Source organism: Ornithorhynchus anatinus, chromosome 11 (genome assembly GCF_004115215.2).
Source record: "Ornithorhynchus anatinus isolate Pmale09 chromosome 11, mOrnAna1.pri.v4, whole genome shotgun sequence".
Taxonomy (NCBI): Eukaryota; Metazoa; Chordata; class Mammalia; order Monotremata; family Ornithorhynchidae; genus Ornithorhynchus; species Ornithorhynchus anatinus.
This window is the reverse complement of record NC_041738.1, coordinates 2,226,463-2,294,165: the sequence shown is the minus strand read 5'-3', so window position 1 is coordinate 2,294,165 and position 67,703 is coordinate 2,226,463. Positions and strand designations below refer to the sequence as shown.

Sequence of the window (67,703 nt, the reverse complement as noted above, 5' to 3'; positions counted from 1 at the left end):
GATGGCACGACCATCCTTCCCGTCCCGCAGGCCCGCAATCTCGGTGTCATCCTTGACTCGTCCCTCTCGTTCAACCCCACGCATCCTATCCGTTTACCGAGACCTGCCGGTTTCACCTCTACAATATCGCCAAGATCCGCCCTTTCCTCTCCACCCAAACGGCTACCTTACTATTACGGGCTCTCGTTATATCCCGGCTTAGACTACCGTGTCAGCCTTCTCTCTGACCTCCCTTCCTCCTCTCTCGCCCCGCTCCGGTCTATTCTTCCACTCCGCCGCCCGGCTCATCTTCCCGCAGAAACGATTGGGCGTGTTCACTCCCCTTCTTAAAACAACTCCAGTGGTTGCCTATCGACCTCCGCTCCAAACAAAACTCCTCACTCTAGGCTTCGAGGCTCTCCGTCACCTCGCCCCTTCCTACCTCTCCTCCCTTCTCTCTTTCTACCGCCCACCCCGCACGCTCCGCTCCTCCGCCGCCCACCCTCCTCACCGTCCCTCGGTCTCGCCTATCCCGCCGTCGACCCCCGGGTCGCGTCCTCCCCGGGGTCCCGGAACGCCCCTCCCTCCTCACCTCCGCCAAACCGATTCTCTTTCCCTCTTCAAAACCTTACTTAAAAATCACCTCCTCCAAGAGGCCTTCCCAGACTGAAGCTCCTCTTCCCCCTCTACTCCCTCTGCCATCCCCCCTTTACCTCTCCGCAGCTAAAGTCTCATTTTCCCTTTTTCTCTCTGCTCCTCCACCTCTCCCTTCCCATCCCACAGCACCGTACTCGTCCGCTCAACTGTATATATTTTCGTTACCCTATTTATTTTGTTAATGAATTGTACATCGCCTCGATTCTATTTAGTTGCCATCGGTTTTTACGAGATGTTCTTCCCCTCGACGCTGTTTAGTGCCATTGTTCTCGTCCGTCCGTCTCCCCCGATTAGACTGTAGCCCGTCAAACGGCAGGGACCGTCTCTATCTGTTGCCGACTTGTTCATCCCAAGCGCTTAGTACAGTGCTCTGCACATAGTAAGCGCTCAATAAATACTATTGAATGAATGAATGAATGAATGAGAGGAGCGAGGCAAGGTAGGAGGGGGCAAGGTGTTTGAGTATAGTGTGTGGGATCGTTTAGACTGTGAGCCCCTCACTGGGCAGGGATCGTCTCTGTCTGGTGCCAAATTGTACATTCCAAGCGCTTAGTACCGTGCTCTGCACATAGTAAGCGCTCAGTAAATACTATCGAATGAATGAATACTAGGGGCCTGGGAGTCAGAGGACCTGGGTTCTAATCCCAACTCTGCCAAACGCTTGCTGTGAGACCGGGGGCAATACACCCAACTTCTCTGGGCCTTACTTCTCCTGGTCTCCCTCCTACCTAACAGAGAAGTAGCGTGGCTCAGTGGAAAGAGGCACAGGCTGGGGAGTCAGGAGATCATGGGTTCTAATCCCGGCTCCGCCACTTGTCAGCTCTGTGACTTTGGGCGAGTCACTTCACTTCTCTGGGCCTCAGTTACCTCATCTGTAAAATGGGGATGAAGACTGTGAGTCCATGAGGGACAATCCGGATCACCTTGTATCCCCTCAGCGCTAAGAACAGTGCTCTGCACTAGTAAGCGCTTAACAAATGCCCAACGTCATTATTATTATCGTTAGACTGTGAGCCCTATGCAGGACAGAGATTGTGTCCAACCTAATTCACTTGTATCTACCCCAGCGCTTAGAACTGTGTTTGACATATAGTGAGGGTTAAAAAAATACCTTAAAAAAAAAAACCCTGGCTTCCATTCTGGGGGAAGAGCGTCACCCAGAAACCCCGCCCCCCACCCCAAACCAACCCCAGGAGTCCGTGTCGGATCTGGTCACCCCGAACCTCAGCATCACCTAGGAAGCAGTCTTCCCTGAGGAGACTCCTAAGGATGGTGCTGGAATTAATCCGCGCTGGAGCCCCTCTTTTTGCTTTATCAGCCATTCGTCTTGCCTGCTTCCCTCCCCCGACATCCTCTTTGCCCTCTTGGGTCCCGCCCCACACCCTGCCCAGTGAAAGTTTTCAGGGCAGCACTCCGAGCAAGTGTGGGTGAAAACGTGTCCTCAGCGCCTCTGCGGGGAGGGTGGCAGCCGGGTGGCAGGGCCCCGGCAAGTTCCCGGGGAGGGCCAGGGGTCCCCATTTCTCTGGCCCCTTCCTCTCTAGAGCCTTGCTGCTTCCGGCTACCAGAGAGGCATCCGGAACAGGACCTCTGTTGCCCAGGAACCCGCCGATTATAGCATTCTCAGGCCACCCTTCCTGCTCGGGACAGTCCTGGCCGGGGTTGGGGGCCGGAGAGACCCTTCGGACCCATCTAGAGGCAGGTGAGGTGTCGGGGAGGCTGGGGGCTGTGGCAAGATGCGGTTTCCTAGTGGGGAAGACGAAGAGGTATGACACAGGCGTCTCTGGGCAGTCTCCGAGGCACAAGTTCTTGCCACCGGGGCTTGTTCAGGGCAACGGGGGGAGGAGGAGGAGGGGAGAGGCAAGAGGGGCCGGGGAGCCCGAGTTCAGAGCTGATTCTGATCCTCTCCAGGGGGAAGTGGGAGGAAGGCGGTTGGCCCCGCACCTGCCCGCCCCTTCTGCGGGCACAGTTCCTCTCTCTGTCCAGAACAAAACAGAGGGATGGGGACGCTGTGAGTGGAGCGGTTAGCCTGCAGCCCAGGGCGCTGCCCTGCACCCAGAGCCAAGCCCCGGGTACCGGTGCCCGGTCTTGGGGGGGGGTCCTCTTGTCTGGCCCCGGAATCTCTGTGTCCGTTTGGTGGTCCCCGGGACCGGTCTGGGGGCACCTCTGTCTAATCTGGGGATCCCTCTGGGCTGAGGGTCCCCGGGTCTGGTTTAGGGAGTGGTCCCTACCCCTAATTTGAGAAGGTCCCCGTGTCTGGGCTGGGGGAGGTCGCTGTATCCAGTCTAGGGATCCCTACGTCTGGTCTGGGGATCCCCGTATTCTGGTCCGGAGATCCTGGGTCTGATCTGCGGGTCCCGGGTCCAACCGGCGGACCTCTGGGTCCAGTGTCCTAATTGTTTATGTCTCCCAGAGTTGAGCTTGAGGACTTGAAATATCACTCCTGGGCGCCCTTTCATGCCTCACAGGACACCCCCCCATTTCATGCTCCTCCAGTGGGGATCCCCCCACCGTAAGCCTCGCTGCCTCCCCAGTTCCTATCTCCCGCTCCCTGTCTCCCTGTCTCCCTGTCTCCCTGTCTCCCTCACTCCCTCTCTCCCCAGTGTGTCCCCGTCCCCGCCCGGTAATCGCTTCCATCTGTTCCTCCGGCTCCGGCTCTTCCTCTCCCGACGCCTCTCCCGGGCTCGGCTCCCCACACCTCGGCCCCACGTCCCATTATCCTGGGCCAGCGCCAAGGTGGAGCAGCCGGGGGTTTCCCCAGATCCGGGCACGACAGGAATCCGGGCTGGCATGACCAATGCAGCTGGCAGCCCCTGGCGGGGGCAGGGCCAGTCCGCCACCCCCTTGGGCCTTCCTTCGGGCTTGCCCAGTCCCCGGGGATGCTAAGAGGGGAAAGAGTCGGAGAGTGAGCGGGACACTGGCTAGGAGCTGCTTGACAGCATGCCGCCCCTGGGGCGGCATCCCTTCTTATCTCCCGTGGCCAGGAAGAAATCTGGGAGCAGGATGGGCACCCCCCCCCCCGTGGATTTGGTTGGGGGCCAAGTGATTCGATCCTGGGTGTGTTGTCTGCCCCGGCCCGGTGCCCGGAGAGATCCAGGCCCAGAGGGGCAAGTGTTGCCCAGCAAGCCCCTGCTCCTCCACCTCGACCCTTGACGTCATGATCTCTGGAGACATCCCTGAATTTGTGGGAACGGTACAATTTCTGGCTGTGGGGGAAGTAGAATACGTAAGAAGCCCGGAGGGTCTGGTCTGCCCCAGACTCTTGTAGGGGTTGAGGCTCCTCGTCACCCGGGGATGACCGTGTGGGTCTGTGTCCCTAGCCGAGGCCAGGACCACGACCCTTCCCCAGCACCCCATCTCCCGCCCACCCAACCTCCCAGCTGCAGAGCAGTCTCCCTGGCTCCGCGGGCCGGCCGGGCGGGAAACAGCCGTGTTGGAGGGCCCCACGGCCCCGGGTGGATTGGACCCCCTCCGGGTCTCCAGGAGCTGGGGCCGGTGAGAGCATCGGGGAGGAGGGGCAGGGACCGACTGGAAGAGGGGAGACGGAGGCAGACGCACAGAGACAAGGAGAAGGGACCGGCACCTGAAAGTCGTCTTCTCTTCCACCCCCCTCCCCGGCTGCTGAGTGTTCTGAGTCGGGGGTGGAGTTGGGGGCAGAGGTCAGGGCTTCAGGAAAAGTGGGTTCCCAGCTCAAGTCCTGCTACTGTGTGACCCCAGCTGGCCCTCTTGCCCTCTCTGAGCCCATGTCCCCTGCCACCTCCCCGGACTCTTGCCCTGGGAACTCCTCTTAGATCCATCCCCACACCGCACTCATCCCTGTCCCCATCCATTGGCGAAGCTCTGGGCTTGCCTTTCGGCCCCCTCCGCCACCCCGCCTGAGTGGGGCCGCCTCCCCTCCCAACCCCCACCCATGCTTGCAGCTGTCTAAATAGTGGCCGGAAGAAAATGTTCTCTTTTTGGAACAGCTGGACCAACAGGCTGAGTGAGCCGGCTGGGGGCTGGGGGCGGGAGGGGAGGCGCCCGGGTGAAGGAGCTACTGGACTCTGGGACCCTCAACCCTCCTTTCCCCCCACCGTCTGGTTCTCCGGCCTGGGGGGGGGGGGTGCCGACCCGGTGCTCAGGGGTCACTCGGACAGCTGGCGCCCTGCTCCCACCCCTTAGGCCTTGACTCGGGTGCCGGGAGGGGTTTGGAGGTGGCCCAGGGAGAGAGCGCATGGGGCAGGGCCGGATCCAAAGACCCCAGGCGCGGGCGAGGGGGCAAGACAGCTCAAACCGGCCCTTCTGCCGCCGGAGTAGGGTGCCCACGGGCTGCCCCCCTTTTTCTACCCCCACAGCGACCCTCGCCTGACCCCCTCCCCCCTCCATCTCCCCACAGAGCCGCCGGCGATGGGACTGTAGTGCCCGCCCCCCGGGGGCGACCCCGCCCTCACAGTGGACCGTGCCGACGGAGGGTGAGTCGAGCCCCGGTTCCTCCCCCGCTCCCCAGGCCCCTGTCCGGGACTGGACGAGGCTGACGTGTCCAAGCAGGTGAACGCAGCCAGCCCCACCTTGCTCACCCCACAACTCCGCAGAAACGGGCTCAGCAGGTGCAGCGAGGCCCGGAACCAGGGGATCTGGTGCCGGGTATCCGTGACCCTTGGCATCCGTGGCGAGGGCAGTTCCAGGCCGGGGGCACGGAGGTCAGAGGGGCCAAGCCAGAGGCCGGGACCCTGGTAAACAGGGAAGCGAAGTGTCATCCGAGTGGAGAGTTGGGTCTCCAGGGGCCCGGCTGTGGGGCCGAGAGGGGAAACTGTGGCTGGGGGAGGGCGAGGGGAGGCAGGTGGCTGGTTGCGGCCACTACGTCCCCAGGCTCCACTGTCCTTCAGGGCTTAGCTGGGGTAGGGGCGGGTATCCCTGGCACGACACAGTTTGGGAAGAGAGAGTTCCCGGCAGGCCGTTGGCACGAGGGTGGGGGCGGCGGCGGGGAACGCAGCTCCCCAGGGGTAAGCAGTCAATCAATCGAAGGTATTCACTGAATGCCTCCTGATGCAAAGCACTGTATTAAGCGCTCGGGAGGGTACGGTGCAATGGAGTTGGTAGACGCGGTCTCTGGCCACGGTGAGCTTAACAAACACCAGAGGACCCCGATCTGCCCCCCTCTCTGAGGGAAAGGAGGAGGTTCCCCCCACCCCGGTCCCCGTAGCCTGACCCCAGCTCTCACAGCTCCGGCTGCCCTGGCTGTGCCGACTTCTCTCCCCTGCCGATAGCTCCGCGGGGTCGCGAGTCGACAAACCAGGGCCCGACCCGGGCGGAGGGAGCGGAAGCGGCAGAGCCGGCCGGGCCGGGATGCGGGGCGGGAACGGCTGCTCCTCGGAGGGGGCCCGGGGACTCCTGCGTCCATACGTAGCAGGGGGAGGCCCGAGAAGGGGGAACCCCTTGGGGGACCAGGAGGCTCGCTGGGGAGACGGGAAATGGCTGCTTCAGATTCGTCCCCCAGCTGCCGGTCCCAGGGACCCAGGTGAGGGCCACGGCCTACCTACCGGCACCGGTGCAGCTCTGCCACCTACTTGCCTGCCCGCTCCTTTCTCCAGCCCTGGGGGTCCCCGGGACCCCCAGGGCGCCGGCGGGGGAGGGAAAAACCCAGCTCGCGTGGCCCAAGCTTGGGAGGATCTTGGCCCTTTGCGCTCTTGAGTGGGTGGACGGAGCTGTGCCAGGGCAAACAGCTGTTAAGCTCTAAGGGGGCACTGTGGGACCCCCTAAATCCTGCAGGTATGACCCCGGGAGTGGGGCCGGGGACGTGACTCTTGGTTACCTGAGTGATGTCCGCTAGGCGTTGTCAGCCGCTGGAAAAGCCCTGCCCTAAGCTGCCCGGGGGCTCCCTCACATCCAAGTTTCAGGAATGCTGGCCGCTGGGCATCCGCAGAGGCCCCCGGCATCGGGATAGGGAGCTGGTAGGAGGGCTGGGCGGTCTAGGGCACACTAGGAGAGGAGTGTGTCACAGCCAGAGTTTGGAGGCTGTCCACTCCCCGTGAAACTCTCCTACCTCTAATGCCCCCCAGGGTGGGCAGGAGATGCTGTGCTGCAGAGAGCGTCCTCCCTGGGATGGGGGAGGAGGGTGAACGCGGAGCCCTGGGTGGGGGGTTGGAGAGAAACCGACTAGGTGCCCAGGCCAGGCGGGCCCCAGGGCACGGCTTTGTGTGGGTGGTGAGAGGGAGCGTTCAGGCTGGCAGGTGCCTCTGAGCCCTTGCCAAGCCCCATGCCAAGCCCTACGCTAAGCCCCATGCCAAGCTCCGCACGTCTGGGAACCAGGGACGGGATGGTTCGGTGGGGCCAGCCAGGGGAAGGACCCCTCCGCTTCCTGTCCTCCAGGGGCTGGGCAGTGTGCGTATCCAGGGCCGCCGGCTCTGGCCTGATGAGGGGCCTGGGGGCAGCCCTGGCCAGGGCCCCCAACCTCCTCGGGGCGGTTTAACTGGCCAATTCTGACCCTGACCCTACGGGCAGGGACCCTCGGGGCCAGACAGCAGATGCAGCCCAGACCCTCGACCCAGTCCCGAGGCGCTTCTCCGCCTTGACGGGGGGATCCCCGGGAGACGGTGCGGAAGCGAGCACGTGGGAGGGAGGAGAGCGGCCCTCGTGGCCCAGTGCCCTCTGTGCCTCAAAGTAAGATCTTTACCTGGAACTGCGGTCGGGCCGCCGAGGCTAGAAGCCCCGGCTTTTTACTCAACAGCTGTTTGCCCTTCCTCATTGGCACGACACCAGTCCATGCCCAGCTGCTCGCCTGCTCAGAAAAGTGGGATCTGAAAAGTGTACCCGGGCTGTGTTCCAGCTGGCGGAGCCAGAGGGGCTGGCGGGGAGTGGGACTGGAGGCAGCTCTGCCCAGCCGGATCCCGGGGTGGCAGAGCCCGGGGGGTGAGGGATGGCCCCAGTGGGGTGCCAGCCGACTGGTATTTCAACGAACAACTGGGCCCAAGGATGTAGCCTATCTCTCCTATCTCTCCTTTTTGGTTTGGTTTGGTTTTTTTTTTGTTTATGGTATTTATTAGATGCTTAATAGTTATCTAGTTCTGTTCTAAGCACTGGGTTAGGTACAAATTAATCAGATTGGACACAGTCCCTGTCCCACAAAGGGCTCCAAGTGGGTGAGAATGGCCCAGGTGCTCCGGGTGGCTCCAGTGCTGCAAATGGGCTCGGGAGTCAGAGGTCATGGGTTTGAGTCCCGGCTCTGCCACTTGGCAGCTGGGTGACTGTGGGCGATTCACTTCACTTCTCTGGGCCTCAGTTACCCCATCTGTAAAATGGGGGTGAAGACTGGGAGCCTCACATGGGACAACCCGTTTACCCTGCATCTACCCCAGCGCTTAGAACAGTACTCTGCACATAGTAAGCGCTTAACAAATACCAGCGTCATCATCGTCGATAGCTTGGTGGGGGACCCGCGCGGCACTGACTTCGTGCCCAGGGGAGGGTGTCCAGCGCCTCTGCGAAATCTTGGGTTCCCCTTCCCGGGGCCCGGGGGTGCCCGCGTTCCCTCGACCCTCGGGCCGCTTCCTGTGGGAGAACAGAACAATCTGCTCGGTACGGGGGCAGGGGGAAGTGAAGGGACAGGGGGCGTGACCCCCCACCACGCCGGAGCCCAGGACTGGAAGCCGGGAGGCCCCCGCTTCGGACTCAGAATGGTTTAATAATCATTATGGTATTTATTAAGCCCTTACTATCTGCCAAGCACCGGGCTAAGCGCTGGGACAGCTACAAGATAAATCAGTTGGGACGCAACCCTCGGGCCACCCGGGGCTCAGCCTTGAGGTCGAGAGAACGTGCAGAGTGACTAGTGGAAAGACCGCAGGATGAGGAGTCAGGAGTCCCCGGTCTAGATTAACTTGTCTCTGCCGAGTAAATCCCATCAGCGTTTACTTCTCGGTGTCTCTCGGGCCAGGGGGAGGGCTGCAATTAGAAGAAGGGTTACCCGGCTCCCAGCCCCAGGAGCTTCCCCGTAGGCCCCACGGCCTCAGCTGTTCTTCCCTCCCCGGACCTCGGTACGCCCATGTCCGCAATGGGAGGAAGTTTTGTCCACCGGGCCGGGGTGGGGAGGGGTGTGGACCTTACCAGCCGTGAGCCAAAGTGGCCGAACGAGCTCGGGCTCTGCGCCGTCCCCGTCATTGGAAATCGGGCCCCGGGGGGAGAAGGGGCCCGGGATGGGTGGGTCTGCCAGTCACTGACGTCATCTGCCACGTGGATGATAAATAACGTTTGGCTCAGAGTTCGGGGACCCTACCGAGGTCAGGACATAGCCCGCCTCGGACCGCAGAGAGCTGGAAGCCTTTCCCCTGGACAGCCGCCGAAGGTGCCGTCCGGGTGAGGTCCGGCCAGGGCGGGGATGGGAGGGGGAAGAGGGATGGCACGGGGACCCCGAGCAGGAGACGCCAGCCCGGGCATGGGGGCGGAACCTCTCGGCTTGCTCTCTCGATGCCTTCTTCTGACATCGGAGGAGGCCGTGGGAACCCAGAGAAGCTTGGGGCTTGGGGGTTGCCCCGGCAGGGACCCTGCCAGACACCCAACCGGCCAGGTCGTGCCGGAGCCAGGTCGGGGGAACGATGACGTCCCGGACCCGGGCAGGGAGGGCCCCTGGCTCTGCCGGTGGGTCATCACCTCCGGAGAAGAGGGTACGAAGGGATCGGGGGTGGAAATTGGAGCTGGAGGGTGTCCTGGTTCGCTGGCAGCAGTAGTGACCTGGACTTAAAAGCAATACCAATAAGAGTAACTGGTATTCAGTAAGCGTTTTATTGTCATTGTTCTCGTCTGTCCGTCTCCCCCGTTTAGACTGTAAGCCCTTCAAACGGCAGGGACTGTCTCTATCTGTTGTCGACTTGTTCATTCCAAATGCTTAGTACAGTGCTCTGCACATAGTAAGCGCTCAATAAATACTATTGAATGAATGAACGAATGTGCCGGGCACTGTCCCAAGCGCTGGGGTGGAGACGTGCAAATCGGGTTGGACCCGATCCTTGTCCTTCTTGGGGCTCCCGATCTTCATCCCCATTTTACGGCTGAGGTAACTAAGGCCGAGAGAAGCGAAGTGATTTGGCCAAGGTCCCTCAGCTGACAGAGGGTGGAGACGGGATTAGAACCCCGGTCCTTCTGATTCCCAGGCCCGAGCTCTATCCACTAGGATCTGGGGCTAGGACCCCTGGCCTCCACTCCCGGCGGTGGCCGCCGATCAGCTGGGAGGCTTGCGGGGCGGAGGGAGCCTCCGCGAGTCTCAGTTTCCCCTCCCGGGGAGGGATGTGGGTGGCCTGTGAGCCTGTGCCCGTGGGGTCAGAGGGCGGGCGGGGGTCGGAGTCCCGTGCCTCCGGGCAGCCGTTGAACCCCCTGGCTATGCTCTGCCTCCCCTCCCGTGCCCACCCCCTAGGTTGGCCTTGGCGGCCGGAATGAGCCTTGCTGCCATCTGAGAAACATGATCAACAAGTTCCGTGAGTCTCCACGGGCTCCCCGGGGGCTCGGGACACCGGGGAGGGGGACTGGGAAGGGGTGGCGGGGGCTATTTCCTTCTGGCCCCTCCTTGTTAACTCACCTTTCCTGCCACGCAGGCTGGAAGCTCCTGGCAGTGCTGGCACTGTTCCTGGTCATGGTCTGGTTCTCCATCTTCCCAGAAGAACGCTCCAAAGCACTGTGAGTCTTCCCCGGCTGACCGTCCCTGCCGCCCGAGGGTGGGCGCGGGCTTGCCGGACTCTCGGAGCCCGCGCCGGGCCCCGGGTGTTCCGCTGCCGGCGCGCCGAGACTGGCTTCAGCGCCGGCCTGGGAGGGGGCGGGGGGCGGGCCACCCCCCAGAGCCCCGGGGGTCGGGGGCTGGCCCCCCAGGTCCCCGTGCCGACGGCCCTCCCTCCCACCCCCCGCTCTGTCCCAGTGCCCATTTCTCCGGCCAAGATGAGAAGCCAGAGAGGGACTGTCCGCAAGGCGAGGTGGGGCGGAAGGCGGCCCAGCTCATCGGCAAGTGAGTGGACAGAGCCGGGGAGGCCGGGGAGGCCGGGGGCCGGGGGAGGCTGGGGCCCCGGTGGGCCCGGCCCCGACGGTGACCTCGGAGTTGACCCCCGGTCACAGCTACTCGCGGGAGCAGCCCGTGTTCCTGCAGCTCAAGGACTATTTCTGGGTCAAGACGCCAGCCACCTACGAGCTACCGTACGGAACCAAGGGCAGCGGTGAGTGGGCCGGGGCCCCCTGCCCAGCCCTCCTCCCCGACCAGGAACGCCCCCCGCTCCCCGCAAGAGATCCAGCCCCAGAGCCCCAACTGTGCCAGCTGGCCCCCCGCCCCCAGGCCCGGCCCCTGCCTCTCCTTCTCCTGCGCCCACCCGGCTGCCCCGCTACCGTCTTTGCCCACTGGCCAGATGGCCCCACGGGGAGGTTGCGGTGAGGGGCAGCAAGTCCAGGTGACCGGGGGCTGGAGGGGCTCTGGGGCCCCATTACTGACCAGTCCCCCCCTCCCTCCCCCGGCCGGGCAGAGGACCTGCTCCTCAAGGTTCTGGCCATCACCCGCGACGCCATGCCAGAGAACATCCAGCGGTGAGTGGCCCCCGGCCCCCGGCCCGACTCGCCCAACCCCTTGCCCCCCTGTTCTGGGCCAGCCCCGGGCCCGCCCCCTCCACGTCCCCCCCAGGGCTGGCCTGGGGCTACCAGGACCTGCCTGCCCTGGCCACCCCTCCTTCCCCTCTGCCTATCCCTCCTCTGATACCTGTTTCTCCATATCTGTGCCCCTCCGCCCTCCCACAGTCCTGCTCCTCCCCTCTCCCCCTTCCCCTCAGATTGTCCCCTCTCGTCCCTCCAGGGGAGGGGAGGGCAGGGTCTGGGAGTCCCGGTGCCCGTGGCGACGTCGGCAGCGCCCAGGCTTCAGGGGCGGCTGGGGCTGTGGAGGGAGTTGTTGAAGAAACGGGATGGAGTTTGTGGTGGGAAAGGGAACTTGGGTGAGAGTAATGGGTTTCACCCAAGGCCTCGAACCCCACCCTGCCTTCAGCCTCCGCGGCTCTGTCCGTCTCCCCCGCTCGGTCGCTATGCTAGTCTCCGCTCTGCCTCTCTCCCACACCCTCCGTTCTTGCTCCCCCTCCTTCGCACCCGGGCCGCCGGGGCGGCTCCAGGTTCTACCCCCCCACTCTGTCCCTTCACCCCTTTAGTGCCCCGCTCGGGGCATCGGCCCCCTTCCCCTTCTGTCCGGAGCAGGCGTCGGGGAGAGCCGCGGGTCTCCTGGGGGCGGGAGTAGAGCTCCAGTCCCCTGGGGAGGCGGGGCGAGCCGGAGGCGGGGCTGACAGGTGGGGGAACTGGCTCTCCTGGGGCGGGGTGGGACGAGGGGGTGCCAGGGGATGAGAGGAGCCGGGCCAACCTGGGAGGCGTCCGGGTCGAATCCCCCTGACATCCTCCCCGCCGGCAGCTTGAAATGCCGCCGCTGCGTGGTGGTGGGCAACGGCTACCGACTGCGAAACAGCTCCCTGGGGGACGTCATCGACATGTACGACGTGATCATCAGGTACCCGTTGGTCTGGACCCTGGGCACCACGCGGGGGGGGGGGGGGGGAGCTGCGGCCCCCGGGCCTCAGGGGGCCGGGGAGCAGAGTTGGCACAGGGTAGGAGTGCCCCTAGGGGAAAGGGCCGAGTCCAGAATTCCAATTCAAAGTCCCGGACCCCTCCCAAACTGATGCTCCGGGGCGGTGAGGCTGAGCTGGCCGAGGCCTGGGCCCTGCCCGGCTGTGGCTCCTGGGTCGTGCCCCACGCCACGGATGACTGGCAGTATTGGGCCAATGGTGGTGGGCTGGGTCCCTGGCGCAAGATGACAGGCAGTTTCAGCTTTTGGGTGCCAGGAGGTGGAATATGGGCGGCGACCATCTGTGGGATGGGCAGCGCCCCCGGTCCCGGGCTAGGCGGTGCCCATGACCGTGACGGGCAGTGCCGGGGACCCTAATGGGCAAGGTTCCTGACCCCGGGGCAGGCAGTTCCCGTGAGCGTGATGGGCAGTTCCCGACCCCGGAACAGGCCGGGCCGGGCTCGGGCTGACGGGCGGCGTCTCCCAGGCTGAACAACGCCCCGGTACACGGCTACGAGCAGGACGTGGGCTCCAAGACGACCATGCGGCTCTTCTACCCCGAGTCGGCCCACTTCGACCCACGGCTGGAGAACGGCCCCGAGACTCTGCTGGTTCTGGTGCCGTTCAAAGCCATGGACTTCCACTGGGTGGAGACCGTCCTGAGCGACAGGAAGCGCGTGAGGCCCGGGCAAGGGCCGGGGGGGAGGGCGGGGGGGCCGCTCCCCTCCCCGAGGGCCGCTGGGGAGCGGGGAGACCCTCCCCCCGCCCCGTGAGGCCAAGCCGCCGGTTTACGAGAGCTGATGCGGGGAGCCTCCCCTCCGGCTTCCGACGGCCCACCCCGGTGGTCTCCGCCCCTTCCCCCAGGTCCGCAAGGGCTTCTGGAGGCAGCCGCCCCTCATCTGGGAAGCCGACCCCACACAGGTGCGCGTTCTCAACCCCTTCTTCATGGAAGTCACGGCCGCCAAGCTGCTCAGCCTGCCCATGCGGCAGACCCGCAAGGTCAAGCAGGTGAGGGGCAGGGGCGGCGCGACTCCCTCCCCCGGGACCCCCCCGGGACCGGGGGCGGAGGCTGGGGGAGCCGGAGGCGCGAGGGTGGAGCTTGGAGCGGAGAGGAGGGAGGGGAGCTGGAGCGAGGTCTGCTGACCCCCCCGGCCCCCCCTCCACTCCCGCAGAAACCCACCACGGGGCTGCTGGCCATCACCCTGGCCCTGCATCTCTGCGACCTGGTGCATATCGCCGGCTTCGGCTACCCCAGCTCGTCCAACAAGAAACAGACCATCCACTACTACGAGCAGGTCACGCTCAAGTCCATGGCGGTGAGCGATAGGGCCCGCCGGCCGCCGGCTCGGACTCGTCCGGCCGGAAGGGAAGCGGCGGAGAGGGGCAGGCGGGCTGCGGGGAAGGGACCGTCCACGTGGCTCCTCCACCCGCCGCCTGGCAGCCGGGAGACGGGGACGCCTCGGAGGGGAACGGTGGTTTTCCCGAGGTCCCGCAGCAACGCAGGGTCGGGGGGGTGTCCGCGGACGGGGACCGACCGCACGTTGTCCGTCCCTCCCCGCAGGCCTCGGAGCACAACGTCTCGCACGAGGCTCTGGCCATCAAACGGATGCTGGACATCGGAGCAGTTAAGAACCTCACCTACTTCTGACCCGGCCGAGGGCCACAGAGACATCGAGCGCCGATCCGGCGGCCCCCACGCGTCCCCACCCACTTTAGTCGCGGATGGGACCCCGAAGGCGGGGACGACCCTCCGAGGGCCTCGGGGACGGGGAGAGGAGCCTGGGCCGGACCACGTGGGGAGGTCCGGGGGAAGGCAGGCGGGCCAGCTTTTGGGTCCCCCCGGCAGAGACCTAACGGTACGGTCCCGCCCCCCAAGATACTCCCGGCACCCGGTGCGGGGGGGGAGGGTGGGAGGGGGAGCCCGAAGCCGCCGCGTCGTGGGTTACCGCTCCCTGCTCGTCTGGGTACGACTATTTAACGGGCTATTTAATTACTGTGAGGGAGGGAGGGGCTGCGGGCGGCCCTCACGGCCTCAGGACTGGGTTGGGGGGGGGCGGTGCTGGGCTGGGACCCCACCCCCTTGACCACACAAGAGTATTTTGCCAATTTTTGTACCCCGGCACGTTCAGGCCGGGCTCCGGGGGAGAGGCGTCCCCTGGCTGATATCTGGGTTGAGGAGGACGGGGGGACCGGGGAGTGAGGAAATCCGGTTCTCACAACTGGAGATATCCGTTCTCCCTCCCCCTTAGACTGGGAGCCCCACGCGGGACAGGGACTGTGTCCGGACTGATTATTTTGTGTCTATCCCAGCGCTTAGTATAGTGCTTGGCACATAGTAAGCGCTTAACAAACGCCATCATCATTCTCATCGTCATCAACATCATCATCATTAAACTTTATCTTCATCAGGAGCAGTGGCCTCCAGGTCCTGAGTCCTGGGCTGGGCAGACCCCGTTTCCGGACACCTCCACGCCCGGGCCGCACGTTGGAAGGGGGGACAGAGTGGAGGAGGAGTGTGGCGGGGGTCTCCGGCAACCCCCCTCTGGGCTCATTTTCTTCACCGGCCTCAGCTCCCCCCTCCCAGCCGGATCAATTAACCAACCAATCGATCGTATTTATCGAGTGCTTACTGTGTGCAAAGCACTATACCGAGGTCTTGGGAGAGTACAATATAGTGATAATAATAATGGTATTTGTTAAGCGCTTACTTCGTGCCAAGCACTGTTCTAAGTGCTGGGGTAGATACAGGGTAATTCAATCCCATGAGGAGCTCACAGTCTTAATCCCCTTTTTACAGATGAGGTAACTGAGGCACAGAAAAGTTAAGTGGCTTGTCCGAGGTCACGCAGCAGACAAGTGGCGAAGCCAGGATTAGAACCCACATCCTCGGACTCCCAAGCCCGGGCTCTTTCCACTCAGCCACGCTGAGGGGGTAATGGTGGTATTTGTTAAGCGCTTACTATGTGCAAAGCACTGTTCTAAGCGCTGGGGCGATACAGGGTGATCAGATTGTCCCACATGAGGCTCACAGTTAATCCCCATTTTACAGATGAGGTATCTGAGGCACAGAGAAGTTAAGTGACTTGCCCAAAGTCACACAGCTAACAAGAGAACCCATGACCTCTGACTCCCAAGCCCCCGCTCTTTCCACTGAGCCACGCTGCTTCTCTAACACGTACCCTGCCCACAACGAGCTTAGAGACGAGCCGACAAACTGGACGAATCCCTCTGAGCCCCTGTGACCAGTCCCCCAGCCCCAGTCTGCCCTGCTGTGGATGTGGGTTGTTGGGTTTTGGAGGGGAGGGGAGGACTGGTCGAGGCTTGATGTGGAAGAGGAACTGGACCCTCTGGGCCTCCACCCTCCCAACCCCGGGCCTGCAGCCCACCAGCCCCGAGGAGATGGGGACCCAGCCAGCTCCCGTTCTGGCTCCACCGCCCCGGGCCCGGCCCCGGCCCACTCTGTCTCCCCCGGCCCCCGTCGGGCAGCCAGCCTGGGCCCCGTGCCACCTCAACAGCTGGTCCTGCGGCAGCCGCAGCTGGAGCCGGGAGGCCCCGGGGAGCGGAGTCACAGCTGTGTTCCAGGGTTTCTCAGAAAGCTTCCCCCACGACCTGGAAGACAGCCAGTCTGAAGGAGGACCCGTCCCGAAAGGGGGGGATGACCGGGTGGGCCGGCTCAGTCCAGTCCCCTGGGTGCAAAACGTGCCCGGTCCGGCGCTGTGCACCCAGGAGGCTCCCCGCAAGATGCTGTGGAACCGGGAGGTCCAGGCCTTCTGCCGATCCTGCAGCAAGCATCCGCGTCCCTTCCTCCTCATCGGGAATCTGCTCCTCCTGCTGAAATCTCAAGATTCCCCAGAAAAATTCCTGGATGGGGGATGTGTTATAGGGAAGACTTCTTTTCCAGAGGGAGGAGCCCAGGACCCAAGCAGTCACCACGCTGAAATCTGCACTCGGGCACGGGGCCCGTCTCAAACGGCTAACGCCGAATCGCTGGCAGGCAGAGCCGGGGGCCCCAGAGAGGCAGGGGGCTGAGGGCACTGGGCACTCCAGGGGGGCAGGCAACTGGGGAAGCTCGGGGGCCCAGCGACCGAGCCGGTGGGCCGCCTGAGTAGGGTCCCGACCCTCCTCCGGAAGGAGCAGGAGAGGCTTCGGGCCGAACCCGAATCCTGCTGGGACCCAGGCGTGGGGAGAGGACTCACGGCCTAATCTCTGGGCAAGGACACTGCCCTGCAATCCTTCCCCGGCCTTGCCGGGGCACTGAGGGGTGCCACCTTGAATGGCAGCCAACCCAGGCCCCGCCCAGACGTCCTAGGCATCATCTGTAAGTGGGTGGTCGGATCACTAGGAAACTAATTTGCGCTGGCACTTTTTGGGCTCGGCCCGGGCTGCCGGAGAAGTGCCCGGCGGCGGCGGGGAAGGCCGGGGGCCCGAGGCTGCGCCAGGGAGTTGGCGCCCAGCCCGAGGCAGCAGGGCCCGGATGGACGAGCCAGCCGACCCCGTCCCGGCTCAAGGAGCCTGGAAGCGACCCTATCATTCCAGCGGGCTGGGGCGGGTGCCGGGCGCGGCTGGGCCTCCAAGCTGTCGTGTCCAAGGCCGTCTCCGAGGCCGGTGCCCAGGGACGGCTTGGTCCCTGAGGGAGAGAAGTGTCCTTAATAATTCTGGTATTTATTAAGCGCGTGCTATGTGCTAAGTGCTGGGGTCGTTACAAGGTTATCTGCTCACGCGCAGTCCCTCCCCCGTGAAGCTCACGGCCTATCGTTCCTATTTTACGGATGAAGCGCTATCGATCCAGAGAGATTAAATGACTTACCCACGAGTTACACAGCAGTAAACGGTGCCGGTGGTGGGATTAGGATCCAAAGCCCTGGCTCCCAGGCTAATGCTCTTTCCAGTAGACCAAGCCGTCTCTTGGGGAGGGGTAGGGCTTCAGCCAGGCTCAGGGGGGCTGGGGGTGCCACCTTACTCTCCTGAGCAGAGCCTGGTAGCCCCCCCCCTTCATGTTGGTATTTGTTAAGCGCTTACTATGTGCCGAGCACTGTTCTAAGCGCTGGGGTAGATTCCCCTGTGTCTATCCCAGCGCTTAGAACAGTGCTCGGCACATAGTAAGCGCTTAACAAATACCAACATCATCATACAAGGTCACCAGGTGGTCCCACGTGAGGCTCACAGTCTTAATCCCCATTTTACAGATGAGGGAACTGAGGCCCAGAGAAGTTAAGTGACTTGCCCGAAGTCACACAGGTGTCAAGTGGCAGAGCCAGGGTTAGAACCCATGACCTCTGACTCAGCCCGTGCTCTTTCCACTGAGCCACGCTGCTTCTCTCCTATCCCTTCCCAGCCTAGTGGATAGAGCACGGCCCCGGAAGTCGCAAAGACCTGGGCTCTGATCTCGGCTCCGCCACTTGCCTGCCGTGTGACCTCGGGCAAGCCACTTCACTTCTCTGTGCCTCAGTTACCCCTTCAGTATAATAAGGATTAAGACTTTGAGCCCCATGTGGGACAGGGACTATGTTCAACCTAATAATAATAATGTTGGTATTTGTTAGGCGCTTACTATGTGCCGAGCACTGTTCTAAGCACTGGGGTAGACATAGGGGAAGCAGGTTGTCCCACGTGGGGCTCACAGTCTTAATCCCCATTTTACAGATGAGGGAACTGAGGCACAGAGAAGTTAAGTGACTTGCCCACAGTCACACAGCCGACAAGTGGCAGAGCTGGGATTCGAACTCATGAGCCCTGACTCCAAAGCCCGTGCTCTTTTTGATTACCTTGTATCTACCCAGTGCTTAGAACAGTGCCTAGCCCGTAGTAAGTGCTAAACAAATACCGTGAAACAAACAAAAACCTCAGGGAGCGTCTTGTGGGATCACGTTATTGGAGGAATCTGGTCCAGGGATCCGTTTTGAGACTCTTCCCTGGGCCAGACTCAGGGTGTAAAGCGCGGTGTGGGGGCTCTGTCCCCGGAAAGGTCCGACAGTCAGCTGGAGTTCCCGAGTGCACACTACTCTAAGCGACTGCGGAGGGGGGGACGTAGAGGTAGGAGAGACCGTCGCTCGATTCCTTGGGATCCGCAGCGTCCACCCCGCTCTCCCCGCCGGCCCCTTCTCCTTACCGTCCGTGCCATCCCCACTCCGGCAAACCCTGAGGGCGGGGAGCGGGGTGAGCGGAGGGGGCCGAGCTCCGGTCCGCCCTCCCCGACAAGCCCCAGAGCAGACCGTGCCCGACCCCACCCCGTGCCATGCCGTCTGCCAGGAGAGAGCCGGGCCGGGACCGTCCTCCTCACCGCCCCGTCGGACCGAGGCCTGGGAGAGGAGGGCAGAAGGCAGAAAGCAGATTCCGGGCCCAGATGTCCGAGTTCAGTGGCCCCCGAGTACCCGGGGCCACCCCCTGGGGCAAGCGAAGAGTGCAGGGAGCAACTTTTCCCTGCCCTGGCCGCTGGCCGTTGGCTCCTGGCCCATTAGGGCGTAGTGCCGACAGAAAACAGAGGAGTTTCTGGCATCCCCTGGAGGTGGGAACTTGGAATGCCAAACCATCACAGCCATGTGGGGTTTGGTCACCTGGGCCCACGCCGAGGCCATCTGCCCCGGGGCCTTCTCGGGTCAGCAGGCCCTGGAGTAGGGGAGCTCTGAGGGGGTTGAGGGAGAAATCCGGATTATTAAGGCCTGGCGGGAGGCGGTTGTTCGACGAGTGTCCGAGGAGCAGTAAAAGAGGAACCCTAGCTGGAGTACACAACATCAAGGGGGGTGGGCTCGTGAATACCGGAGGTCACCGGGCCCCCTGGAAGCACCAGGGTGAGGGATCCCCACCAGAACTGGGGAGGGTGGGTTCAGAGTAACCAAAGAGTACGGGTAAGGAAACGGAGGGCTGTAGACATCAAGTGACTTCCCCCAGGGCCTCCCACCGGGCCTCCGGCAGAGCTCGGCTGGAACCCAGGTCTCCCACCCGCCGGCTTCCTGCTCTCTCCTTCCATCTGAGGAGGCCTGCGGTTATGCTGAGCCAGGCACCTCCTCGGGACTGACTCCAGCCAGCCGCTGTCAGGAGGGGAAGCAGGCTGGGGTGACGCCTGCGGACCCCAGCCGGGAAGAGCGCGGCGTTGGCCCGCAGTTCATCGATCCAGGGACTGGCCCGGTACAAGGTAGGCAGGGGAGCCTGGGCCTCTTCGCTTTGAAAGTCTTTCAGAGGGGACTTGGCTACTCCCCTGACCCCACCAACTTCGCACAGAGGGGCAAAGGGCCGCTCGAGGCAGTTGCGAGCGGCCCCCGCCCCATCCCCCCTCACCCGGACTACCCGCCCTCATCCCTCGACCGAGCCCTAGCTCCCGGGATGGTGTCTGCCCCGAGTCCACAGTGGACCCAGCAATGCGGACAGGTGGCAGGCGAGCCGGCTTGCAACGGGAGCGACCGGGCAGAGTGAAAAGAAAACCAACAACATCCCCTCATGACAGACTCCCTCGAGAAGCAACACTGGGTGGTGGAAAGAGCTTGGGCCTCTAAGTCAGAGGACCTGGGTTCTCTACTCAGCTCTGCCAATCGGTTGCTGCGCGACCTTGAGCGAGTCACTTCTCTGTGCCTCAGTTTCCTCGACTGTAAAATGGGGATTTAAAACCTGTTCTCCCGCCTACTCAGACTGTGAGCCTCATGTGGAACAGGGGCTGGCTGTCCTAATTAATTTGAACCTACTCCGTGCTTAGACCACTGTTCGAAACAGTAAGTCCTTAAATACTGTTAAAAAGAGAAAAACCAAGGCCGTGGCTCTCAAGGAGAACTGGGAGGGGCCGCTCCTGGAAGAGACTGATAAATCAGAGGAAAGGTATTTTGTTTGTTCTTTGCAGAACTATTTCTATGCCTCGCTCGTAACAGGATGGCTCCCGCTGAAATGCATACTGTTCGTCGGCTGAAGGCTTCTCGCTGTCAATCAATCTTTTATTGAGTGCTTACCGGGTACACTGTCCGTCATCCCTCTTCTTCAGCCACCTCTAGAGCTAAGGAGGCCAGAATCCTTTAGATCGCCAACAAGTCTACCGACTCTTTTATACGGCACTCCTCCAAATGCTCACGGTGCACACGGTGAGCCCAGAATAAATACCCTTGATTGACTGCAAGGAAAGGGCCTCTGGTGCCACGCCTCCTCTTTGTGTGCCTTTTAACAGGCGTGGCATTCTGTAGAGCAACTTCTGGGTACTTCTTTGAAGAACAAACAAGTTCGTGAAAAGATTCGGCGGAAGGAACTCACCGCCACTCGTGCGGAAGGATTAAAAGACGCCACGTAGAAGGGATGGGGCTGAATTATTTCTATCTCCATCTAGGGGGATATGCAATTCCAAAGAAAGGTAAATGAAAACTGGATTTCCTGACTCCTCCCGAGTGTTTCTGGAAAAGGTTAAAAACTCCCTTCAGCTTGTATCCAGCGGCACGTTTTTACAGAGGGACTCTCCTCCGTGACCTTTTGCCCGTCCTCAAGTTTTCATTGTGCCCGAAGGATGAGTGGAAACACACCCAGTTAGTTCATCCTGGGAGGGACCAGAGCCGAGGATGAGAAACAAATCCTCATGAAATCCCATCAGCCTCCAAAAGGGACATCAGATTGCCTGGAGGAGCCATGTGCTGGTTGCCCTTTTGGACACCCACTTTGTGATAAAGTGTTCTGGATGGTCCAAACCTAGCCATCTCCATTCCTAATCTTCCCTCCATTGAGGACTGTAAGCCCGTCACTGGGCAGGGATTGTCTCTATCTGTTGCCGAATTGCACATTCCAAGCGCTCAGTATAGTGCTCTGCACATAGTAAGCGCTCAATAAATACTATTGAATGAACCTGCACCATCATCCAACACCCCTGACTCTCCCTTCGGCTCCCCGACTCTCCCTCCGACGGCCCAGCTTGGACCGTCCACCCGACTCTCCCCCAGTGTCCCAGTACAGACCACCTAACGCCTCTAAACTCTCCCTTCACCCGACTCTACCTCTAACCACTCGGCCTGGACCGACTCAGCCTGGATCATCCACCCGACTTCTTTTTTTTTAAATGGTATTTTGTTAAGTGCTTACTATGTGCCAGGCACTGTTCTAAGCACTGGGGTAGATAAAAGAAAATGCGGTTGGACACAGTCCATGTCCCACATGGGGCTCACAATCTTCTTCCCTGTTTTACAGGTAACTGAGGCACAGCGACTTGCCCAACATCACGTAGCAGACAAAGTGGCGGAGCCTTCTTAGAACTCAGGTCCTTCTGAGTCCCGGGCCGTAGCCAATCCCCGACTCTCCCCAGCGTCCCAGCAGAGAGCACTCAATACCCCTGACTCAGACCATCCCAACTCCCTGCCTTCCCCCCTGGTAGCACCACTTGGGGATTCCCAAATAGTAGAGCTCTCTCACGTCTCGCCAGGGCTGGTCGGACCCCGGCAGAGCGAGGCTGTGCCCGCTGCTCCCTGAAGAGGGACAGGGAGAACTCGGAGTGTGCTCCACCGACAGTCCCCGAGATAATTAGAGGCCTGAAAAATAAGGATTTTCCTGAAACAGCTAAAGGAACCACCGGGAGAGGCGGCCTCCGGGGGCGACTAACTACCGGTTTCCAAGGGTGAGGAGGGCCTCCTACTCATGGGAGAGGCTTGCTGATTTCTATCGCCGCAGGGGTTGTCCTAAGGCACCGGGCAGGCTGGCAAAGGAGACTGTGGAACCACAATCCCTGGAGACCTTGGAAACCGAGCTGGGCCAATGTGAGTGGGGTAGTGAGGGGGTGAAGAGGAACACTCGATCCCTCTCCCCGGTCCTTCCAGTGCCCGGACGTGCATCTGAGCCTACAATAGCCAATCAGCTTAAAAATCCCCGTTGGCTCCAACCAACCAGAGTCTTCAGGCAACCTCCCCCCCACCTCCCCGCCTCCCTCCAAACCCCGGAGATTAAGCCTTGCTCAGCCCAGCCCAGGTTCCCGCTGGCCTCCTCATCCCCGAGGGGTCAGCTGGACCCGGATCTCCACTGATCTCTGGTGGCTGGGGGGATGGGCCGTGGGGCCGAGCGGCCAGAGACCCAGCCCGGAGCCCCCAGCCCCGCCCAGACAAAGCCACAGAGCCATTGCGGGGTTACCAAGACAACTTTAACCAGACCAGAAGCTCTCGGAAACTGAACACACAGAGGGGAAGTTAGGCGGCGACCAGGTTAAAACACTCTCGGCCAATGTCGAGCAGAAGCGTTAAGATCAGAAAGGGCGAGGGGACGGCCCGGAGCCGAAGGGCGGGGGAGAGGCAGGCCGACAGAGAAGGGTGGGACAAGCAGCCTCCCAGCCAGTGGTCCTCTCCCCCCGGGAGACCGTCTGCGCCGTGCTGAGGCGGAAGGATTCGATGCTTCCTCCGTAGGCCGCCAGCACTGACCAACGATCGACTGACGGGTGCCCCGTGCCCCTGCTCGGGAGGAAAGCTGAAGAGGAAGTGATGGGGCGGCCCACGCCAGGCTCCCGGACGGGCCTCGGGCTTGGCCAAAGCCCCTCTCGTTCCCGGACCGGCAGGGGTGGAGGGCTGGAACGTGAGACCGAGCGACGGAGACGTTGCTGATTTCCCAGGGATTGGGGCTGCCGGCAGCAGCTTCGGGGCGGGGAGGACGCGGTACCCACGAGACTAGGCTGAAGCATCCCCACTTAGCCCTTCCCCACCATTCAGACCTGGGTGGGTCAGGAAAATAACTCGTTTAGAGGCCACTCGGGAGGCCCATGCGCCTGCCTACTTCAGCCAGGAAGGTGGGGTCTCGGGGCGGTTGGCCCCGGGGGAGTCGAGGCCTTCGCGGTGTTCGAGTCAGACCCGAGCCTGGCCGAGCCAGGTCTCCTTGGGCGCTGGCGGAGAGCACAGTGTTGGGATGGCACAAGGAAAGGCAGTAGTGAAGCCCTGGCTGAACGGGCCCGGCTTGTCTGCGGGCCAATGTCCCGTGAAGCCGGACCGAGCGTGCTCTCTTGGGGGCTCCTGGCAGGCTGCCCTCGACCCCTAGGGCAGGAAAAGACAGGGCCAAGTCCGAACCGGGAGTAAGCCTTGTGGGGGCGGCAGAAGACGAGCCCAGTGGCTCCAACGGGCGAGCCCGAGGATGAGAAACTTCAAAATGTAAGGTGAGGGAAGATGCGGCAGGGGAAGTTGAGGTCAGTAATTTCCCCAGGACACGGGGGGGGCCCCGTCCCAGCTGGGGACTGGAGACACCCACGCCCGGAGCCCCCCTGGCGCCCCGGGGCGTGGGACCCTCTCGCTGAACGGGGCACAAGTGACAGCCCTATCAGCACCCCCTTTTCTGGTGACAAGCGGCGGGCAGCCGGGGAGGTTTCCATTCACGGAAACGCAACCAGCAGTTGCTCCCACCAAGTCACCGGGAAAAGGCCCAGAGGGGAAGGACCGGTCGGCTTTCGGGTCTCCTGGCTCACCGGGGGGGTGTGGACTCTGCCTGCCGATTTTTGTCTGGAGCTCTTTACAGCTGCGTCTCCGGGGATCGGCGTGCCCACCTCCCGCCAGCCGGCTCCAGCAACCCCCGCCACCGGCTCCCTCGGTCTCTCCCCCCGCGGCCCACGGTGGGCCGGGACGGGATTCGGCTGGCTCCGTGGGAGGGTCTCTTCCCAAGAGAGTTAGGGCCCCGTGAACTGTCCCGTTGCTTCTGCCCAGTTCTGCACCCTGGAGCTGCCCGGTCCACACCTGTCCAGGCAGCTTCCCCTTAGTGTCATCCTAATGAGTTTAAAAAAAAAAAAGCGGAGTGGATCTAGGGCAGATTTGGTCCTGACTCTGGTGAGGGCTTGGCTCGAGGCCTGTCCTGGCTCCCTCCCTGGGGGTTCAGAGAAGGGAGCTGGCCAGTAGTGCTGGGGGTCGCCGAGAATTTCAGGTTTCGCTTGGGCCCCGAAGTGGGACCTTCTCACGGTTCCACATTCATCCTTTTGGAGAAAAACGGTAATTAGACATACGGAGTTCGGCCTCCTTCTCAGCCAGCTCTCAGCCCGAGGCGGGGAGAGGCGAAATGGAAGTCCCCAGACCCGTGAGAAGGAGTGGGTGTCGGTTCAGGTTGGCTCTCCCGCGTCCTGGGGGTTCGACAGCTCTTTACGGGAAAGGCAGCCGGAGTGTCCAGAGCGGGAATCCCTGCCGGCACGGTCACATGATCTCACAGCATGAGTTTTGTTTCCGGGCCTGTGGGGGAAAAAAGCAGGGTGGTCGGGGGTGGTCGACCGTCCCACTCTCCACGCCAACGGGACCGCCCGAGGATCTGCCAGCCGTCCAGTCCACGGAGGCCACCCAGGCGGGAGAGGTGGGTGGTCGAGGGGATGAACGAGAAGTCGACTGCCCCGTCAGCAGGGTCCACCGCCGACTGACCATCCTGCCATGTGGTGGGGGTCCCGGGGCCTAGGGTCGACAAAAATCTCGGACTCTCAGAGTAGTAGGTTTGAGCTGCTGCTGGTACCATGCCTCGTGCTAAGTGCTCAGCTAGTAAAAGAATACCAAGGGATACGGGGAGTTTCCGCCCTTACTAGCAATGTCCAAAATCCCAGCTCTGCCACTTGTCAGCTGTGTGACTGTGGGCAAGTCACTTAACTTCTCTGCGCCTCAGTGACCTCATCTGTAAAATGGGGATTAACCGTCTACCCCAGCGCTTAGAACAGTGCTCGGCACATAGTAAGTGCTTAACAAATACCAACATTATTAAAATCATTTAATATTATTAAAATCAGGGTGCGCACAAGGATTCAGTCCTGCCGGCCCCTTAACCCAGAGATCAATGTCCAAAGGTCAATTCCAAAGGGGTGAGCCGGCCGGTGGGGTATCCTCCAGGGAGGAAGTACCCTCCCCGGGCATCTCCGTAAGTCGTTGGCCTTTCCACGGCTTCAGCCTCGACCCCTCTTCTAGCCCAGAATCTCCGTGATGCCCAAGACCCCTCCCTCCCACTCTCTTTTGGGGTCCACGGTCGGACGACCGGTCTCCCCTCAAACACCGGTCCCCCTACTGTCAGCTCCCGGCCCTGGGACACAGATTCCCCAATGTACCCTGGGCTCCCTGGCTCGCAGGGCACCCGGAGCAGGATCTCGGGAGCAAAGTCTGCCTCGGGGAAAAGGGAAGGAGAAACGGGGCAACAGGGAGGAGCCCCGACCAGCTACCCGGCTCCCCCGTCCCCCAGGCCCGGCTGGGGAGATTCATGCCATCGCTGTCACCTAAGAACACCCGGCTGCCAGACCCGCCTCATGGACGCCAGCCTGGCTCCTCTTCTCTTACCACCATCCCCTACTGGCAGCCGAGGTGCTGGCAGACCCAACCCTTAAGGACGGGACTATCAGAGGGAAATACCAGAGGGAAATACCAGAGGGGGTTCTGGAAATCACCGGGAAGCGGGTCTGCCCCGCCCACCAAGCGTTCGGAGTCTCTGGATATCCATCGGTAGCGGTCCCTGGCCTTCTGAGGGGATGGTGACGGTGAGGTCTGTCTCTCAGACAGCTGGGCAGTGCCACCGGGCAAGTGGCCAGGATGGCTGAACCGTGGACCGCACTAAAACCCGCCCAGCCTCCGGCCGGCCGAGAGCGCGGCAGGCTGCCGCAACAGCGAGTGCAAGCAAGAGTTGGCACAATCCCAGAAGCCCTTGGACGGGGACTTTCCCACAGTCACCTGTTCCCGGTGTGCCCGGAGGCTAGCCTTTCCCCTCCCTTGTTCCTAAGCCAGTGGCCCTAGCAGGAGAAAAGACATGTCTTCCTGAAAACCAGAGGGGGTGTGTAACCCAGCACCTCGAGGGCGGTTTTTGCGTCTATTAACTCTCTTGCACTCTCTCCAACGTTCAGTACAGTGCCCTGCGCCCAGGGCAGGGGGTGCTCAAACAAAACTACTGCTCGACTGTCTGATGTCGGTCCTTCACGGACTGGAGGATGGGGGCTTCTAGGTGGGGAGATGCGCGACCAGGGGGCGGGCGGTGACACTCACGGTTTTGTAGAAGGCTTTCGACTGCGTTCCCAGCACTTCCGATTTGGACACCAAGTCGTCCAGCTTCTCCCCTCGTTCCAACAAAGACTCCATGGTGTTGTGCTGGGGAGGGCCACGGGGGCACTTTTACCATTTTACACTAGCCCATCCGCCCCGAGACACACCAGCCTCCCAGGGCCTCTGGGAGAGGAGAGGGGGCCCCCTCGATGGCCACTTCACTGGAATCACAGCTGAGCCCAAGGTCTTGGGGGCCTGACCTGGCCCGGCCCGACTTTCCGGGAGGGGCAGAGGTGGGCACGCTCGCCCCCGGGGTGCTTTATTGTGGCAAGCAGACCCGACAGGCGGGCTGACTACCTCTTCCGTTCCACCCTACTGTCAGTGCAGATCCACCAGGGGCCGACACCTTTGGCTCCAGGATGACAGCCACCATCGCATTTGGCCAGCCAGCGGGATCACGGAAGCCTCCAGCCGATCTGCACTGGCCGGGTTCTCGGGCACCTGGGCCGACGACGTGGCCCGTATAAACCGGGAAAACGGCAACTTCCTCGGCTGTGAAGATCGTCCGCTTTCGCCCTGTGGTCCCCTGCTAGGTCCGGCCCCCTCTGTGACCCGACCGCCCCGGAAGATGTAGAAGCCCCGATCGTTGACACCCCAAATCCAGCTTTTCTGTGGCACCATCCTGCCTGGACCAGGAATTTCCTTTCCCTGCTTCCCTACCCGGAAGGGTCTGGGGCACCTTTTCTCCCTGGAGGCCATTTTGCGAGCCCAGGTCGTCTATAATCATGCTCTTCTATAATCAGAGAGGGCTGAGGGGCGAACAATCCAACCTTCTTTTCTCCTGCCTTATGAAATGACCCAAGCTTTCCCCACAAACACACTCCCCCCGCCCACCTCAAACACTTAACTCCCACGGGGCCCCACAACGTCTCCCCGGGGAAGCCTCCGCACTCAGCCTACCTGGAACCGAGTCCCGAGAGGGGGTGGCAGGAAAAATGCAGAGCAGTGTGTGCAAGGGAGAGTGTCCCCGCCTACTCCAATCCTTCCTGGCTACTACCCAAGTAAGCCACAGAGCTAGCAGGAGCCCCATAGACCCGGCGCCTCCTCCGAGAAATCCAAGTTCCCAGACGTACCCCACTGGAGGTCACGCCTGGAACTATATCGTACAGACGGGCGGGGGTGACCGGAAGGAACGTAGCAGGTAAACCGTGGCGGGGGCCCGAGGCTGCGTGGGCGGGGAGGGGCCAGAGGAAGTGCTCCGAGGGAAAGCAGCCTTCCCCGGGCTCCGGGCCAGGAGTGGATTCCCCGGCAGGGCCCAGCTTCCGCAGCTGGGCCCACGTGGCCCTGGCCCCCGGCCATCCCTCATCGCTCGCGGTGACGGATGCAAATTCGAGGTTGGAAAGGTTCCGAGGGGTCGATCCCGGCCTCCGACTTCCGCGCCTTCCCGGCTCATCTCCAGGCACAAAGGCTCTCCTATTTCGAAGCCCTCCGCCCCCGCAGCCCCCATTCCGGGGTGGTCCTTCCCACAGCTGACGTCGACTCCCCGCTGCACCCCTCCCCTCCGGCAGCTCACTGGGAAGAGAAGGGGCGGGGTGGGGCCTACCAGAATGATCTTGGTCTCGTCCAACTCGGCCTGCACTTTGGTCATCGGGTCGGCCTCGCGTGGGTTCTGAGGAGGAGACCGAAGAGAAGGGCCGCGAGTCAGAGCCTCCGGGCCGGTTCGGCCGAGGGAGGGCTGGGGGGCGGCCCAGAGGGGAAGACGCTGGAGAGCATCGTGCCTTCCACAGTTCCCCCTGCCCCTTCCTCACTCCCTCCTTCCCTCCCGATCCCATCGCGCATCAGAAAACCTGGAAGCCCGCGTGGCGGCGGGAGGGGAACTCAGCTTCCCGAGGTCTACCCGAGGGTGGGGTCCCCGGGCAGACGGACTTCTCGCCCTGGGCCGCAGCCACCGCATCCCGCTGAGTCCCTACCTTCCCCCCTCCCGAGCCTCAAGATGAGTGGCGGGGGTCCCTCTGCCAGGGGCCTACCTGGTATCTGCTAAGATGGCCGTCCAGGGCCGTGTACTGGATCGTGGCAGGGGATCCCACCGGCCAGTCTATCCTGTCCACCTGCTTGGAGAATTCATCCAGGACCTGCCCCGCAAAGGAATGGCGACGGTCTCTGTCTGGGGGCGTCCCCCTGAGCCTCATCCATGGAGTCACGAGAGGAGACCGCGGAGGGGGGCAGGGGTCCAGTCTCCCCACCCTCCCGCTCCCCAGCACCATCAGGGTTTCAAATCGCCCCCGGGGAGGCCCCACATTTGCATGATAAAGATGGGGAGAATTTTTCCACAGTGGCAGTGTCCAAACACCCCCTGCCCAACCTTAAGAGGTCTGCTCCTCTGAATGGCGCCACCTCCCCAGAGCCTACCCCTTTACCGAAACCTTCCTTCCAGCCCCCAACCGACAAACCTTCTCTAGCAGGGTGAAAGCCACCCGGGGTGGGTATTCGTTGTCCGCAATGGCCACACCTGCCAGCCCATCATGGCGCACGTACCCGTGGCAGAAGTACTCTGGGGGAGGGAGATGAGAGGTCACCCCCGGGTGACGGCGGAGGGAGACGCTGCCCACCGCGGCTAGGCCCGGGTCCCCGCCCGGTTCACCCTCTGGGGTGGACGGGTAACTAAGGAGCTCGGGGACTCTGGACGTGGGCAAGCCCCCTGGGTTGTGGCCGGGTTCTCCCAGTATGGGGGTACCAGAGCCCCTCTAGGTCCCTCTCCGCTCACCCCCACAGTCTTCTGACAACTCCTCTTCCACGGCCACGGCATGTGACTCGACTGAGGTGGAGCCTCAAGACCCACTGCCTTCCACCCCCACCCCCTGCGGGGCCTGGTGCCCCAAATGGCCAGGGGTGCCCAGTGTGGACACCACCACCCGCTACTCTCCCATACCTGGAATCGGGGAGAGCAGCCCATCCGTGAAATCCAAATCCACCAACTCAGAACCCCTTCCAGGGCCTAGTTTCAAAGCTACCCCTTAGACTGCAAACCCCGGGCGGGCAGGGATCGAGGCTTCTGTCTCCGGTGAACCCTCCCAAAGTCCGATACTCTGCCCGTGGCAGATGCTCAATCAAGTGCTATCGATGGACTGAATGAAACGGAGAAGCCCTCCGAGAAGGGACTCGGACATCACTGGCCATGGCTGGGGCGGGGTTCCCGGGCGGGGGTCGCCGACGGAGGAGCCGGGGGGGGCAGCCCGAGGTAGCCTTGGTGATGACGGTTTTCCCTGAGCACCTGTGGGCCACTGCCATTTGGCGGGCAGACTCTCAAGCTCATTCCCAAAGGGAAGCATCAAGGGTGACTCTCAACTTTGCTCCCACGGAGCCAGGGCCCGTAAAGAGGGAGATTCCCGCAGGCTCTCTGGGCCACGGTGGCGCGGCTCCCTTCTCAGCATCGCCGCCCGGGCAGTCATCGGTAACCAGGGCAGGATCCAGGGCGAAAGGACTGGTCTGACAGGATGGGCCGGCCCCGCGGATCCAGGCCCTGTTAGATTTTGGGGCAAAGGACGCCTGGGGACAGGGAGGAGGCGGCGAGGGAGAGAAACCCCAGCGTGGAAGAGGCCGGACAGGCAGATGGTCTTCCGTTTCTGGGCCCGGGCTGGAGCGGGGATCGGGGAAAGGTGGAGGATCTGGGCACTGGCCCGTGAGGGAAGCCAGGCCTCGGGAGAGTCATCACCAGAGGAGCTTACAGCACGCTGGACTCTTATTGACCTTCATTTCTCAGGGGGAAAGGGCAGGGAAGGCTGACCCTGGCATTCCAAAGGGCCTTGGAACCAACACACAAGGAAACTTGGAATGTGCATGGGGGAAATGACTTAAATGCGGCAGCCCCAAAAGAGGAGAGCACCAGGCTTCCCGGCACCAGGCTTCCTGGCTCCAGTCTGCCGGAGGAGCCTGAAGAGCCTGCCTGGAAAAACTTCCCCGCGGGGGCTGGACCACCCCCACATTGAGAAATTCCCAGCTGGGGTTCTGGTGGAAAGTCGCCCAGCACGCTCAGGGCCTTCCCGGTCCCACATCAGGCTCAACCTAAGACCGGAGGGGAGGGGCCTGAGGTCAAAGGAGCCTCAGACGGGCATTCCGTTCGGACAGGGAGCCGCGGGAGGAGGGGGTGTGGGTGGGGAGAGGAAGGCAGCACGGAGAGAGAGTGGCAGCGAACGGGGGCTCCCCCAGGAGCCGGCGGCTCCCCGAAGGCAGGAAACACGTCTTGCTACTGCTGTGCTATTCCAAGTGCTCGGTGCAGCACCAGCACTCGGTATCTGTCCGTCGGATGCCACGGATCGACTGCCTGACTGGGAAACTCGGCAACCTGGGCTCTAGGGGAGCCCCCATGAGCGGAGCCCCCAAGAGCGATGCCCTCGACTGCAGGTCAGCCCCGCTCCGCGCCCTGCTGCGACTGCCTCCTTCCCTCCTCTTACCTTGCTCTTTGACAGAAGCCTTGTTGCCCTTCCCCGTGCGCTCCACGATCAGCTGACTCGTAAAGGTCATGAACTCCTGGACACTGCAAAGACAGAATACGCCGCCTCCGGACAGTCATTCATTCAATCGGATTTACTGAGCGCTTATGGTGTGCAGAGCACGGTACCAAGCGCTTGGAAAGTACAATTCGACGGTCCCTCGGCCCCTCTTCCGGCCACAGAAGCCTGAGCCCGTGGGAAGATGACTCCTGGTCCATATTCCCAGCACAGCAGTCTATAGCCCGGGCTCAGGGAAACCTCCACGCTGAGTTTGGATCTGAATGCTGAAATTTCCACAGGCTGCTCAAATCCCAGGTCTGACAAGTCTACCAGCCGCTGGCTTCCTCCAGCCAACAGAACGGGAAACTGCAGTGAGATGCGGCCTGTCCCCTCCTCCCCTGCCACTTTTTTTTTTCACGGTATTTGACAGGCGCCTACTCTGGGCTCGGCACTGTACTAAGCACTGGGGTAGATTCAAATTAATAGGGTTGGACACCGTCCCCGTGCCACATACGGCTCCCAGACCGAATCTCCATTTTAGAGATGAGGTAACTGAGGCACAGAGAGGTCAGGTGACTTGCCCAAGGTTACAGAGCGGGCGAGTGGTGGAGCTGGGATGAAAACCTAGGTCCTCTGACGCCTCGGCCGGTGCTCCATCCGCTAGACCACGCCACTTCTCCTTTCCTCGCCGCCACTACTGGATACTAAACCAAGTACTCCACAGTTACAGTTTCACCACCCTTTAAAAGCATTGATACCCAGGGTGTCTCCCCGACCACGGCTCCACGCGACCCACGGCCAACCCTGCCGGAAGCTGAGTGCCGTTTCAGGGGTAGTGGGGAGCTGCTCTTGAAGAATCAGCGTTCTGACAGGTGAAGGGGAGGAGCCAGGATCCACATAAAAATACAAGAGGGGGAAACCTGTAACCTACCGGCTCCAGCTGAAGATAAAAACACCCGTGCTAGGTCGACTGTGAGCTCCTCAAAGACGAGCATCACGTCCACTAATTCTATTGAGGCCCTTTAAGTGCTCTGCCCACCCTGGGCGCTCAGTCACTACTTGGTAGATAGGTATTTATCCCCAGTGGGGCCCAGGGGGCTGTCTGGAAAGAGGTGAGGGTCGAACAGTTTGGATGGAGGGAAGGTTGGGGATGAGGGAGCGGTCAGGAGGCTGAAGAGTTAGTCGCAAGGTGCAGCGGAGGGGTCAGGCTGGAGGGAAGCAGGACGCGGGGGCCTTTCAGCCGGCGACCAGTTTGACGGAGCAGAAAGAGGAGCCGCCGGGCTCCCCGGAGAGAGAGACTAGACAGGCGGGTAAGAGCCAAGGCTGGAATAAGTGCTGGGGCTGCCCACCCAGGGACCTCTGCCCTTCCTGTCCCCCAACCCCGGGAGAACCCCAGGCCGTCGCCGTCAGCAGGAAGCTAGACGATAACCCACCTTTGCCCTCGGAAGCCACCTCACCCACTCTGTGGTTGCCTCAGGCTCTCCCAACTCTCTGCCCGGTAGTCTGTAGGCTCCTTAAGGGAAGGGATCCTTGCGTCCTAACACTACCGTGCTCTCCCAAGAGCTCGGTCCAGGGCTCTGCACCCACGAGGCGCTCGGCGATTTGCCTGGGGCCAACACTCGATAATTGGACGGTGAGAAAGACTGGGGTGGGGATATCGAGGTGGGGAGAGAGGACTTGGGGGACGTTCGGGATCTTTCGCTGGGACGGGCCTCATTTTCCCGGTGGCAGGAGGTTCCTTTACAGGAGAACGCTGGCTGGGAAGAAATCCTTCGCCAGAGGTTGAGCGGGTGAGAGAAGTCTATCTGGGAGGCAACGTCGCGTGTACATGGGAACTGAAACCACGGCCTGGAGATGAGCACTCGAGAAGGGACAACGAAAGGGGGAACACAGCCAGTGCTCAATCGTCCAGAAGGCCAAGCTCCAAGGCCAGTCTGGATCCCATTTACAATGCGGAAGCGAAACACGCGCTGCAGCTCAGGGTTCCCTGCCCTGTGCTACATTACACGTAGATTTGCACCCTTTATCCACTCCTTCCCTGAGCCCCACGGCATTTATGCACATAGCTGGAAATGCTTTTTATTTCATGTCCATCTCCCGCTCTAGAATGTAAGCTCGTTGTAGGCAGGGAACACGCCTATCAACTCTGTTCTACTGTACTCTCCCAAGCGCCTACTACAGTGCTCGGCACACAATAAATGCGCAATAAATATGATTGATTTTTGACAGTCTCAAGTAGAGACTCTGGGGAGGCTGGACGGCCAAGAAGAGTTTGCGGCAACAGCAGGCCCTGTGACTACCAACCGCCCCGGCCCAGCAAGGACAATCCTTACTTGGACCCAGTCCCGGACTCGAGGTCCGGCCTTTTCGTCCACACACCCCGCGCCCCGTCATAAAATCCAGTCATTGACATCTCCTTCGCCCATGAAACACCGCCGGTCGCTTACATGGGCACGACACTGCGGCGGGGACGAGTTCGGATCCACTCATCAAGCCCGGGGAGTACGGAAAAAAAATTCAGCAGAGGTAAACTTTCTGGATCCCTCAGAGCTGGAGCCAAGGATTTTCAGCTTTAGGAGATGTTTGTTAGTACTATGTTGGGTGGAGAAGAGATAGAGGAGAATACACCAAGGAAGAGAAACAGTGTGGCCTTGTGGAAAGACCACGGGTCTGCGGGTCAAAGACCTGGGTTCTAACCCCGGATCTGCCACTTGTCTCCTGTGTGAACTCAGACAAGTCTCTAATTTCTCTGTGCCTCAGTTACCTCATCTGTAAAATGGGGGTTAAGACCGCGAGCGCCATGTGGGCCGTGGACCATGTCCGATCTGATTATCCTGTATCTATCCCAGTGCTTAATACAGAGCCTGGCTTAAAATGATAAATTTACAATAGTAAATGCTTACAAATACCACAAACGTCTGTTTGTGTCCATTTATTGTTGCACTGCACTCTCCCAAGTGCTTAGTACAGCACTCTGCACACAAGAAACGCTCAATAAATGACTGAATGAATGATTGAAAAATCAAAAATGGAGCATGCAGAAAGGCTATGAGGAAAACTGGGAGAGTCAGGAGCCTCTGAAGCCAAAGTGGTACTTTTCCAACTGCTTACAACAGTGTTCTACACACAGAAATAATAATAATAGTAATTACGGTATTTAAGCGCTATGTGCTAGGCATTCTACTAAGCGCTGGGGCAGAAACAAGCAAATCGGGTTGCTGTCCCTCATGTTGCTCACAGTCTTAGTCCCCATTTATAACAGATGAGGCAAGTGAGGCCGAGAGAAGCGACTTACCCAAGGTCACACGGCAGAGAAGCGGCAGAGCTAGGATTAGAACCCATAACCTTCTGACTCCCAGGCCCGTGCCCCATCCGCTACGTCCCGCCGCTTCTCAAGTAAGCGCTCGATAAATGCCTCCGACTGATTGTTTGAGAGGAGGAGGACGGGGTGTCCAGAGAAGTGGAGAGGTCTGACAGCATGGGAGGGAAGCGGTTGCTGGACTTGGCCAGGAGAGGAAAATCAAAAAGCTTGGCGAGTCCCGCTGCAGCGCAGGGGGAAGGATTGGAGCCAGTGGTCCATTTCACATCATTTCCCTAAAAACGGGGAGAAGTCACTTGATTTGGCCTAAGCACCCAGCACCGTTCCGCACAAGGGGAGTGCGGCGGGGAGAGGGGTGTTGACATCACTCGGCTAGCAGTGGTCGCCACTGGCTCCGACGAACCCCGTTCCAGGTCACGGGTTCTAATCCCCGCTCTGCTACGCCTGCTGTGTGACCTTGGGCAAGTCACTTCACTCCTCTGTACCTCAGTTCCCTCATCTATAAAACGGGAACGGAGACTGTGAGCCTCACCAGGGACAGGGTCCAAACCGATTTGCTTCCATGCGACCCACCGCTCAGTACGGTGCCTGACACATAGTAAGTATTTAAATACTACAATTATTATGAGTACTTAACAAATACCACAATCATTAGGAGTAATAATAATAATAGCATTTGTTAAGTGCTTACTATGTGCAAAGCACTGTTCTAAGCACTGGGGAGAATACAAGGTATGAGGTTGTCCCACGTGGGGCTCACAGTCTTAATCTCCATTTTACAGATAGGGTAACTGAGGCAAAGAGAATAATAATAATAATGTTGGTATTTGTTAAGCGCTTACTACGTGCCGAGCACTGTTCTAAGCGCTGGGGGAGATACAGGGTAATCAGATTGTCCCTTGTGGGGCTCACATTTTTCAATCCCCATTTTTACAGATGAGGTAACTGAGGCACAGAGAAGTGAAGTGACTTGCCCCAAGTCACACAGCTGACAAGTGGCAGAGCCGGGATTTGAACCCATGACCTCTGACTCCCAAGCCCGGGCTCCTTCCACGGAGCCACGCTGCTTCTCTAAGGCGCCCCGCCCCACTGGACTGAAAACTCCTTCCTCCCCCCAACTCCCCAATGCAGAGGGCAGTGGCCCGCAGCCGGCAGGTGCTCAATAAATACTCGGGTGAAAGTGTCTATAAACGGAGTCTGGTTTCAGATGCACAACTAGATTGCTCAGTCGAGACTTGAAAACCCTGAAGGGGAAAACTGAACGTGATCTTGGGCCCATTTTCGCTTTCAGAACGGGTCCGGTTTGCTAGCTGAGGTTAGGGAAGATGAACAGTGACTGCCGGCGTCCGAATGAACCCCCTCCGCCCTCCTGTGAGGGTGTTCGGCCCCCTCTGCTTCTCAGGGTGCTTAGAGAAGCCGCGTGGCTCAGCGGAAAGAGCCCGGGCTTCGGAGTCAGGGGTCATGGGTTCGACTCCCGGCTCTGCCACTTGTCAGCTGGGTGACTGTGGGCAAGTCACCTCACTTCTCTGGGCCTCAGTTACCTCATCTGTAAAATGGGGATTAAGACTGTGAGCCCCACGTGGGACAACCTGATTCCCCTGTGTCTACCCCAGCGCTTAGTGCTCTGCACATAGTAAGTGCTTAACAAATACCAACATTATTATTATTATTATTATTATTATGGGACAACCTGATTACCTTGCATCTACCCTAGTGCTTAGAACAGTGCTCGGCACATAGTAAGCGCTTAACAAATACCAACATTATTATTATTATTCTCTGTGCCTTGGTTACCTCTTCTGCAAAATGGGGATGAAGAGTGTGAGCCCCACGAAGGACAATCGATTTCCCTGCACCTACCAGCGCTGACAACAGCGCTGGGCACATAGTAATCAGAGAAGCAGCGTGGCTCAGTGGAAAGAGCCTGGGCTTGGGAGTCAGAGGTCATGGGTTCGAATCCCAGCTCCCCCGCTTGTCAGCTGTGTGACTTTGGGCAAGTCACTTCACTTCTCGGTGCCTCAGTTACCTCATCTGTAAAATGGGGATTAAAACTGTGAGCCCCACGTGGGACCACCTGATCACCTTGTATCCCCCCAGCGCTTAGAACAGTGCTTTGTACATAGTAAGCGCTTAACAAATACCAACATTATTATTATTATTATTAAACGCTAAACACACACCATTATTATCATTATTATTATTATTCTCTGTGCTTCGGTTAGCTCATCTATAAAATGGGGCTTAAGAGTGTGAGCCCCAGGTGGGACAACCTGACCCCCCCTGCACCTACCAGTGCTGAGAACAGCGCTTGGCACATAGTAAGAGCTTAACAAATACCAACATTATTATTATTATTCTCTGTGCCTCGGTTAGCTCACCTATAAAATGGGGATGAAGAATGTGAGCCCCACGAGGGACAACCTGATCCCCCTGCACCTACCAGCGCTGACAACAGTGCCTGGCAGATAGTAAGCGCTTAACAAATACCAACATTATTATTATTACTCTCCGTGCCTTGGTTACCTCTTCTGCAAAATGGGTCTGAAGAGTGTGAGCCCACGAGGGACAACCTGATCCCCCTGCACCTACTAGCGCTGGGGAAGCAGCGTGGCTCAGAGGAAAGAGCTTGGGCTTCGGAGTCAGAGGTCATGGGTTCGGCTCCCGGCTCTGCCACTTGTCAGCTGTGTGACTGTGGGCGAGTCACTTCACTTCTCTGTGCCTGAGTTATCTCATCTGTAAAATGGGGATTAACTGTGAGCCCCACGAAGGACAACCTGATCCCCCTGCATCTACTAGCGCTGGGCACATAGTAAGCGCTTAACACACACCAAAATTATTCTTACTATTTTCTGTGCCTCGGTTAGCTCCTCTGTAAAATGGGGATGAAGAGTGTGAGCCCACGAGGGCCAACCTGATCCCCCTGCATCTACTAGCGCTAGGAACAGCGCTTGGCACATAGTAAGCACTTACCAACCCCCAAAATTATTACTATTACTATTTTCTGTGCTCATCTGTAAAATGGGGATGAAGAGTGTGAACCCCATGAAGGACAAGCCGATCCCCCTGCACCTACCAGCGCTGACAACAGCGCTTGGCACATAGTAAGCACTTACCAACCCCCCAAAATTATTACTATTACTATTTTCTGTGCTCATCTGTAAAATGGGGATGAAGAGTGTGAACCCCACGAAGGACAAGCCGATCCCCCTGCACCTACCGGTGCTGACAACGGCGCTTGGCACATAGTAAGCACTTACCACACACCAAAATTACTACTCCTTTCTGGGCCTCAAGTACCTCACCTATAAAATGGGGCTGAAGAGTGTGAGCCCCACGAAGGACAACCTGATCCCCCTGCATCTACTAGCGCTAAGAACAGCGCTTGGCACATAGTAAGCACTTACCACCCCCCCAGAATTATTACTATTACTATTTTCTGTGCTCATCTGTAAAATGGGGATGAAGAGTGTGAACCCCATGAAGGACAAGCCGATCCCCCTGCACCTACCGGCGCTGACAACAGCGCTTGGCACATAGTAAGCACTTACCAACCCCCCAAAATTATTACTATTACTATTTTCTGTGCTCATCTGTAAAATGGGGATGAAGACTGTGAAGCCCACGAAGGACAAGCTGATCCCCCTGCACCTACCAGCATTGACAACGGCGCTTGGCACATAGTAAGCACTTACCAACCCCCAAAATTATTACTATTACTATTTTCTGTGCTCATCTGTAAAATGGGGATGAAGAATGTGAACCCCACGAAGGACAAGCCGATCCCCCTGCACCTCCCAGCGCTGACAACGGCGCTTGGCACATAGTAAGCATTTACCCCACACACCAAAATTATTACTCTTTTCTGGGCCTCAACTACCTCATCTATAAAATGGGGCTGAAAGCTGTGAGCCCCACGAAGGACAAGCTGATCCCCCTGCACCTACCGGCGCTAAGAACAGCGCTTGGCACATCGTAAGCGCTTAACAAGTACCAACATAATTGCTACTTCTCTCTGTGCCTCAACTACCTCATCTATAAAATGGGGCTGAAGAGTGTGAGCCCCACGAAGGTCAATCGATCCCGCTGCACCTCCCGGCGCTGAGCACATAGTAAGCGCTCCACCCACACCACCATTATCCTGATTACTCTTCTCTGTGCCTCAGTGGCCTCATCCGTAAAATGGGGCTGAAGAGCGCGAGCCCCACGAAGGACCATCGATTTCCCCCCGCTCCTACCATGATCCTGATTACTACTCTCTGTGCCTCAGTGGCCTCATCCGTAAAATGGGGCTGAAGAGGGCGAGCCCCACGAAGGACCATCGATTCCCCCCGGCTCCTACCGGCGCTGACAACAGCGCCGGGCACATAGTAAGCGCTTAAGAAAGAGGATCATTATATTCTTCTTCAAAGGGCGCCCGGGAGGGAACGGGCCCCTCTCCCATCCCTGAACGCTCAATAAATAGGAATGAATGAATGGATGGATGGATGAATGAATGAATAGGCGCCGCCCACCTGGCCCTCTGGAAGAAGCTGAAGGAGGTGACATCGTAGGCGGCTTTGAGCAGGACGGCTTTGGTGTCTCCCTTGTAATGGACGCTGAGGCTGTAGAGCTTCATGGCGCCGAGGGGACGGGGACGGGGAGGAGATGGGGGCGGGGGGACGGGGGTCTCCGCCTGCCTGCCTTCCTTCCCTCCCTCCCGCCCTGGGAGGGCCGCGGGGCCTGAGGGATCCGAGGCCCGGCTCCTTCCCGACGGCGGAAGCCCCGCTGACCCGGATGCAGAAAGGGGGGCGGCCGGAAGTGAAGCCCGCGCGCGCCGGGGCGCCTGCGCCCTGCCGAAGGCCACGGAGGAGCCGCCTCGCCCGCAGCGGCGCCCACTGCGCAGGCGCCGACGGCCTAGGGGCCCCACCCTCACCGCCGCCCGCCTGGCGGCTACTGCTCGTTCGTTCGTTCGTTCGTTCGTTCGTTCGTTCGTTCGTTCGTTCGTTCGTTCGTTCGTTCGTTCGTTCGTTCGTTCGTTCGTTCGTTCGTTCGTTCGTTCATCCGTCCATTCATTCATTCATGGGTCCCTTCCTTCCTTCCTTCCTTCATCCGTCCGCTCCTTCATTTATTCCTTCATTCATCCGTCCATTCATTCATTCATCCGTCCGTCCATTCCTTCATTTATTCATTCATCCGTCCATTCATTCCTTCATTTATTCCTTCATTCATCCGTCCATTCATTCATTCATCCGTCCGTCCATTCCTTCATTTATTCATTCATCCGTCCATTCATTCCTTCATTTATTCCTTCATTCATCCGTCCATTCATTCATTCATCCGTCCGTCCATTCCTTCATTTATTCATTCATCCGTCCATTCCTTCATTTATTCCTTCATTCATCCGTCCATTCATTCATTCATCCGTCCGTCCATTCCTTCATTTATTCATTCATCCGTCCATTCCTTCATTTATTCATTCATTCATCCGTCCATTCATTCATTCATCCGTCCGTCCATTCCTTCATTTATTCATTCATCCGTCCATTCCTTCATTTATTCCTTCATTCATCCGTCCATTCATTCATTCATCCATCCGTCCGTTCCTTCATTTATTCATTCATTCATCCGTCCATTCATTCATTTATTCGTCCGTCCATTCATTCATTTATTAATTCATTCATCCGTAGTAATTATAATGTTGGTATTTGTTAAGCGCTTACTATGTGCAGAGCACTGTTCTAAGCGCTGGGGGAGATACAGGCTAATCAGGTTGTCCCCCCTGGGGCTCACAGTCTTCATCCCCATTTTACAGATGGGGTAACTGAGACCCAGAGAAGTTAAGTGACTTGCCCACAGTCACACAGCTGATCCGTCCGTTCCTTCATTTATTCCTTCATTCATCCGTCCGTTCCTTCATTTATTCCTTCATTCATCCGTCCGTTCCTTCATTTATTCCTTCATTCATCCGTCCGTTCCTTCATTTATTCATTCATTCATCCATCCATTCATTCATTTATTCATTCAATAGTATTTATTGAGCGCTTACTATAATAATAATAATGTTGGTATTTGTGAAGCACTTACTATGTACCAAGCACTGTTCTCAGCACTGGGGTAGATACAATGATAATGTTGGTATTTGTTAAGCGCTTACTATGTGCAGAGCACTGTTCTAAGCGCTGGGGTAGACACAGGGGAATCAGGTTGTCCCACGTGGGGCTCACAGTCTTAATCCCCATTTTACAGATGAGGTAACTGAGGCACAGAGAAGTGAAGTGACTTGCCCACAGTCACCCAGCTGACAAGGGGCAGAGCTGGGATTTGAACTCATGACCTCTGACTCCAAAGCCCTTGCTCTTTCCAAGGTAATCAGGTTGTCCCACACGGGGCTCACAGCTTAATCCCCATTTTACAGATGAGCAGGGCACTGTACTAAGCGCTTGGAATGTACAAATCGGCAACAGATAGAGACAGTCCCTGCCTAATGATGGGCTTACAGTCTAATCGGGGGAGACAGACCAAAACAGTAGCAATAAATAGAATCAAGGGGATGAACATCTCATTAAAACAATAGCAATAAATAGAATCAAGATGATGTACATGTCATTAACAAAATAAATAGGCTAATCCGTTCGTTTGTTCGTTCGTTTGTTCATTCATTCATTAATAATAATAAAATGCTGGTATTTGTTAAGCGCTTACTATGTGCAGAGCACCGTTCTAAGCACTGGGGTAGAAATAGGGTCATCAGGTTGTTCCACCTGAGGCTCACAGTCTTACCCCCATTTTACAGATCAGGGAACTGAGGCCCACAGAAGTGAAGTGACTTGCCCACAGTCACACAGCTGACAAGTTTTCATTCAATAGTATTTATTGAGCACTTACTAGGTGCAGAGCACTGTACTAAGCGCTTGGAATGGGCAATTCGGCAACAGATAGAGACCGTCCCTGCCCATTGACGGGCACACAGTCTAAGCCCATTCACGGGCTCCCAGTCTAATCGGGGAGTGTGAATTTGTTCATTCATTCGTTCGTTCGTTCATTCATTCGTTCTTAATAATAATATTGGTATTTGTTAAGCGCTTACTATGTGCAGAGCACTTTTCTAACTCCTGGGGAGATACAGGGTCATTCAGGTTGTCCCACGTGAGGCTCCCAGTCTTCAACCCCATTTTACAGATGAGGGAACTGAGGCCCAGAGAAGTGAAGTGACTTGCCCACAGTCACACAGCTGCCAAGTGGCAAAGCCGGGATTTGAACCCACGCTCTCTGACTCCCCAGTCCATCCTCTTTTCACCGAGCCGCGCTGCTTCTCTACTAAGCGTTTGAAATGGACAATTCGGCAACAGATAGAGACAATTGAGAAGCAGCATGGCTTGGTGGAAAGAGCCCGGGTTGGGGAGTCAGAGGTCGTGGGTTCAAATCTCCACTCAGCCGCTTGTCAGTTTTGTGACTTTGGGCAAGTCACTTCACTTCTCCGGGCCTCTGTGTCCTCATCTGTTAAATGGGGATGAAGACTGTGAACGCCACGTGGGACAACCTGATTACCTTGTATCGACCCCGGTGCTTAGAACAGTGCTTGGCACATAGTAAGCGCTTAACAGATACCACAATTATTATTATTATTACAAGGTCATCAGGTGGTCTCAATTGGGGCTCACAGTCTTCATCCCCATTTTACAGATGAGGGGACTGAGGCCCAGAGAAGTCAAGTGACTTGCCCACAGTCACACGGCTGACAGGTGGTGGAGCCGGGATTAGAACCCACGACCTCTGACTCCGGGGCCGGGCTCTTTCCACTGAGCCACGCTGCTTCTCTAGTTGGGGCTGCCCAGTTAGTTGGTGAGAGCCACTGTAGCCCGGGCCTGGGAGTCCAAAGTACCTGGGTTCGAATTCATTCATTCATTCAATAGTATTTATTGAGCGCTTACTGTGTGCAGAGCACTGTACTAAGCGCTTGGAATGTTCAATTGGGCAACAGATCGAGACCATCCCTGCCCAATGACGGGCTCACAGTCTAAACGGAGGAGACAGACAGCAGAGCAAAACAGAACAAAGCAAAAAGACAACGTTTGCCGGCTCCCCCACTTGTCTGCTCTGTGACCCTGGGTGAAACACTTCTCTGGGTCTCAGTTACCTCATCTGTAAAATGGGGATTGAGATTGTGAGCACCATGTGGGACGGGGACTTTGCCTGACCCGATAGGCCTGTATCCACCCCGGCGGTTAGAACAGTGCTTGGCACACGCAAGTGCTTAACAAATACCACAATTTCCACTAGCTTAGTGGAAAGAGCATGGGCTTGGGAGTCAGAGGCCGTGGGTTCTAATCCCGGCTACGCTAAGGTTCTGTCTACCTGCTGATGATATTTCTCCCCTCTCGGACGGATGCCTGGCTTCATGCTGGAAATCAGCAGCTGCATCTGACCGCGAAGGAGGGCCGGGATGCAAATGAACTGAGGACAGAATTATCGTGGCTACTGCTTTTGATTGAACTTTGACTGCCGGCAGAGGACTAGACCCAGCGCCTATCCAGTTGTGTATATTTTGACTTATCCTCTGTAGTCGAACACACCGCTGATGCTGAAGTTCACCCACAAGTGCCCGTGTGACCGAAAAAGCCGACGAGGGTCCCGCAGGCTGGTCCGCACCGTGTCCGCGATGCTGTGTCGCTGTCTTAGGCACTTGGAGGCCCTCGAGAATTTATGAACTTCGGTCCCTGCCCTCGAGGAGTTTACAATCTGACAAATTCTACAAATCATAAGTGTTATTCAAAATGCTCATAAGGCAGTTTGATGAAGTGCCCGGGTTCCAGGCCCATTTCTGCCATTAATGTGTCTGACCTTGGACAAGTCACTTAACGACTCAGTTTCCCCATCTGCGAGATAGGGATGATAACCTCTGCCCCTCCTAACTTCCCAGGGATGTTGCGAAGATAAAATTAGTAACATGGGAGTGAAGTTTGATGGTGTAGGAGAAGAGGAACTTCACCTAAAAGAACAGCAACAGAGTTCAGTTTTTTTAAATTATTATTTTTTTTTGGAGACAGGTGTACCGGCCTTCTGAATGAACTGAGGCAGTCTTGTCAACATACGGTACTAGATTAGTATTAAATATTTTCACCCTGTAAAGTGTCATTTTGCAGACGCCATCTGTCCACGTTCTCTGATCTTTGACTGCTAGGCAGAAGGAAGCTTGTCAAAACTGGAAACCAGAAAGGAGGAAGCTTGAAAAATCCCCTTGGGCTTGGGAGATTGGCTGGGGGTCTGCTTGGTCCTTGGGGGGCCTACTCATCCTGGGGTCCCTTCCCCCCAATAGGGTGCCGGTCCCGGTTCAAAGGTTACCCCAAGGGAGGGATTTGATTTCCTCCCACACATCCCAAATACTTTCACTGTCTCAGCAAGTTGCCCTGGCAAGCAAGAGGGAGATGCATTAGTTTGTACTTCCCTGTGAGTCCACCAGATCCTAAAAGTAGCCCTGCCCAACACCCCCCCCCAACACACACACACACCCCCGACCCCCACCCTCTGTGCCCCTGAGGATGGCCTATCACCCAGGACAGATAAGGTCTCGGGTGCCTCTGTGTCCGCTATTTTTATTTTCAGGGCCCGCAACCCCCATCCTCCTCAGCTCCCGCTGCCCGAGGCCCTCAGCTCAGATGTGACCACTGTGTTGAAACGGGCGTGTGGAGGTGGAGATCCACAACTCTGGATGGACGGTCAGGGATACCCCTGTCTCTACGTTCAAGTGAACTCGGGGTGCTTCTCCAAAATGGTACCTGCGATGTCATCATGTTCCGATGGGTGCCGGGTGAGGTATGTGTGACATCAGTGCATCTGGACATCCATCTGTGGTCACCCTCTCCCCACCCACCGATCCTCATCCTCAAGGAACACACAAACACGAGCACACCCACACATTCAAACTCCCAGGCATAGTCCTCTAGAATCATCTATCTATGTACACACATCCAGGCATTCACACAAATCCACGGGGGGACCCAAACCTCAACCAGCGGTGAAGGGAAGGGACCCTGGAAGGAATCCTCATCAATCCAGGTCCACATTTAAGCCTTCCCCTGTAGAAAGGAAGCAGGCCGTAGGTGTACCTCATCCCTCATCCCACCCCCGCCGCCCAACCTTTTTATTGTATTTGTTAAGAGCTTACTGTGTGTCAAGTAATGTTCTAAGCCCTAGGGTAGATACAAGTTTATTAAGTTGGATACAGTCCCAGTCCCACACGGGGCTCAGAGTCTAAGTAGGAGGGAGTAGGATTTAATCCTCATTTTACAGTGGAGGAAACTGAGGCCCAGAGAAGTTGAGTGATCTGCCCAAAGTCACACAGCAGACAAGTGCCAGAGCCAGGATTAGAAGTCAGAGGACCCGGGTTCCAATACTGCTCTGCCGCCCGCCTCCTGTGTGACCTTGGGAAGTCACTTAACTTCTCTGGGCCTCGGTTCCATCATCTGTAAAATAGATCCTGAGCCCCTGGGTCAGAGGCTGTGTCTGTCCTGGCTATCTTACATCCATCCCAGCCCTTGCTTGCGTACTTGCCTGCCTGATTGATAATGGTCTTCCCAGCTCCGCTCACACACTCTGATTTCAGTCATTCGTGTTCCCCGGGAGCCGGGGGGACCATGAGGAAGTAGGGACCAGTGGGGGAGCTTGGTAAATAAGACTTAACAAATATCCCCATGATTATTATTATATTATTACTTTCCCAGCCTGGTGGCCAGGCTCAGTGTTCTGCACCCAGAAAGCATTCAATAAATATAAATTCCCCCTCTAGACTGTAAGCTCATGGGCAGGGAGCTTGTCCACCAACTCCCTCTTCCAAGGGCTTAGCACAGTGCTCTGCACATCTTAAGCGGTCAATAAATATGATTGATCGATTGAAATGCCATTGATTGATTGAGGGCAGCCGCTAGAGGGTTGGCTTGCCCTTGTCTGGTGACTGGACTCCAGCCCCATTAAAGCCTCAGAAATGGGGGGCCGAGTCTCGAACATCATGGGGAAGAGAGAAATCAGGGAAAGAGGGATGAGGAGGAAGTTAGAAGTTTGGCCAGCCGTGGTCCCAGAAAGGGCGATGAGGACCCCAGCCACTCCTCTGCACTAGAGGGAACCCATTCCGATCGATCAGTCGATCGACTGGCACCATCGTGGTAAGTAAACCATGCAACGCGGGGAAGTGATGCAACGCCACTCAAGCGAGTCGTGGCCGGGACCAGGTGTGCAAAGACAGATGGGATTGTTTGGTCACGTCTTATTCCAACAATCAATCAAGCCTTCGTCTTGATTGAGCTCCCGCCGTAGCCGTGGGCTGCACTGAGCGCTCGGGAGAAGACGATAGAATCAGTCGACCCAGTCCCGGCCCTCGAGGAGCTTCCGGCCTAGCGGGCGTGGCGGACGTTAAAAGAGATTACGGAGGGGAAGAGGAGGAAGAAGCGTCTACGATCTGTCCCCGAGTCAGTGTCTTGCCGTGTTCGGCCTCAGAAATTGTCCCCCGGCCCCAGAGCAGCCCCTCCGTGACGCCGCTGGGTTAGTCAGCGGATGTGGACGCTGTCATCCTGGCTGCGCCTCATCATCGGCGCGCAAGATCCATTGGATTTGGTGGAGCCCTCTGGAGGGTAGTTGCTCTCCGGCACCGGAGCAGGGGGCTGCTCCCATATCTGTCCCCTCGCTCAGGCTCTGACAAACACCTTCGGGCCCGGTGTTGACATTTGTTGTTTGGAAAGGGGTTGGGGCGGCTCTATTAGGTCCCCATGGGAACAGGTGGCTAAGCCTTCAAGGCGAATGGTGGCTGCAGCGGGAGAAGATCAAATGGTTGTTATGGTGACCTGGGAGAAGACCAATCCCCATCAGGACCCGTTTTCTGCCTGGAAGCCCTAATGACCGGGCCGAGGGGGCCGCCCGTTTCCAGGCTGGGAGGGGGTGTGAGAGAAGCGACACACCTGGTTGCCGGGCTAGCTCCCGGCTCAGTCCCCGGAGCAGAGAAGCCCTCGGCGGGAGGGTCCGTGGCTCTCCCCCGACCCCTTTCCCCAGAAGTCAGAAGTCGCTGCCCCGACTGGCTCAGGAGAGCGGAACCAAGTCAGGTGAGGAGCAGCGACGCTTTATTATCACCATCTCAGAGTCCGACGCACAGGAAGCACAAGAGGATCTTCTCCGCTGCCTTCTGGAGGGGACCCAAGCGCCCATCTGACCCAGCCCCTCAGGGAGCAAGGAGGTCGCCAACGCAATGGAGGCCCTTTGCCCCTGACCCACGAAAAGGCTGGGGACACCCGGCCTTCTGCAAAGCAGGGGTCAGGGGGACTGCCCCAGGCTGCACGGGAACCCCACTTCTCGCTTGCTTGTAAACAATGGAAAAAAGGAAACTCGACGGCTGAACTCCCGACAGACAGCAGCTGGAGCAGGGGAGGACCGGCCTCCGAGCCCAGGGTCGGGGACCCTCGGAGAGGGAAAGGACGAGATCATCCGGGCGAGGAAGAATCGGAACGTTTCTGCGGGCGAGGAAGAGTCTGTCCCCGGGCCTGAGCCGCCCTGCCCTTGGGCAGCTCCCGGTGCCGAGCGGGACGCTGGGCAGCTGCCCAGATGCTGGACCACAGAACCAGGATGGACAGCTCCAAGAAGGAGAAGGTAACTTGTTCTATCCCGACTCCCCAGAAGGTCCTTTCTCCCAAAATGTTAGGGTACTGATCGGGAAGAAGGGGACCACGAGGATGGGGAAGATTCTCTCTGGAGAATCTGACAGAGTCTCCCGTCGGGACCGATGGACAAGCCCCAGGCTGGGATGTCGGGCCCGGAAACCCGCACGGAGCTGCTGGTGGAAGCCCCGGTGGCGTGGGTAGTGCCAGTCCAGTGCTCTCTTCCCTGCCGGTCGTGTGTTTCCTGGAACTAATAATAATAATGTTGGTATTTGTTAAGCGCTTACTATGTGCAGAGCACTGTTCTAAGCGCTGGGGTAGACACACAGGGGAATCAGGTTATCCCACATGGGGCTCACAGTCTTAATCCCCATTTTACAGATGAGGTAACTGAGGCACAGAGAAGTTAAGTGACTTGCCCACAGTCACACAGCTGACAAGTGGCAGAGCCGGGATTCGAACCCATGACCCATGACTCCAAAGCCCGTTCTCTTTCCACTGAGTCACGCTGGATGGAAAGGGAATGGTGGTGTTCCAGGATGGGGTTCCCCCTCTGGCTCCCTTGAATCCAATCAATCAATGGTATTTACTGAACGCTTACTACTTGTAAAGCACTGTTCAAAGTGCTTGAGAGAGTGCAAAATAAGAGTTTGTAGACCCATTTCCCGCCCACAAGGTGCTTACAATCTAGAGAGGAACTGAGAGTCTAGCATCTCTGAGCTCTCCAGCAGGTTCTGGGATAAACCTGGAGTTGAGAGGGGCCAGGGAGAGGCAGGGCCCCGGGAATTCCTCCAGACTCCAGGGTTCCTCATGCCCCCCGCCCTACCGGAAAATCAGGGCTCCGGGATGCCATCTTCCTCGCGTTATCATGGGGATGGGAAGTGGTATTGCAAAAGGAAGACTCTGGGCCAGCACTGAGGTCCCTCCCTGACCCACACACCTAGCCCAGGTGCAGACAGAGTGAGGAAAAATTCTCCCCAAACTAGAGTTTGAGGATGAAAGGGTTTCTCCTTGAAACCTAATATGGGAGCGGAGATCAGTCAATCAACCAATCCATCAGTCATGTTGATTGAGCGCTTACTGTGGGCAGAGCACTGTGCTAAGTGGCACTTTGGGGAACCAAGCTGATTTTTCTGAATCCTTCTCCCAACGGGGAAAGCTACCTTTATGCTGTTCCCCTGCCTACGTCTACATCCCTACCCATCTGTGATTTGCCTTAGCCTGTGGGAGATGGGAGGAAGCCAGGCACCCTCAGCCCCAAGTGGACAGAGGGAGACTAATTCCCCTAGAGCCCTGCCATGGGGGTGATATTATCTGTTAAGTGCTTTCTATGTATCAAGCACTGTTCTAAGTGCTGCGATAGATACAAGTTAATGAGGTTGGACCAGGTCCCTGTCCCATATGAAGCTCACAGTCTAAGCAGGCGGCAGAGCAGGTATTTAATCTCCATTTTACAGATGAGGAAAATGAGGCACAGAGAAGTAAAGTCATCTGCCCAGGGTCACACATCAAGCAATTGGCAGACTGGGATTAAAACTCAAGTCCTCTGATTCCCAGGCCCGGCTCCTTTCCCCTAGGCCATCCTGCTTAGAACAGACTTGGCCCTGTCTGGGCACTGAATGAGGTTTGGTCAGCCCACCCCCAACCGCTCCGGCCCTCCACTCCCACTCTTCTGTATTTATTTGGGACAAGTTGATCTCTATCATATCTATTCAGTGTAATCGATACGCTAGAGCATTTTGGGGATCCTGGGGGAACATCATATATCTTTGATCTGGTTCGATTTCTTCCGTCAACATTTTGTCCAGGTTTCCCTGGACATCTTCGGGATAATTCCCTGGCATGGGATGCCTCAGATGGAGGATCAGTAAAAACCGTCTCCCCGCGGGGCCCGCCGAAATCGCGGTACGTCTGCACGAATTGTTGGCCAAGGACACCTGTGTAACTGAGGGGGTGGGGCTCCTCTGTTCCCAGAGGAGGGGCTGACCGTAGCCCCATCGAGGTGCCAACCCCAAGGTGTCTCGTGAGACCCGGACCAAACCATCACTGAAAAGCCACCAGAAGCCACCGCTCCCCACACTCTTGCCCGCATCCCTGTGCGACGGCCCTTTGGCTCTGAGGAGGTCACTGCTCAGGGAGGTCACGACCTGTGTGTAAGGAGGAAATTAAGCAAGGGGCAGTTTGGATCAGTTCACGGACAAGTGGTCCGGAAGAGTTCCTAGAGGAAAGGCAGCGATGGAGAGGGGGATGCTGAGGTTATTGGATGGTTCATCCCTACCCTAGTCAAGAGGGGTCCCCATCCCCCTTGGAGACAGACTGCTGCACCGGATGGCTGAGCCAGAGGCTTGGGTCTTGTGTTTGCACCTTGCCTTGGGCCATTAGGGATGGTTGACCTCGGTGCTGACACGGTTCCGGGAGGGGTCTCGGCACCCTAGCCAGCGGTACCTGTCGGGGGAGCAGCCGGGAGGAGGGCCGAGACTCGCCGAAGGGGAGATGGCTTCATCGTGCCAGTCTCTGCTCACCCTTTCTGTTCTGCTTCTCATTCCTTGGGGGAAGTGGAGAGGGGCAGGACCAAGAGGTTCCTTAAGGTGGGTGCAGGCAGTGACAAAGTATCCAGGGACGCTGTGCTTAAAGAGTGAGTCCTCTGAGGCCGTCACACCAGAGATGTGGCCACCCACGGTCGACCCCTCCTGATCCCCTGAGCCCCCACTGGCCCGGCTGCCAGGGCCGGGAGAGTCTTATGCAACCACCCTGGGGGCTCCAAGTACCCACGATGGTGACCTCAGTGACACCGTCCAGTGTGGGAAGGAGAACTGGGGGCAAAGTGGGGTAGTTTCTCTCCGGGAAGGAATTTTGTGCACTCACCTGGAAGGGGATCCTCTAAACATTAACTCCGTCCACGCAACGGGAGCGGGCCCAAGCCAGAACAAAATGGCCGGGAGCCACCTGGGCCTCCGGGTGGCTCATTTGCCATAAATCCTCAGGACATTTCCCATCATCAATTCCCGCAGCTCCCCTAAACCCAGCTGCCTTGACTCTCCTCCTGGGCCCTGAGTCCAGTAGCTCCGAGGCCCAAAACTGGGGTTGAAGCTGCAATGGGAGCCCATGAGTCATTCTGGGCACATCTGTGACAGAAATCAGAAAGCAGCCCCTTCTCTCACTCCCTTCCCGCCCCCAGACCTCAAAGCAACTTCCTTTTGGCTTTGATGTAGGATCCTTATTAAAAGGACGGCTCTTTGGGCCTCTGAGGGAGGGTAGCAAAGTCTAAGAGAAAGATCACAGGTCTGGGATGTTAAGTGGCAGGTCAGAGGGATCCTTAATTGGTTGTAAAATCCCCTGGCTGGGATTATTGCAGCCCTGAAAGGAACCCAGCCCGCCCCTTTCTGGACAACCGGGCAGGATTTAGGAGGCTGTAAGAGCATGGAAGAAAAACAGAGGTCTTGGGAGGTATTTAAGTGTCTGGGCAAGTAGGTGGGTCCACTCTTTCCCCAGCTCCAGCCAGGGCCAGATTTACACCATTCCAGTCAGATAAGGATGTCCCCCAACAGCCCTGGGGTTGAGGGGTGCCACCCCCACCCCCCACCCCTACACCCCTACACCCTTTCCAAGCTGAATACTACCCAGGCCCTGCCCGAGTCTGTTCCCCATTCCATCATCCGGGACCCAGAGAGCCTCTGGTCAGCAACCTCGGTCCGGACCGTGTCCCACGTCACTCAGCTGCAGTTGTCCCTCGGGTCTCTCCGGGCTAAACGAACCCAGGTTCTCTTAGCCTCTCCTTCTGGCTTGTGTTTTCCGAACCATTAACCATCTCCGTGGCTACTGTATTTGTGCAGTTGGCCGGACTGGTTCCCTATTGACCCTCATCCTCACCGTTCCGGCCCATTTCTCCAATATCCCTGGGGTTATTTTGAATTCTCATTCTGTCTTTCAAGTACTTAGACCTCCCTGCGCCGCTCCCCACCTCCGCCCTCCTCTCCTTCTCTCGAGAAAGATCTTTCCACACTCATTCATGTCACTGGCGGGCAACTTGAGCACTGAACTCAGGAATGTCACTCCTGATATATTTAGAGAGTGCCTTCCTAACATCCAACTCTTGCAAAACCCGATTTTCACAAAGTACAAGTACAACCTGATTGTTCAAATCAGGTTGAGGAGAGTTACATCTTTTGCTTCTCCCTATTCTGTTAGACCCACCGCCCCTTCTAGAAAAATGGATGAATTTGACAAGGTCCCCGGTCATTACCCAGCACCTTCTTCTCTTCTAAAAGGTTGCCAGAAGATTTAGGCATGATTTGTTCCCTGAGTTGGCAAGTTAAGCTTCTCCCCGATCCCGTTTTCTAAGGTGGACCCTGCAGCTAGGTATTTCCGAGGGCCTGCCTGGCTCCCCTGTCCATCACTGTCCCCCGAGCCCCCTGAAATGCCTAGCTGATAGCAGTAATTTTAGTAATAATAGCATTTATTGAACATCCACTGGGTGCAGTGCGCTTCGGAAAGTACAACAGAGGCGTGAGACATGTTTCCTGCCCAAGAAGAGCTTAAATTGTAATGGGAAAGTGGAGGTAGAAATTGGTACAACTGATGGAATTGGAGTGCAAGTTGGTGGTTGGAAATGTCTCTTCTCTTCCTCTGCTTAGTGAATACCAGTTTTCAGGGCTGGGGCTTTTCTTCACTTCCAGCTGTCTCATTTCAGAAGTGTCTGTGATCTGAAGGAGGGCCGGGGGAGGGCGGGGAGGGATGAGGGCACGGGAGAGAGAGAGAGAGAGAGAGAGAGAGATTTTGGAGGGATTTAGTTCTGGCTGCCACAGAAAACCAACTCTCATCACATCCAGTCCTGAGCAGAGGGGGGCAGGAGGGGCAGGAGGGGCAGGAAGGGCAGAGGAGGGAGGGGAGGCCCACATTCAAACCAAGATATATTTCTTTTAACGAATGACCCAAGCTGGTCTAATTATAGCCACTCTGAAATCCATGTCATCTCGCCCTGGGGAAAATGGAGAAACGAGATCTTTCCTCACTTTCTTCAGCTCAGAGAAAGGCATGTACCCTATCCAGTCGATCAGAGGCATTCACGGAGCCCCTAGTGAGTGCAAGATAGTAAACTGAGTGCTTGGGAACCATTTCAAGACACAGGTTTCCTGTCCTCAGGTTTATTATCTAATGAGAAAGTCGAGTGATGGTTTACAGAAAATTTGTTTGGGGATTTAATCTTAGTAGAGGCCGAAGCAGCCGTGTCCCGTGGGCACCCTCACTGATCGAAGGCCCGGGTACCGTCTCCGGTTTCTCGTTGCCAGCAGGAGGGGGTTGGCAGCAGCCCGTGGTCCTCACTCATTCCTAGAGTGATACATGGGAAGTGGGTGCCCCGGGTGGCCACCGTTGTTCCTCTCTGGCCCCGGACCCACCACCCCAGAGCGTCGGGGGTCACCGGGTCTTGGAAACCGCCTCCAGCTTGGCCGCCGTGCTGTAGCTCGTTGAGCCTGGACCCTTACTCCTCTTGGGGACTGGCACTGCGGCTCCTGATGTGATGCCGGAGGGGCTGCCAGTTTGGGAAGATGGGACGTGGGCCCTTCTATCCCCTCTCTTGGAGCACGGTTATGCTGCAGGAATATGAGAATGCGTTACCAATCAGTTTCCCTCCTCTTTACATAGCTGTTTTGGGGGGAGGCTACAGGGATAATGCTTCTTGAGCTGAACATTCTCCCCAAGCACCTGCAACTCTAATTCACCATATTTAGATGGCCAGTCTGTTACATTAAAATCTTCGGGGCACGCCTCCACTGCCGAAGCAATCAATCGATCAATCAATTATATTTATTGAGCACGTACTGTGTGCCAAGCACTTTATTAAGCACTTAGGAAAGTACCGTATAACACTGTAACAGATCTGGTAGATACTTTCCCTGCCCACAAGGAGCTTATAGGCTAGAGGAGGAGACAGACATTAATATAAATTAATTATGGATATGTACATAATAACAATAATAATTACAGTACTTGTTAAGCACTTACTATGTGCCGAGCACTGTTCTAAGCACTGGAGTAGGTACAGGTTTATCGGGTTGGACACAATCCCTGTCCCACATGGGGAATCACAGTCTTTTAATCCCCATTTTACACATGAGGTAACTGAGGCCCGGAGAAGTGAAGTGACTTGCCCAAGGTCACACAGCAGGCAGGTGGCAGAGCCAGAATTAGAACCCAGGTCCTTCCGACTCCCAGGCCCGTGCTCTATCCGCTAAGCCATGCTGCTTCTCCTAAGTGCTGTGAGGCTGAGGGAGGGAGACATGTAAGGCGCAAATCCAAGTTGGAGTGGTGACACAGAAGGGAGTGGGAGAAGAGGAAATGAGGGCTTAGTCGGGAAAAACCTCTTGGAGGAGACGTGCCTTCAAATCAGGCTTTGAAGGTGAAGAGAGTGGAGGTCTGGCAGATCTGAAGCACTGAGGTAACAAGAAAATTCCTGCTCCTCATTCTGAAAGTATTTATTAAGTGCCTTTATGCAAATGGAAATACTTTATCTATACCTCTATCAACCAATATGATCCTGTCCTGGGTAGAGTACAAGATATAGTAAGAAGACACAGTCCCTGCCCTCTAGGAGCTTTCCAGTTTGAATCAGACCACACACTGTACTGTCCTGAATTCAGCTTGGGTCCATCTCCTCTGGACTGTAAGATCACTGCGCGCAGGGAACGTGACTGTTTATTGTTGTATTGTACTCTCCCAAGCGCTTAGTACGGTGTTCTGTCCACAGTAATACAATTGAACGAATGAATAAACGGTGAGCACACTCCAAATCTGGGGTGGGCAGCCTGCGGCTGAGGTGGAATTAAAGACGGAGGACCCCTGGAATTTCCAAGCCTTGTTCAGGAGTCCCCCAAGGGATTTCGATGAGTGTAGCGGCGGTCTGATTGAATCTGTTCAGTTTGTGACGGACAGAGGGAGAAGTCAGGACAGAGCAGCCATGCAGTTGGTCTGGTGAAGCCAGTTAGGCTTCTCTGCTATCCCACAGAAGGGATGGGCCACTCCAATTTTGGTCTGGTTTTTTTTACCACATTCCGGAACCTTCAGTGTGGGGAAATGCAGGGAAAACAGGCCCACAGGAGCGGCACTGGGGAGGAGGGGTGTTTCCTCAGTGAAAAATGTCACCCATTCAGTAGCACCAGTTGGAAAATGTTTCTCCCCCGGCTCAGTTTCTGTCTGAACTGAGCTGGGTCCCTCCCAGACTAGTTGGGTGGGATGTGCAGATTGGGGGGCAAGAGAAAGGAGACAGCCAAGGGGACTGTCAGAGGGTGGGGTGAGTCTCCATGAGGCCATCGTTCCTTTAAAGGGTCCGTGGATTTTGGTTTTCACCTCAAGTTAAAGGGCCACTCGAGGCAGAGTATCTGTGACCTTAGGCACTCAGAGTTCTCTGGTTTGTGTGTGTGTGGCCAGATGGTGTTTATCAAGGGGGACTTACTCTTGAGGAAGGTAAAGGGGGCATGAAGGGCCAGGTTGGGGGAGGAGAGAGAGACACTGGGGAAGCCAGGATTATCTCCAAAGTGCACTGAAGTGCCTCCCCTCCACCCTCTTGTCCCTCTCACCCTGTGCCCCACACACCACGCTGGCTTCCGTTTCTTCCTCTCTCTTCGCTCCTCATCCCACCCCTGATGCTCTGTGGATCGCTCTTCTCCTCCCACCTGCCACCTTGACTAAATTTCCCCTGTGTCTGCAGTCTGCTGCTTGGTTTCTCTAAGTCTGTCTTCTTCAGGCTTTGCCCCACCCTTAGCAGTCCATCCCGGCTAGGAACCGGGGAAAAGAGAAACGAGCTGTTTTCCCCATCTCGCTTCTTTAATGGAATCTTCCCTCCCAGCCTCCTTTCCTCCTCCCAACCCCTTGGAAGACTGCAGGTTAGGAGCCCCTGTGGCTACTCCTTTGAAGAGCCCAGTCCGGGGTAGGCGAGTGGTGGCCCAGGGTCAGTTGGGGGTGTTGGAAGGGTCACAGACTGGGGCCCAAAGAGGTTCCTTATGCGGTGGGGGGTGGGGGAGTCCCTGATTCTGATTTAGGAAAGAGCTTTGGTAGCTGTAGGGAGAGGGAGGTCAGCCACTGAGTTTCAGAGCCCTGACCGGGAATAGGAAGCGATTGCAAAACATCATCCGACCCCTGACCCCGGAGAGAGATTTCAGCTAATTATAGCCACTCCTGGCATTCTCAGTGCTCCTCACAGTCCAGTCGCTCCCACCCCTCTGCTTGCCTTCCCAGAAAGGGCGAGAGATTTGGGAGGGGGCCCTCTCGAGAAGAGGAGGGGGCTGAGGGCTCACGGTCTGGAGTCCAGTATCAGGAATAGGGAAGGTGGGATCATACGGTACCTGGGAGAACTAATTTAAGTGGTTACAGGACAGAGCCTCTGAGCAAGGTGTCAGGCCACCCCCTGCCCGTGCATCACCCTGAGAAGGCCCCCCGGGCTATCAAAGGCAGAGGAAGGGGTTGCCTTTGGAGAGCAGAAGAAAGCCATCCTTTGGGCCCCAGCAGGGCAGGCTTCTACCCAGAGTGAGGATTCTGGGAATTCCCAGGCCTGGAGGAAGTGGGTATGGAGAGATACATTATTTCCATTGTTTCTGTCCCAGTCCCCACCTCCTATTTTGAGAAGTGATTTCTGCTTTGGAGCTCTGGGGAGAAGAGAAATGGCAGCAGTGTTAACGAGGAAAATCTCTTGAGCCCAAGCGTGGGGTTGAAGATGACCCACCCTCCTCACTGTAGTGTTTAGCTCTCTGTCTCCAGCTGTGCCTTCGGGCACCTCTCCCGCCCCGTCACCCAGAGTGTCTGAGGCAAAGCCTGTGTGAGAAACTAGGCTCGGAAGAATGCTTCAACGCCCACATGGGCCCTAGAGAGGGCTTTTTGGCCTGCCCTCTCTTCTGCTCGGCCACTCCTTGGGCCCCGGTGGAATGCTGGGGTGGAACGCTGGGGTGAAACCAAGTGGTCTTGTCGGGTGAGGAAAACGGACAAGTCTCTGGAGCCCAGTAAGGCAGGCAGCCTGCCAACACAAATCAGACACTCAGAAAACCGACCCTGCTTGCAAGGAGCCTCTGATGCTGTGGTGGGCTACCGAGGATGTGATGGCAATCGCCATCTGCTCAGAACAGGGTAGACTCCCCGCTTTCTTGCGTGGATTAGCTACAGCCCTCTACCAAGGCAGGGAAATGGAAGTGATGATCCTGTGGTACCATAACAGTACCAGATAGGGACCGGCAGAAAACCAGATTGTATAAAATGGAATAATTGGGTCTTTTGGGTTTTTTTTTGTTTTTAATGATACTCATTAAGCACTTACTAAGTACAGACACTGTACTGAACACTGGAGTAGGTAGATGCAAATCAGGATGGGCCCAGTCCATGACCCACATGGGGCTCACGGTCGTAATCTCCATTTTATAGATTCAATAGTATTTATTGAGCGCTTACTATGGTGAGGTAACTGAGGCCCAGAGAAATGAAGTGACTTGCCCAAGGTTATACACGAGACAAGTAGTGGAGCCGGGATTAGAACTAAAGTCTTTCTGACTCTCAGACCTGTGCTTTATCCACTAGGTCACGCAACCTCTCAGCATGTCTGTTTTTTGTCTGGGTGTCTGTTTTTCGACTGGTCTGACTCTTCCCCTGCCCCCAGCATGCCCACTCTGGGCCAAGGCTGGGCTGGGGTCTCTGTGTCGGGGGGCGGGTCAGCCGGGAGTCCCTAGAGTGTTGGAGGTGGGCACAGGAGCAGAGAGCCCAGGTCCCCTTCGGGCCTGCCTCTCCTCCCTCTGCCCCTGACCATCCACCTCCTCTGTTGCCTGGGGCAGGTGGAGCAAATCCTATCAGAGTTCCGGCTGCAGGAGGAGGACCTGAAGAAGGTGATGCGGAGGATGCAGAAGGAGATGGACCGGGGATTGAGGTTGGAGACCCACGAGGAAGCCAGCGTGAAGATGCTGCCCACCTACGTGCGATCCACCCCGGAGGGCTCAGGTAGACCAAGCCTCGGCGGGCCCCAGGGCAACTCAGGGTGGCCCCGGCCTTCCCAGTCCCCATGGGCCAGGCCCAGCTCCAGGGCTCAGCTCAGGGGCCTCCAGTTGAAGATCTGGGGAAGCGCCCAGGGTCAGGGGTCTCTGAGGGGCCAGATGAAAATCTAAAAAGATCCCCATCCCTCTTCCTTCCGGGCACCTTGCTCCTGCTAGACTTCCCTCCCAGCCCCACGGACTCCCCGGTCTCAGCCCTTTGAGGGTCCTGTGACCCCAGCCCCTTTCTCTCGGACCCACAGAGGTTGGGGATTTCCTCTCTCTGGATCTGGGAGGCACGAATTTGCGCGTGATGCTGGTGAAGGTGGGGGAAGGCGAGGAGGGGCAGTGGAGTGTGAAGACAAAGCACCAGCTGTATTCCATCCCCACAGATGCCATGACAGGCACGGCAGAAATGGTGAGCGGACCCGGGTGGGCCTCCTTCCTGGCAGCCGGACCCCAACCCCTAGTCGGCAGTTTGGCCAGGGCAGCAGGGAGTCCCCCGGGGTGGACCCAGGACCGGGAGAGGCTGAAGATATTCTCTCGAGGCCCCGTCAGTCACTTCAAAGAAAAGGCTCTCCTCATCCGTTCTGTGTCCCCCTGCACCTCAGACCCTGTCTCCCAAACATAGGCAGCTCCAGCCCTGGGGGCTTGGTGGGCCTCAGCTCCTGTGGGAAGAGGGTGAGGGGAATTGGCTAGAGGCCACTCCCTCACAGGTAGAGAGCCACCATCTCTCCGGGGGAGGGTGGGAGAGGAAAGTGTGGAGGGAGGAACTAACCGCTGCCTGGTGCTGGCGGGGGATTGTGTCGGGTTCCAGCTCTTCGATTACATCTCCGAGTGCATCTCGGATTTCCTGGACAAACACCACATGAAACACAAAAAGCTGCCGCTGGGCTTCACGTTCTCCTTCCCCGTGCGGCACGAGGACATTGACAAGGTCAGCAGCGGGGAGCTGGGGCTGGGCCGGGGCTGGGGCTGGAAGCGCAGCTGGGCATTGCTCAACCAAAGGGCTTTTCTCCTGTCCAAGGGAATCCTTCTCAACTGGACGAAGGGCTTCAAGGCATCGGGTGCCGAAGGGAACAACATCGTTGGACTTTTGCGAGACGCCATCAAAAGGCGAGGGGTGAGCGGGGGTGGAGCCGCCTCCCCCGTGAGAGAAGGATCCCAAGGCCCCCAGAAAGCCGGGTCCTGGGTTCCCGTGAGCCCGGTGGCCCACAGAGCAATTCCTGCTGCCCTTTCCACCTCATTCTTCCTCCTCTTCCTCCGTCCCCCTTCTGCCCCTTGCAGCGGAAGCTGGCTCAGCAAGGCAAGAGGATGGTGGGGAGTTTGTCCACCAGTCAATGTTATCTATCGAGCACTTCCAAAAATCATTTACAGACTGTGAAAACCGGAGGAGGAAGAAGAAAGAGAAGAAAGCAGGAAAGAGTGCCAATACATCAGCATTTGACACCGTGCTTGACACATGATATGCACTTATTAAGTAGCACAACTATCTAGGGATATGTAAATACACATAGTCCTAATTAGTTATGGTACTTATTAAGTATACATATAAGTAGTAAGAGAGAGAGAGAGAGAAAGGAGACTTGGGGGCTGGCTGGAGCTCCACAGTTGACCCCTCACCTGCCCTCTCCTTGGGCTCCCTCCAGCTTGCTGGCATCACGTCCTTCCCTTGTTTCCCCACCGGCAGGACTTTGAGATGGATGTGGTAGCTATGATCAATGACACCGTGGCAACCATGATTTCCTGTTACTACGAGGATCGCCAGTGTGAGGTTGGCATGATCGTAGGTAAGACACCCCGCCCAGCTTCCCGCACCCAGTGGCCAGCCCTTTCTCCATCCCTTCCTCCCCGGGCTATCCAGTCATCCATCCAGTCATCTTTCCACTTTTCCCCTCCTCTCGGTCTTGGACCTACCTGGACACCTCCGGGAGCAGTAGCTAGGGGTTCCCCTTCCACCACTCTGAGGGGCTGGGTCTTGTCTGTCCATCCAGAATGGGAGCTACCCATCTAGGAAGGCCAGGGATCAAGTCCCTCCTACTCTCTGGGCCAGGCCAGCCAAGCCCCAACTCTTTGTAACAGTCAACTCCTTCCCCTAAGGAGTTCTGCCAAGATGGGACCCGGGGGGACTCAGGCTTGTGGATTCCATTGCCAGGCTGTGAAGTACCTGGCATCATGATTGTTAAGAGCCGGCAGGGCCACTACGATACCATAGGTAGAGTGAGATTATTTCAGAAGCAGCACCCCATTCTGCCCCTCTCCTGGGCTGGGCTGGGCCTGGCCCCTGGCTCCAGGCTGGGTTTTGGCTTGGCCAAGCCCACCCTGCGGGCACCTGGGCCCCCCAGCAGGCCCTCAGAGCCAAAGGTCACTGGGCTTCCTTGCCCCCAGGCACGGGGTGCAACGCCTGCTACATGGAGGAGATGCACAACGTAGAGCTGGTGGAGGGGGACGAGGGCCGGATGTGTGTCAACACGGAATGGGGGGCCTTCGGGGCTGCGGGCGAGCTGGACGACTTCCTGCTGGAGTACGACCGGGTAGTGGACGAGACCTCCCTGAACCCTGGTCAGCAGCTGTAAGGACCCGGGGCACAGCACGCCCCAACCGCCTCGGGCCCCTGGCGCCCCATCCGTCCGTCCCTTCGGGGTTCCCGCCCCACCCTGTCCCCCTCCCTGCCCCCGTCGCCCTCGGGAGGAAACGAGGCCAATTTGGGGGACCTGGGCTTCTGGCCCGCTGCCATGGGCAGGACTAGATGGGATATGCTGAGCAGTGGTTGCTACCCTTCTCTTCCTGGCTCACTTAACCCTCCTTATGAAGAATCCCTTTAGGAGGGAAATCTCCATCCAAAAGCACCCTTGTTTTCGGCACCCCGCTGACTAACCTAGGACATGTTCGAAAGGCTTCCACTTAGCAAAGTAACCCCACCTCCCATGAATCCCTTTGGCTTTGTTTTAAAGACCTTTTCTGGAAAGTTGAATCGGTCAATCAGTGGCATTTATTGAGTGCTTATTGTCTGCAGAGCACTGTGCTAAGCACATAGGAGAGCACAGCGGAGTCGGTAGACACGTTCCTGACACACAAGGGGCTTCCAGTCTAGAAGGGGATCTTTTGAAGAGAAAGGGGTCTTTTTGTTTGATTGCCCCCGCCTTCCCTTCCTCTCCCCCTTCCTCTCCCCCTCCCTCCTTCCCTTCCTTCCTCCCTTTCCTCTTCGTCTCTGGAGATGGTAGCTGTGACAGGGGAGCCTGCCTACCTCCAACCAAGGGAGAGAGTGCCATGCACAAGCACGATCCTCCCAACTGCTGAGAACTATAGTGAAGGGTCCTCGTCCAAGGTGTGAGGATCAGGGAGGTTGGTGACCCAAGGATGGATATGGGGCAGGAGGGGCAGGAGGCCTGGGCCCAAGGTTGGATATTAGGGTGGGAAGAGCCAGAGGCCCCTGCCTTGGGTCTGAGGATGGATGCAGTTCCCCAGAGAGATCCACCGCTGAGCTGGCCAGTGACGTGCAATTTCGAGGGGGAGCCCCGACTCCTGCCCAGGGGGCTCTGGTGTCTGGGGAGAAATTAGGAGCTCAGGATGGCTCCTGGCCCCCAGCAGAGTGGAGCCTGTTCATCAAGTCAGACGCACAGACACGCTCTCACCCCCGACCCCCTCGCGGACCCCTTTCTCCTCTCTCTCTCCGCCCTGCCCTCAACTTCTTTCTCCCCTTCCTCTCTCTCCCTTCTCCCCTTTCACCCATCTCTCTTCATCCCCCCTACGTGTGTTCGGTCCAGTAGAGCCTGGTCTGGTGGAAAGAACACGGGCCTGGGAGTCAGAGAAAGTGGGTTCTAATCCCCGTTGTGCCACATGTCTGCTGTGTGACTTTGGGCAAGTCACTTCACTTCTCTGTGCCTCAGTAACCTCAACTGTTAAATGGGGATTAAGAGTACGAGCCCGGCGTGGGGCAGGGACTGTGTCCAACCTGACTACCTTGTATCTATCCTAGCACTTCGAACAGTGCTCGGCACATAATAAGCGCTTGACGAATATCACGGTTATTATCATTACTATTCCCAGTCACCCCCCACCCACACGCACAAGTGTACACACATGCACATACACACGCGCACATAAACATCGCTTACGTGTGAAAGATCAGCCCAGATGTTCCGGGGACCCCAAGATTGCCGCTGGCCAGGCGGGGTGGGGGCTACCGGGCCCGGCCCTGGCGCCGGCCCGACCACGCGCCTCCGCCCCCTCCCCAGCTATGAGAAGATTATCGGCGGGAAGTACATGGGCGAGATCGTGCGGCTGGTGCTGCTGAAGCTGGTGGACGAGAACCTGCTGTTCGGCGGGGAGGCGTCCGAGAAGCTGCGGACCCGAGGGGCCTTCGAGACTCGCTTCGTCTCCCAGGTTGAGAGGTACCGTCCCACCCCCCGCCCGCCTCCCGTGCTTCCTGCCCTGGCCCCTCTGACCCCCACAACAGTTCTCAGACCTAGGGAACCCCCGCGGCTGATTGGCCGGGTGGGGAGAGCCCCGTCATTCTCCACGTAAACACGCCTCCGACCACGCGCCGGGCCCCACTCCCCACGTCACCGCACACACGCACACTGCAGCTTGCCCCCTCACCGGAGTGAGGGGCCCTTGGCTGGACACGGCCCTCCCCACCCTCCCCGCCCCAGCGACTGTGGAGATCGTAAGCAGATCTACAACCTCCTGAGCACCCTGGGGCTGCGGCCCTCGCCCGCGGACTGCGACATCGTGCGTCTGGCCTGCGAGAGCGTCTCCACACGGGCCGCCCAGATGTGCTCGGCCGGGCTGGCCGGGGTCATCAACCGCATGAGGGAGAGCCGCCTGGGGGAACTCACACGCATCACCGTGGGCGTCGACGGCTCCGTCTACAAGCTGCACCCCAGGTGAGGCCTTCCCCGAGGAAAGAGGGGGGACCCCGGGCCCTCGGGGACCTCCGCCTGGGAGTAACCCCGTCGCCATGCGCGTGTCTTCCCAGTTTCAAAGAGCGGTTCCATGCCAGCGTGCGGCAGCTGGCGCCCTGCTGCGAAATCACCTTCATCCAGTCCGAGGAGGGCAGCGGCCGGGGCGCGGCCCTCGTGTCCGCCGTGGCCTGCAAGAAGGCCTGCATGCTCGCCCAGTGACTGGGGACACCCCCTCCCACCGGGGCCCCCTCGATCCCCTGCTCCGCACCGGCTTCAAGGAAGCGGGGTCTGAGGGTGGCGTGCCCCCCGCCCCTCCATGGAGCCCCATCTCCTTGCCCTGGGGTCGGGATGAGATCCCCGGGGCTGGCTTTTGGGACAGTCACTCCTCTCCCTCACACGGGTCTGGCTTTGTGACTTAGCAGGCCTCTGAGCCCCGGGGGCCGGGCAAGCGGCCCATGGAGCAGGAGTCTGGAGCCGGGATGAACCCAGGCTCCTTCCTACCCCCTGTCCATGCCCAGTGCCCTCAGCCGGGCTGTTGCCTTGGAAACAGGTCTCCAGCGGCCCTCCAGCTCCCTTCTGCCCTGGGCCCCCGGAGGCCATCGAGAGTCCACCAGGCCCCAGGTACCCGGGCGAGCAGCAAGGCAGAGCCGCGGGAGGCTGGGGTCGGGGGCCGCTCCGTCGGTCAGACCAGCGGTCGTAACCCTTCATGGCTTGCCATCCTCCCAGCCTGGGCCCCGAGAGGAGAGCCAGGAACCCATTGCTGGCTGCCAGTCCGCCGCCAGCATCCCAGAGGGAGAGTCAGCCACGGCCTGGTGGTCCAATTCGTGCCAAGGTCTCTCCTCCCCTAGCCCCTTGGGCTCCCGCTCCTGCCCAGAATCTTGGGTTGCAGAGGCTTAGGGGGTCGGTGGGACGGGGCCAGCACTGGGCCATGTGTGGCAGAGAGATCAGGCTACCCGGGCACGCAGTTTAGTTGGAGTATTGGCAGGAGCTGATAGTGGGCAAAGCTCTATCCTGTGGACTGCCCCCCCGTGGACTGCCCACCCGTGCAGACCGAGGGATGGGCTGGAACAGCAAGGAGAAAAGTCTCTCCGGGACTCCCAGCCCCGTCCCACCCTGCTCACACATTCCCACATCTGCAGTGAGTATCCCCCGAGGTGCACCTGTGCCCTGCAGCCTACCTGGTATGGGGATGGAGATGGCCAGCTCCCTTGGGCCACCCCGGGGTCCATCGTGCATTCCCCAACTCCATCTGGAAGTCCCCTTGGGCTAAGCCCTTTCTGCCTGACCCTAGGTGCCTATCGTGGGGTGCTGTGGGAGGGGACAAACTCCATCTCCCCATCTCTGGGCTCCAGAGGCTTCCAGTCAAGGAAAGAGTCCCCTCCCTCCCGGCCCAAGTTGTTCCCAGGAGGTAGGGGGAGGTGGTAGGAGGCTGTGGAGGGGCAGATACAGATACATGTACATGCCCCCTCTCTCCCCTTTCCCCCCAGCCCAATCGGCCTGCACATATATATAAATGTACAGCCCTGCCCTTCTTTCCTCACCTCTGTAGGCCTGCTGTTGTGCATATACCCCGGGCCGTTAGCAAGACACTTTGATTCCCACCATCTCCCCCATCCTTCCCTGCCTCGCCTTAGAATTGTTTGTTTTTTTTAAAATAAAGAAGTTTGAAAAGGGGGCATCATCAGTGAGTCACTGAACAAAACGTGATTTCAAAGATTTCACAATGGGACCAATAAAGGAATCTGTATGGGGAACAAAGCCCACCCAGATTTCAATTTAATACCCTCTCCATCAGCCAAGCCTCCGTCCGAGCCCTCACATCGCCCTTGACAAGAATTGTACGAATAGGTAAGGGTGAGAGAAATAGAGATCAGTAACAGTCCCAGTAAGTCCATCAGGAGTGGGTCGATCGACAAGACCTATATGTGGGGGCCGAGATGGATGATGGGATGACCTGGCTGGGTTGCCGGGGGTTAATCAAGTAAGGCCGCCTGAAGGAGGTGGCTTTTTGGAGGATTTGAAGGAGAGGAGGGACAGGGTCGGGCGAAACAGAACGGGAGCGGGCACCCAGGCACGGAGCAAAAGAGTGAGCACGGGGTCAGAGCCGGGAAGAGGAGAGGAGGGAGTGGCCGAGAGGCAGAGAGAACTGAAGTTTCTGTTCCTCAATAGAAATCACGGGGAATGGACTTTTCTGGGTGATCGGCGATGTTTGAGGAGACCGGATCGGGGCTTTGCACAGATGACAGCTCTGCTTTGCCTTTCCTTCCCTCCAGCCCAGCAGCCTCTGCCCCTCCCCTGAGCATCCCCACCCTCTGAGCTGGAGTTGGGCTGAGGGCCGGAGCACCCGCCCCTGTAAAGAGCAAACATCTGGTGCGATCCAGACAGCTGGGGGCTTAGCCCGGGGCGGCCTGGCAGCTGGGTCCTGGACCCCCACCTCCGGGGTCCCCCGCGGCTCAGCCTGTGCTCACCCACAGCTGGGGGCACCTTTGGGGCCGGGCCAGGTTGGATCCGGGGATGCACTGGGTGGGAAGGGGGAGCGGCTGCAGTGTCTACCAACTATGTTATGCTGTCCTAAGCGCTTAGTACAGTGCTCTGCGCATAGTAAGTGCTCAATAAATACCATTGAGTGATTGATTGACTGATTGATCGATCGGAGGGTTGGGGGGAGAGAAGAAGAGAGGCCGACTGTCCGGTCCCACCTAGATGAATGAGTCAGACAGAGAGAGGGGAGGGGGAGCCCGAGGTGAGGGGTCGGGGTCGGGAGGGTGGCCGGAATGTGGCTGACTGGTATCACGCCTGGACTCTTATCTGGCTCTCAGGGGGCTCGGGCCGGGGACTGCCAAATTTGGAACTGTCCCGGGCCCCGCTCCTAATTTGGCCTCCCAGGTGATAAGACCGGTATATAGCCCGCCCGGGCTCGGAGGCTGGGAAGCGGAGACACCGGCAACTCGGAAGAGGAGATGGTGAGCTCGGGGCATGAGGGGCAGGGGCGGTGGATGGGGTGAAAATGTTAGCCCCCCTCGAGGCCAGGGGACCAGGTAGAGGCGGGCAGGTTGGAGGAAAACCTGGGAGATGATCCTAGCGGTCATCGCCTCAGTCCAACCCCGAAGAAGGGGGTCTGCGTCCCAGCGGCAAGGCGGAGTCACTCCAGTTGCAACTCCAGGATCCAGACCCCCCTGGGAATGTAAGGGAACTGAGGGGAAGGGCTGGGGTATGGCAGGGGCATGGACCGATGGGTCCCATGGGTCCCACGGGTTCTGGCCCTCTTCAGAACTGCGGCACACAATCCCCGGGGCTGAGGCACACTGCCCCGGGCTCATGATTTCTGGTCGCCCAGGCCAGTAGGAAGGCAGGGACCAGGGGGAAGGCAGCGGCCAAGCAGGCCCAGCGTGGCTCGTCCAATGTTTTCTCCATGTTCGAGCAAGCGCAGATCCAAGAGTTCAAGGAGGTGAGCGTCGCCGGTCCACTCTCCTACCCCCACCCCGGCACCCTCCAGCTCCCTTCCAACTCCTCCATCCTCCATCCCTCCCGAGTCCGGCCCCCTCCGGCTCGCCCTCCGACCCCCTCTCTGTCCCCTTGCTGCCCGCTGCAGGCTTTCAGCTGCATCGACCAGAACCGTGATGGCATCATCAGCAAGTCAGACCTGAAGGAAACATTCTCCCAGCTCGGTGAACCAGGGGGGCAGACAGCCATGCCCAACCCCGGTGCCCACACTCACTCTCACGCCCTCCCTCTCCGGGCCTCTCTCCACCCGCCCAGCTCTCCATCTCCCTGGGAGTCTCTCCGCTCTCTGTCTCGGAGTTGATTAGAGAGGGTGAAGTCAGCACAGAAGCCAAGTCACCTTTGGCCCGATTCCCACCTCCTCCCCAAACTCACACCTCTCTCTAAACTCACACCTCTCCTTCCCCTCCTCTCGTGTCCTCCCCACTCAAGTCATGCCTTCTCCATTCCCCCTCCCTCTTCACTTTCTTGTGACTGGAGCCATGACCTTAGCCCACCCCTGTCCACTCCTGGGGCTGCGGGTTTGGGAAGCTGGGAGGAGGGAAACTGGACTGCAATGGTCTCCCCGTCCCCTTCCCCACTTCACCTCCGGCCAGGGAAGCTGAACGTCTCTGATGAGGAGCTGGAGGAGATGCTGCAGGAGGGGAAAGGCCCCATCAACTTCACCGTCTTCCTCTCGCTCTTCGGGGAGAAACTCAACGGTGAGGCTGCTGGTCCCCCCCTCCACAGTCCAGATCCTGGGGTGTCCCGGCCATCACCCATAGAGTGGGGGCAGGGTGGAGGGACCCACGTGTACCCCCTGTGCTGATTCCCATGAGTCAGGGGTGGGAGTGGTGGGTGGGTTCTCGTGTTGGAAGGCTGGGGGGTCCTCCCCCAGGGGAGATCTCCCACCCCAACTGGGCTCCCAGCTCCACTGCTGCCAGGGACCCCGGCATCACCCTCTTCCTCGAGAGACAGGGCTGGGGGCCGGGGTGAGGGTGCTCTGAATCCACCTCTGCTCCCTCCCCGCCACACCCAGGGACGGACCCCGAAGACTCCATCCTCAGTGCCTTCCGTATGTTCGATCCCAATGGCACCGGCCTGGTGAACAAAGACGAGTGAGTGCGGGAGTGGGATGCCTGGGCTCTGAGGGTAGAGCCCCCTTCCCCATATACACCCCCCCCCCCCAACCCGGGGCAGGGCTGGGTAGAGCCTGGAGACGGAGCTGGGCGTCCTGCTGGGCCCAGCCCTCACCCACCCTGGGCCCGTTTGCTCTCTTCCCAGGTTCAAGCAGCTCCTCCTGACACAGGCGGACAAGTTCACCCCCGCTGAGGTGGGCAGGACCTTCACCCCCCCACCCTGCTCCCCACCCTGATCTCTCCTTCTTCCTTGGTCCGAGGACCCTTGGGAGCCATGGGGGATGAGAGAAAAAGGAGCCGGGGAATCTGGGTTTGGAAGGGGAGAGAGATACCATCCTCTGCCCCATTTGCAGTCTCTGCCTCCCACACCAGCCCCCCACTCCCTGGTCGGCCTGGGCGGATTCTCAGGCTGACAACGGTTGCCTGGACTGGGAACCTGAGCTCTCTTGGTACCTGGGGGACCGGGACAGCATGCCACTGGGGTAGTCAATTTGGCTGCCCAGGACTCCAGTGACTTGAGGGCCCAGTTTGGGGATCAAGACAAGGTCTGGGTTTCTGGGGATGGGGCCTCCCGCTGACCCAGACCTCCGTGGCTTGGAGCAGGTGCATAGGGTACTCAAGTAGTTTACACTTCCCATGCCCTGGGCCCGTCTCCCCCACTTGCCACCCCAGTCTCAAGCCCCCCAAATGCCACGGGGAATGAGGACCTCCACGACCCCAGGTGGGGGGTTTGGCCAGATTTTTGCACATCTGAGCCGCTCCCTTCCCCTCCAGGTGGAGCAGATGTTTGCAGTGACACCCATCGACATGGCAGGAAACATCGACTACAAGTCCTTATGCTACATCATCACCCACGGAGATGAGAAGGAGGAGTGAGGGGAGGGGGCCGGCTTGGTAGCCCCCAGCATGGAACAAAGTCAATAAACCCTAGAGTCAAAGCTCTGCCTTGAAGTTGTATCTGTCGGGGCAAGGGGGTCGTGCGTGTGAAGCAGCCTGGCCTAGTGGAATGAGCACAGCCCTGGGAGTCCGAAGGACCTGGATTGTAATCCCGGCTCTGCCGTTTGTCTGCTGGGTGACTCTGGGCAAGTCATTTCACTTTCCTGTGCCTCAGTTACCTCATCTGTAAACTGGGGATTAAGACTGCGAGCCCCACAAGGGACACGGACTGTGTCCGACTTGATTAGTTTGTATCTACCCCAGCACTCAGTACAGTGACTGGCACATGTTAAGTGCTTAACAAATACCATAAAAATGTGTGTGCGCTGGTAAGCATAAACATACATGTACGTACCCCAGGCGTGCTTGTTTGTGCATATACGTAAGTGTGCATATACACAAAGTGTGGCTGGTTGTGTTTCACAGGACTGTAGGTTGGGAAGAGATGGTACCTCCCTCCGTCTGCAGGTCATGAATTGGACGTGGCTTTTCAGAAGTGGGGATGGATTGCACTGAGTTATTCACATTCTCTCTGAGTCGAACAACACGCAGTATGAAACAGCTGGAGAGGATAGTTGGGAGGGCACTTGGGGGGATCCTGAACAGAATATTTCTGGGCGACCTCAGAAGCGGGTAGAGCACGGGTCTGAGAGTCAGAAGAACCTCCTCTGCCACTTGTCAGCTTTGTGACTTTGGGCAAGCCACTTAACTTCTCTGTACCTCACTCACCTC

At 58.2% G+C, this 67,703-nt stretch overlaps 4 protein-coding genes across 6 annotated transcripts in view; 3 read left to right on the top strand and 1 right to left on the bottom strand.

Moving 5' to 3' along the window:
• Positions 1–14,791, top strand: part of LOC100089613 (CMP-N-acetylneuraminate-beta-galactosamide-alpha-2,3-sialyltransferase 4) — an 18,165-nt gene extending 3,374 nt beyond the window's left edge. Inside the window, exons 2-13 of one of the 2 annotated variants that reach the window (XR_003762903.2) lie at positions 5,009–5,084; positions 10,019–10,079; positions 10,197–10,278; positions 10,514–10,600; positions 10,708–10,805; positions 11,106–11,166; positions 12,026–12,121; positions 12,663–12,852; positions 13,040–13,183; positions 13,348–13,491; positions 13,737–14,031; positions 14,585–14,791. Coding sequence is in view for 1 of the 2 variants with exons in the window: in XM_029075711.2 (XP_028931544.1) it covers positions 10,064–10,079; positions 10,197–10,278; positions 10,514–10,600; positions 10,708–10,805; positions 11,106–11,166; positions 12,026–12,121; positions 12,663–12,852; positions 13,040–13,183; positions 13,348–13,491; positions 13,737–13,823 (1,005 nt within the window). In the remaining variant the exon portion in view is untranslated. Of the gene's footprint in view, positions 1–5,008; positions 5,085–10,018; positions 10,080–10,196; positions 10,279–10,513; positions 10,601–10,707; positions 10,806–11,105; positions 11,167–12,025; positions 12,122–12,662; positions 12,853–13,039; positions 13,184–13,347; positions 13,492–13,736; positions 14,223–14,584 lie in introns of those variants that run through there. The other variant, XM_029075711.2, reaches the window with a different exon arrangement.
• A 7,449-nt stretch (positions 14,792–22,240) lies between these two features.
• YKT6 (YKT6 v-SNARE homolog) lies at positions 22,241–38,551 on the bottom strand. Its single transcript, XM_029075714.2, has 7 exons — positions 38,403–38,551; positions 30,534–30,616; positions 28,533–28,633; positions 28,110–28,214; positions 27,686–27,751; positions 26,086–26,187; positions 22,241–24,312 (listed from the first exon to the last, which is right to left on the bottom strand). Exons 1-7 carry the CDS (start codon positions 38,504–38,506, stop codon positions 24,277–24,279), a joined length of 597 nt encoding a protein of 198 aa, XP_028931547.1. The 5' UTR covers positions 38,507–38,551; the 3' UTR covers positions 22,241–24,276.
• Positions 38,552–46,149: 7,598 nt separating this feature from the next.
• On the top strand, positions 46,150–61,635 carry LOC100091176 (hexokinase-4). 2 transcript variants are annotated; one of them, XM_029075709.2, is made up of 10 exons: positions 46,150–46,500; positions 56,318–56,480; positions 56,773–56,924; positions 57,375–57,446; positions 57,537–57,632; positions 58,200–58,299; positions 58,898–59,081; positions 60,748–60,903; positions 61,165–61,398; positions 61,491–61,635. In XM_029075709.2, the coding sequence occupies exons 1-10, from the start codon at positions 46,456–46,458 to the stop codon at positions 61,633–61,635; spliced, it is 1,347 nt and encodes a 448-aa protein (XP_028931542.1). In that variant the 5' UTR covers positions 46,150–46,455. The 2 variants fall into 2 exon arrangements, with proteins under 2 accessions (XP_028931542.1, XP_001520120.2); XM_001520070.4 differs by having other exon boundaries at positions 56,773–56,927; positions 57,327–57,446.
• A 2,656-nt stretch (positions 61,636–64,291) lies between these two features.
• MYL7 (myosin light chain 7) lies at positions 64,292–66,977 on the top strand. Its single transcript, XM_029075631.2, has 7 exons — positions 64,292–64,379; positions 64,754–64,864; positions 65,009–65,084; positions 65,514–65,618; positions 65,936–66,014; positions 66,181–66,229; positions 66,810–66,977. The coding sequence occupies exons 1-7, from the start codon at positions 64,377–64,379 to the stop codon at positions 66,909–66,911; spliced, it is 525 nt and encodes a 174-aa protein (XP_028931464.1). The 5' UTR covers positions 64,292–64,376; the 3' UTR covers positions 66,912–66,977.
• Positions 66,978–67,703: the final 726 nt, after the last annotated feature.

Coding starts and splice junctions, on each gene's coding strand:
- LOC100091176 (XM_001520070.4), top strand. CDS start 46,456: ATGCTGGACCACAGAACCAGGATGGACAGCTCCAAGAAGGAGAAG. Junction 56,928..57,326: donor TGACAGGCACGGCAGAAATG/GTGAGCGGACCC, acceptor GTCGGGTTCCAG/CTCTTCGATTACATCTCCGA. Junction 61,399..61,490: donor GTCTACAAGCTGCACCCCAG/GTGAGGCCTTCC, acceptor GTGTCTTCCCAG/TTTCAAAGAGCGGTTCCATG.
- MYL7 (XM_029075631.2), top strand. Junction 64,865..65,008: donor AGATCCAAGAGTTCAAGGAG/GTGAGCGTCGCC, acceptor TGCCCGCTGCAG/GCTTTCAGCTGCATCGACCA. Junction 66,230..66,809: donor ACAAGTTCACCCCCGCTGAG/GTGGGCAGGACC, acceptor CTTCCCCTCCAG/GTGGAGCAGATGTTTGCAGT.
- YKT6 (XM_029075714.2), bottom strand. CDS start 38,506: ATGAAGCTCTACAGCCTCAGCGTCCATTACAAGGGAGACACCAAAGCC. Junction 30,617..38,402: donor AGCTTCTTCCAGAGGGCCAG/GTGGGCGGCGCC, acceptor CTGTCTTTGCAG/TGTCCAGGAGTTCATGACCT. Junction 26,188..27,685: donor ACGAGACCAAGATCATTCTG/GTAGGCCCCACC, acceptor GGCCCTCCCCAG/CACAACACCATGGAGTCTTT.